Source organism: Acipenser ruthenus, chromosome 32 (genome assembly GCF_902713425.1).
Source record: "Acipenser ruthenus chromosome 32, fAciRut3.2 maternal haplotype, whole genome shotgun sequence".
Taxonomy (NCBI): Eukaryota; Metazoa; Chordata; class Actinopteri; order Acipenseriformes; family Acipenseridae; genus Acipenser; species Acipenser ruthenus.
Window position 1 is genome coordinate 12,883,034 of NC_081220.1, and position 72,089 is coordinate 12,955,122.

The 72,089-nt window shown below is 38.3% G+C and overlaps 3 protein-coding genes across 13 annotated transcripts; all 3 read left to right on the forward strand.

The window, feature by feature from the left end:
* The first annotated feature begins 1,456 nt into the window (after positions 1-1,456).
* On the forward strand, positions 1,457-35,377 carry LOC117962361 (uncharacterized). 11 transcript variants are annotated; one of them, XM_059006277.1, is made up of 9 exons: positions 1,457-2,405; positions 4,270-4,743; positions 5,621-5,717; positions 17,283-17,408; positions 17,493-17,588; positions 29,340-29,459; positions 29,543-29,662; positions 32,094-32,195; positions 35,132-35,263. In XM_059006277.1, exons 1-8 carry the CDS (start codon positions 1,754-1,756, stop codon positions 32,173-32,175), a joined length of 1,767 nt encoding a protein of 588 aa, XP_058862260.1. In that variant the 5' UTR covers positions 1,457-1,753; the 3' UTR covers positions 32,176-32,195; positions 35,132-35,263. The 11 variants fall into 11 exon arrangements, with proteins under 11 accessions (XP_058862260.1, XP_058862259.1, XP_058862261.1 ...); XM_059006276.1 differs by lacking the exon at positions 35,132-35,263 and adding an exon at positions 32,654-33,925; XM_059006278.1 differs by lacking the exon at positions 35,132-35,263 and adding an exon at positions 32,654-33,925 and having other exon boundaries at positions 29,567-29,662.
* An 8,123-nt stretch (positions 35,378-43,500) lies between these two features.
* LOC117395612 (immunoglobulin kappa light chain-like) lies at positions 43,501-49,516 on the forward strand. Its single transcript, XM_033994617.3, has 6 exons — positions 43,501-43,634; positions 46,013-46,333; positions 47,734-48,024; positions 48,268-48,384; positions 48,813-48,877; positions 49,315-49,516. Exons 1-6 carry the CDS (start codon positions 43,577-43,579, stop codon positions 49,369-49,371), a joined length of 909 nt encoding a protein of 302 aa, XP_033850508.3. The 5' UTR covers positions 43,501-43,576; the 3' UTR covers positions 49,372-49,516.
* Positions 49,517-55,270: 5,754 nt separating this feature from the next.
* LOC117395611 (protein rapunzel-like) lies at positions 55,271-63,140 on the forward strand. Its single transcript, XM_059006285.1, has 3 exons — positions 55,271-55,390; positions 59,377-59,448; positions 60,477-63,140. The coding sequence occupies exon 3, from the start codon at positions 60,516-60,518 to the stop codon at positions 61,689-61,691; it is 1,176 nt and encodes a 391-aa protein (XP_058862268.1). The 5' UTR covers positions 55,271-55,390; positions 59,377-59,448; positions 60,477-60,515; the 3' UTR covers positions 61,692-63,140.
* The last annotated feature ends 8,949 nt before the right edge of the window (positions 63,141-72,089 follow it).

A 72,089-nucleotide genomic window follows, 5' to 3' on the forward strand; every position in this document is an offset into this window, starting at 1 on the left:
CTCAGGCGTGCAGCTAGGGCTAGAGAATCAGGGTGGTTACACCAAAATACACTTCTAACAAAAAAACATGGGCACACTTAGCCCTTAAAGTGAATGTAGCTAACAAACTAATTCCATACATTGTCCAGTCCATTCACTATATAGGTCTCAAATATGTAGTATTAATGAATAATCATCTGCTGTCCAAAACACTCTCCAGAGATGGGAATCCATGCCCAGACAGTGAACAGGGGGATTCATTCATGTGGAAATATAAAGCAAATATATACTAGCATTATACTTTGATATAGTGTCCTTTACCTTATGGGTATCTGCTATTATTCTGGGTGTGTTTGCTTCTCATTACACTGAACAGTAGTGACATCTTGTGGTTCAACACGTGACCTACATACACTCGGTTATCCGTTACTCAGACACACGTCAGTCGCGTTTTACCGCCCTTATATTAAGAATGAAATCAATCCCCATTATACATATGTAACAAATGAATGTCTCCAATCTCTCTAATGTCAAATCAGTCTGTCTTATATTGCGCCGTTACACAGCGTTTCCTCCAGTTTCACCTGATGAAAATGCAGCCAAAACAAAGTGAACGAGACAAGCTAGGAGAATGTAACAGTTAATCATTAAACAGTTCTAGACACTAGGATGTATTTTTGTTTTTATCTGTGATCTTTAGTTGTTTTTGTGGCCTATCAAGCTGATTTAAGAAGCTGACTGTGACGTACAGTGAAGTACAAGAAATACAAATGCTGTCAACACATAATGAATGATTTTAAATATGTTCTCTTAATAAACCGCAAATGAAATATATCGTGAGCAAGAACAGAACAGAACCCAAATGCATTTCTATATGCATCACATCATGTTACGTAATTAAACTGGAGGTAAATAAAAAATATTTCATGTAAAAGTGTGGCTGTTTTACTTAATATAGGGGGCTGTGTGGTCCAGTGGCTAAAGAAAAGGGGCTTGTAACCAGGAGGTTTCCGGTTCAAATCCCACCTCAGCCACTGACTCATTGTGTGACCCTGAGCAAGTCATTTAACCTCCTTGTGCTCCGTCTTTCGGGTGAGACGTAGCTGTAAGTGACTCTGCAGCTGATGCATAGTTCACACACCCTAGTCTCTGTAAGTCGCCTTGGATAAAGGCGTCTGCTAAATAAACAAATTATATATATATATATATATATATATATATATATATATATATATATATATATATATATATATATATATGTACTGAAAGGTAATAGGGGTGTACTGTATTACTAGGACCAAAACAAGAGCTTATTTTGTTTCCCTTCTCTGCCACAGGGACCAAGTATATTTTGTTGCTGTACTCTTTGGACGACGGGAGAAATTAATCTTTTAATTTAGAGAGACATACTGCAGGTGGCGCCCATCGTCTTTAAAATGCGTAAGGTTGGGGGGGGTGCTCGCAAGGTGGCGCTGTAACCTAGCAGGCGCGCTGTTCTCGTTTGGTACAGTTTCACAGCTGCAGGAAGCGGTGTGCTGTGGGATGACACTCTGATAGGAAGTACTTCTTACCATATTTACTACATTTCTGGTTACATTTTAAACGACAATACTACATTGTACGAGATTGGAAGCGCCGGGCCCGAGTGGTTTAATTGTTTTTAGGAAATTACATTTCTTTCGGATTGTGTTATCCACATGTGTCGGTTTCCTGTTTAGTTTCTTCAGTGAGTATTTTTCTATTTTGGTAAGAAGAATACTGAATTAGATTAAATATGAATAAAGGACCGGGTTTGCGTCTTGCCAAGCAGCCAAACAAAGGTCTTTGTCAAAACAGTTCAAACGCGAAATGCGTGTCCCAGTTCGAAGAGGAGCTGCGGTTGCCTTTTTCCGACTTTATAAATAAGTTGGACAGGAGCATTAATATCGGCGTGTCTTTTTCTGAAGAAGAAAGAGACTGCACCATCGATTACACGGTGAAAACCGCTGTCGAGACTGTCGTTCATGTCATTAAAAAACTCGACAACGCCAGGATTCACAACCTACAGATGAGGACGTCTGAAAAGGAGAAAGAAAACGAACTCCTGCGGGTGAGATTGGAAACCACCGAGAAGGAAATGCTAGCGATGCGGCAGTATATAAACAGCGTGCATTCAAATATGAAGCCTTCTCCGGTAAACACACATTTAAATGTAACGTGCACTCAAATCGATAACGCCCGGCTTATCAATCCGGACAGTGTGCAAATCGGTAGCCGACATCGCAGTGAAGCAGGTCCGTCAAAGGGACAGAAAGAGTGCCAGTATGGATTTGAGAGTAATCCTGTAAATCGGGGCTTAAACTACAGTTCAACAACAGATAATATATGCGAGAAGAGGCTTGGCACATGGACAAGACATGAAAGCGCATGGGGAAGCGAGGGAACAGGTAAATCATGTCTACTTTTTATATTCCTGTGTGTATTTAACTGTACATTGCGTGTGGGGAAAGAGAGGGGACAGGTAAACACTATTTTTATATTCCTATTGTGTTTTTAACTGTACATTGTTATTGAAAGTTAGAGCACAGCTTTTTAAAAATAGTTTTAGTAGAAGAACGTAAAAAGCATACGAATGATTTTAGAGAATTATTTAGGCTAATTTGTTACACCCTGTTTACTCTATATGGTGACGATATGTTTTTGACATGTTTATTGAATTAGGCTTAACGGTGTTTCAGAAATGTTCAGAGTCGAACATGACCGTGTATTTGCTCCTGTAACGGTATGTAATGCCTGCATTAAGCGCAAAATAACTTATTGCCAGTTTTATAAAATGTCACTTTATTTTGTTATCACAATTACCATTGAAAACTACATTTTATATAATATATGAATGGATTTCGAGGCTATTACCATCAGCTGATAAAGAACAGTTAGGATTGGTAAAAATATGTTAATGTGGTGATTTTATTTATTGCATTTATATAGCGCTTTTTATACAGAAGTATCGCAAAGCACTGTACAGTACATAGCAGGAAAAAAAGAACAAACCACAATACATTTGTATAGCGTGTCACACATACAACTGCCACAATTTTAAAGTTACGTTAAAACCCACTAAGATAAGAAATCCATTTTATAAAAGTGTGTTTTTAGTCTTGACTTGGAAACTGTAACGGTCCCAGCTTCCCTGACAAACGAAGGCAGAGCATTCCATAATTTAGGAGCTCTACAAGAAAAAGCCCTGCCTCCTCCCGTGTTGCTTTTGCTGACCCTAGGAATAACAGCAGCCCCGCATCCTGTGATCTCAGAGTGCGGTTTGGAAGATACGGGGTCAGTAACTCCTGCAAATAACTAGGTGCTAATCCATTCAGGGCCTTGTAAGTTAACAGCAAAATCTTCAAATCAATTCTATACTGCACAGGGAGCCAGTGTAAAGAGGCCAGAACAGGGGTAATATGTTCACTTTTCCTGGTTTTAGTCAGAATTCTAGCAGCGGTATTCTGAACAAGCTGCAAGCGGGATACCACATGTTTTGGGACACCAGAAAAAAGTGCATTACAATAATACAATATAGGCTATGTGTTTAACTTTTAAGTGATCATAGCTAACAAAATAATTCTCTAAGTCAAGCACTACCATTCATTATATATACGCCATGACTGTACAGTTGTGATATTATGGGTCACATTATCAAAGCATTTACTCCAGTCTTTAACCTATCTTTTGAAAGTTAAAAATTAAACAGTAATTTACAAAACTGATAAACTTTAGAGTGCTTAAGTGATCGTGGATTATACTTAGATAGCTATTTGATACTAGTTTTCTAAAGTCAATAGAAATTTATTAACAACTGGAAAATATGGCCCACATATCTCATACTACACTTGGTTAAAGAAATCTCTGTTTGCAAGCCATGCTTTCAGAGAGGGTTAAACTTCCCCCACCCCATCAACATTTTCTTTCCTTTCATAAACTAACCTGCTCTCCCTATTTATTGACATGTTTTCAGCCAGTAACATGCTGTGACCCACAAGAAATAACCTAGGACGTGCATGTGCAAACAATTTCCTGTGTACAAGGCATGGTTAACTTTCTTCAACTTAGTGTAGTACCAGATATTATTTACATGGTTGCTTAAACATGTGTTTCTTTCAAAACTGCACATTTGTGACCTGCACGGAAGTGCAAAAAGATTTATGGATTTCGTTTGTTAGGTGCAGTCACTTTAAAGCAATAAAAAGGTGTATGTTAAACTTTTACAAGGAATAGAAAGCAGCTTGTTAAAGACTTTTTGTATCTTTGTAACAGGCCCAGAAAATATCAAATCTGTGTTGGAACCTCTTTGCATTAAGGAAGAAGTTTCGCTTCAAGATTGTTCTGAAATTCCAAGTGAAGTTCCCAAGCAGGTATCTGTACAGTGTGATGAAGATCCCTTACAGCAGGGATTATTTGGGAATCGATGTAATATTCCTGCACCGAAATCAGCTAACACTCAAGAAGAGGTCCCTGAGTTTGAGTCTGTTCAGATTAAAGAAGAGTCCCCTGAATTTGACACCGTACGCATCTCCTGGGAAGTGTCTGAAGAAAGCCATTTTAATGTACGGAAGGAGAACACTGCCTCGGGGTCTGAACAGTGCAACGCGCTCCTCTTTGATCAGGTGAATCCAGACAGGCATGGCAACAAAGAGAGTGGCAGTCACAGGATCACGGGAAGCTTTGAGCAAAACTTGGCTAACATTCAGAGGGGTGAAGAACCGATGTCTTCCACGTCCAATGTACTATGTAAGTAAAACTAAAAAGTCCCATAGTGACTGTATTAAAGCATAGGAGGCAGTGTGCTGAATTTCGGTACTAGCATAGACCATGAGGAACTCAATGATCCAATACAAAATGCCTGTAGGGGGCGCTTTTGCAGTCTGCATCATGTTTAATTTAAAGTTTCATTGCTTCATATTTCATTTTATTTATGTGTTCACCTTTACCTTGTCCTTTCATGGTGTTACAATCATTCTGGGTGGTTCTGGGTTCTGTTTTCTCCATAATGAGTTATCATTTTACTCTAACTCTGCCTTTATGGCTTTATAGATTCTTTGAGCTTGTCTAGAGAATTCTAACTTCCTTATAGACTTCCTCATTCCAAACCATGAGACTGTGATTCAGCAGCAGCCCCCTAAGGGCTTTGTTAATTGTGTTCTGCTTGTTCTGTACCTATACCTAAATACAGCATTGATTAGATAACCACCCGCAGTGTGGATACACTATGCAAGCCCTGTACAACAGACAGTGACAGCATTATACTGAGGATCCAAGAATGCAGCTTCATTGTGGCAAGTTTTCAATCTGGCTGGGCAATTGAGCTCAAACGGACACCCAGAGGGCTGACCTTTGTCCTTCAGGGGCCCGTCGCTTGCTGACATTTGGAGCTCTTGGTTGGAAAGAGGTGGTTTGCTTTGGGATCGGAGGACGACCTTCAAATCTTATTAGGTGGGTAGATACTGTGGTGAGGGAACACCATGGAGAAATACAACAAATCAAAATATGAAAAAGAAATCTGTCAGCTAAAGTTTTTCTTCCAGCAGATCCCTATATGTCTACATGTTATGCATTGTAACACTATTGAGTAAAGGGCTGTTTGAATAAGGATTATTTTTGGTTTCAGGCAGGTCTTTGGCAGCAGAGAAACAGCGGCGCTACAGGGAGAGACTAAAGGCAGACCCAGAAAGAGCAAGGGAACACCGGGAAAAGGATCTGATTAGGTATTTACAATGACTGTGAATCAGCATTTAACCACCTAGCTGCCCATTTATTTTATCAATATCCATATATATCTATATCTATATATCTATATAAATGGGTTGTAGGGTTGTACAAGAGCCAATCAAATCACGTGAAAGTTGCCTAACGGCTTCTACATTCACAGCGTTTTAAAAGTCAAAATACAGTAGCTGCATACATGTTTCACCCTTTTTGGGGCTCATCAGTACAGCGCAACTGTATTTTGACTTCAGAAAGGCTCAGGAGAGTAAGTAAAAACAAGTAGCTTTCGAGTTAAGGTGAGAGAAAGCAATACATTCAAAAACAAATGGGTTGTAGGGAGATATGCAAATAAAGCATTACAAGAGCCAATCAATTTGATATATATATATATATATAAATAATTAGGTCAAAGAGATTTTTTATTCTTAGCCCTCAAATATGCAATTTGGACAGTTTTCAAAACAATTTGCCTTATTTTTAAAAATACACACTTTTTTATTGTTCTATGAAAAACAGAAAAATATTTTCAAAAAAACATAAATAACAATGTGTTTAAAATTGTAACATTATCACAATATAAATCACAAAATAACACTTTCTTTCCAATGGCAGCATTATTCAAGTATGAATAATAGATAGATAGATAGATAGATAGATAGATAGATAGATAGATAGATGGAAATATAAATTGCAGCATTATAACAGTGCCTCAAAGTAATACCACTTTTTAGAAATTATTTTTTGTGCTATAGATTTCAAAGCAGACTCAGTTCAAACTCTCATCAATGCTAACGTCTTTATCTAGTACATATATATCCGAAAACCTGCATCGCAAATTTTCAAAAGCGTCAGGGTGTTTACCACATCAATACAGGGTGATTGATGTGGTAAACTCACTTTCTATCTTCTACAGTTTCAGGTTATATGCATTTGTATCTGTGAAGTGTACTTCATCAGCAGAATAAATCGGTTCTTTACCCGATATGTACCCAGTCATTCACTTAGATCACAGGACGCAGGTCTTTTAATTGTCCCAAGGGTGAATAAAATTAAAACGGGTGGAAGGGCTTTCTCACACAGAGCAGCACAGGTATAGAACGCCCTTCCTACCTTTGTTAGGGAGGCTGGGATTGCTACAGCTTTTAAATCTAGACTTATGTCTTCCTTCTGTACATTGGCCTTGCTTGTGTGCCTTTACTGTCTTTTTCAAACATTGTTTTCCTGTGTATTGTTTCTGTTTTTTGTATTGTATTTGACGATGCATTGTTGTTGCTGTACAGCACCTTGAGATGCTTTTGGTCTGAATGGCGCGTTTATAAATAAATTTTGATTTGGTTTGTCATATAACTCCCTGCACGCTATTCTCACAGGAGTGACAAATTTGGACTCGCTTGCGCTCCATGTGGAAATCAGGGGATAAGCAGCTTTGTGGTTAATAAGATTACAATAGCTGACATGTGGCATTCTTTTATAGGGCTAGGACAAATATTTGAATATTCAAACAAACACTGCTTTAAAAAAGCTATTTGTTCATATAACATCATTTATAAATGGCTGGATCAAAAAAAGATGCGATGGAAACGCATGCAAAATATATAACACACATTCTACTGTACAGAAGAGTGTTAAGTTTCATTGAAAGGTAATTTAAAGGAGCACCGGCTTTATTTAACTCTATTTGTGAACATACTGTTTTAGCACTTTTCTGTTTGGGCTCTATAGCTGCACTTCTGCCCATCTTCACAATTACTTTGCAATCACGTGAAGTGTGATTACTAGCAGTTTCTGAAGTCAACTGTCACTTTTCTATTTGACTTGTAGACTATACAGGGCTCCCCCTGCTTTGCCATTCATGTTGTTGATTGTGTTTTTGGAAAGTGTTGTGCTAATGCGGTAATCTGGGCTAATTTTGCATTGGGCAGGCTAGTAATACCTTTTGGCAGGAAACGTTCACGGCTACATTTATCACATGAACCTCATTACAAGTTCTTACAGTAATCCGTTTCTAGTTATTATTATTTTTTTTTTAAATGTTGTGGGATCCCAGAGTGGCTCCGATTCAGCATAATAAAGACCTTGTATGCAGGACACTCAATCAAAATGTGCTGTGTAAATGTCTTAACAATTCTATCAAAGCTTGGCAAGTAATGTTTAGATCGTTCTTTTTAAAGAAGTCTGTTACAGGGGTGTCCTGTTAATGTGTGGGTATCCCCTGAGAGACACAGAGGGTGGTGTTGAAACGCAGCTCAGGCGGCCAGGTTTTATTAAACAATTACACACAGTTGCAGTGGTAGGTGGCCACCACTAGGGTACCAGCAATGGTAGCCCTAGTGCGGGAGGACATGCACACAAGTGTACATAACTACAAATTGCAACATAAAACACTTTAAAAAAAAAACTAGGAAATATTTGGTCTACAGGCGGCCAAGCGCTACAGTGGTAGCCAGAGCCATCTGTCTAATACATACTGCTGTGGTGCGACAATGCAAAAATGTTGCAGCATTGCAATGCTGGTTTTTCAGATTAAATTAAATCTGCTGCATTTCATTAGTCCTGCAACCTGGTGGAACATGGGAGCTGAAGATGCATTAAACAAACCAGCAGAATGTGCTGAGGCCATTCGTGCATGTTTTCAGAGTGTTGCTAAAAGGCACATGGTTTGGAGTTCTGCTCCTAGTCGATTTGATTGTTCACACTCGTTCAAACTGGAGGAGTTAGTTATTGAACTAAAATCAATATAGCAATATAGCAAAAAGTGCTATACAAGTATAAATACCGCACAAAACACTGACCGATGTTTAAGCCTATTGGAGATCAGTCCAGCAAGAATCCAGTTATTTATTTTTTCCCCCAATTTGGAATGTCCAATTATGTTTTTCCTCCTCACCGCATCGAGTCCCCGCACATCAGACATTCTGAAGGCATGTGAGCATCCTCCGATCTCACAAGCCTAAAGCCAGAATCATTTTTACGCCGAGCAATCCAGAGCAGAGGTGGGCGGGCTGCCGATCCTGGAGAAGAGAGACCAGCCCTGCTTTTCATCCACTCTGAATGTGCTTGATGTCTGGCTAGTAGGTTTCGCTGTTGTGCGATGAGGAGTCCCTGCCGGTTTCCCATCCCCCACCCCAGGGAGCGTCAGAGCCAATGACTCCCCCTTCGAAGTCTCCAGTAAAGTTCAGCCTCTTTGCAGAGCCTGGACGCGAACCGACGCCATCCAAGCTGTGTGACTCATCCTGCGCTCCCGGTGGCAGCACTTTAACTGGATGAGCCACTCAGGGACCCCAGTCCTGTTAATTTTGTATTTGTTAATACTGCATATGCATGAAAGGTGGAAAAATGAAAACTCAGAGCGTTGAATTTAATAATGTACTGAAGTTCAACGATAATCGAAACTGCTTATATAGTCTTAAGATGGCAGTGGCACAGATCTTGCTAGTAATTAGGGTGTAGAAAATCAAAGTTATATGTTGTGCACATTTGTCATAACTTGTGTTCGATGAAAATACAGTAGGTCAGTGATTTATTCTGACGGGGCGGTATTATATATTTCGCTAAACCTATAATGTGCATAAATGTTTAATTTTGGGACAGCAGTGTGGAGTAGTGGTTAGGGCTCTGGACTCTTGACCAGAGGGTTGTGGGTTCAATCCCTGGTGGGGACACTGCTGCTGTACCCTTGAGCAAGGTACTTTACCTAGATTGCTCCAGTAAAAACCCAACTGTATAAATGGGTAATTGTATGTAAAAAAAAATAAAATAATGTGATATCTTGTAACAATTGTAAGTCGCCCTGGATAAGGGCGTCTGCTAAGAAATAAATAATAATAATAATAATAATAATAATAATTTAGCAGCTCAAAGTGAACCGCAGATGAAAAAACAAAAAAAACACAGATTCTATCACGTCCGCACTTTCCACCTGTAACGTGATAAACATTTACAGTGCAGATTATTTTGTATTATTTATAATAACTGTGCCGAATAGAAAGCGAATACCAGTGTTTACAAAGAGATTCCTAAATATTATTATTATTATTATTATTATTATTATTATTTATTTCTTAGCAGACGCCCTTATCCAGGGCGACTTACAATTGTTACAAGATATCACAATATTTTTACATACAATTACCCATTTTTACAGTTGGGTTTTTACTGGAGCAATCTAGGTAAAGTACCTTGCTCAAGGGTACAGCAGCAGTGTCCTCCACCTGGGATTGAACCCACAACCCTTCGGTCAAGAGTCCAGAGCCCTAACCACTACTCCACACTGCTGCCCTATACTGTCTCTTAATTCTGTGCGTTAAGATATGTTAAGAATTAAGAATTAAGCCAACTGTTTGTATTCAGTCCCAAACTGTTGTAAAAAATTATATATTAAATAAACGGGGGTGGGGGGGTGGGAAGAAATGTGTTAATCAGCTAATTCTGCCTTTTATTGCAACTGTGGTACCATTGAGTGAGCAGAAATTGTAAAGGGTTCCATCTTTAGCTGAAACCTCCAGACAGAAGGGATACAGTTAAAGAAAAGAAGATTGTTGTACAAAGCCCCTGCTGAGGGCCATACTATGTTGTAGCAGACAAGAACACGTACGCCTACTACAGTAAAGAAATTGTATTTGGTATTCTCGTCACTAGGTTTGGCTTAAATAGCCAATCTCGTGGAAAATGTGCGGCTACAGAGGAGCGGGGAAATCCAATGCTGTTGTTGGCAAGCAGCCTAAACTCGTGCTAGTACTACGACTAATAATAATAATAGCAATCGGCAAATTATTATTAATCCCCGTCATTAGTTTCCCGATCAAAATATGAGTAAAATAACAAATGATGAAATCTGTAAACTCTATCATTAAACTGAATTTCTATCCGAGCGAAATTGATTATTATTATTATTATTATTATTATTATTATTATTATTATTATTTATTTCTTAGCAGACGCCCTTATCCAGGGCTACTTACAGTTGTTACAAGATACCACATTATTTTTACATACACTGGAGCAATGTAGGTAAAGTACCTTGCTCAAGGGTACAGCAGCAGTGTCCCCACCGGGGATTGAACCCACAACCCTCCGGGGTCAAGAGTCCAGAGCCCTATCCACTACTCCACACTGCTGCCCCATTGATGCTAATTATATTCCAAAATTTTATTCCATTGCAGCTAAATATAGGTGTGCTATCATCATAAACGATTCCTTTTATTACTGGTTTTGTAAAAAGTAATACATTTATGTTGCTTTAACAAAATGTAACGAGGGGGGGGGCAGCAAACTAAATCATCATCGCTACGGCGTGTAATAGTCCAACTACGCCAGATCTTTAAACAGCAACTCAAATTTTTGGTTTTCCAATTTTACCTCATTAGGTACGGGATCAACGATGTGTTGAATCGGTAAAAAATAGTTCAGTTTCGAGTGCCTTTACAGAAGAGAAACTGTGGATTATATTTTTACCGTTTCAACAGATTTCTATCTAATTGATGCTTGTTCGATAACGAGATTCAATTGATGGTTAATTTGGTAATCGCTCCTTTGTTTCTCTTCGTTCAAACAGTTAAAATGTTTGTCTCTCACATTGCGGCAATGTTGGCTTGGATTCCTGTGAGTTTGAGTTTAAAACCCCACTTACACAGACAAGTGTGTTTGTAAGTGAAATAGTAGCTGGACCTGTTTGTAATTTAACAAGCCAGGCAGGTATAACAGGACAGGTTTGAAAGACAATAGCTGTCTGTGGGAAGGTAGGGGACCCAGAACTGTTCAAAGTTATTCTGTAAATAAAGAAGCGCTGTCACAATTTGTAATTATGTAAACATTTTTTTTACATTGTTACTGTAGAATTGTATTTACCCTACTTTTAGCAAACAATATAAAAATACTAAACTGAAATCATAAGCCCGTTTCTAAGTGTTACGTTTGAAATGTGTAATACTAATTAACTAATTGTTGAAATGATTGTTGCATAATAAAATGGTATTCACTTTTCTGTTTAATTGTACTGATTCACCGTGGTTTCGTTAACGAATCCAGTTTTTAGTGGATTCATTAATCAACAATATGTCTGCCCCTTCTCTTCAAAGCCACTTTGTTAGATTTGTAGAATTCATGAATCAAAAGATCAAAGGGTGACGTGATACAATCATGTATATCTACCTTGTAAAGAAGCTCAAAAGGCGAAATTCTTTTCTTCAAAAGAGCAATAAAATCAAAGGGGAGGGGCATAAATTTGTTCTGTAACACCTGTCTTAAAGGAGTGGGGGGGGGTGAAATCTCTTCACTTGACCTGGCTTAGACTGCGGGGGGGGGGGGGGGGGGGGGGGGTTCAGATGTGTACATGAATAGAAATGGCACAGGCTGGGGTGGGGTATGGTTTTGAGACTTTTACACATGAATAGAAATGATGGGGGTTAAACGGTACTGCATTGGGCATTGCACAATGCACATTTATATGCAGTTTGTTATAACAGTTTATTCTTTTGTGTATTGCAACATCGTCATTTTAAAATGTTGCATCCGGTTTTAATGGAAACATCGTATTGCAACTGTTTGTAATTGAGACACAGGCATTAATCAGGTTCTAAAATTTCTTAAGGATTGTTGTGACATTATTTAATTAAAAAAAAGCTACTGTTTTGCAATCTGAAACCACACATTAGCTCCATTTGTATTGATTACAACAATCAGAAATGGCAAGTGATGCTTTAATGCAACATCAATTAAAATATGTAAACCACATAGGACTGTACAACGTAATGGGGAAATATATGTTTGAATGTCAGGGATGTATTTCACTGTAAAAAAGCTTATTTCACGGCATCTAAAAACAGGTATTTCATGAGTCACGATTTTAATTAAAGTAAAAAACTAGCGTTGTCACATTCACAGCAAATGTTCCTAAATATTTAAGTGCTTACCTGATAAACATTAAATGCGAAATTGTAGAATATTTCGTTTTTTTATGCCCACCTTATAAAGGTTCAACATCAACATAAATGAAATTTAAAAAAATAACATGTAAAATGCCTCCTCCTTGTACTAGACAGAGCGTTTTTCATTGAAGAAATTTTAAAAGAAATCGTGCCGCTATTGATTTTCATAAAAAAAAAAAAAAGCTATGAAAAGAGAAAGCTTGTCATGAAAAGTTCTATTGTGTAAAAAATATTTGCACAAGGCATGTTTTCCGTATTTCCTGAAGCACTTTAGAAGCCTGTGTTTTTTATGTGCCATCTGATTTCAGTAGGCTTCAGGAATAATCCTAGGAACAATACATTTCATACTTTAATAGGGGGCGGGGCCAATGCTAGTTTTGTGTAACCAGCAAAATGAATTTCATACAATAGTTAAACTAGATAAACAAAACAATATGCTTGAAATGTATTTGCTTATGATTGTAAGTCGCCCTGGATAAGGGCGTCTGCTAAGAAATAAATAATAATAATAATACAAAACATATAATGAATTACTGCACTCACTAGTAGTCCTGAATTTGAATTCCCACTCTATTATTATTATTATTATTATTATTTATTTCTTAGCTGATGCCCTTATCCAGGGCGACTTACAATTGTTACAAGATATCACATTATTTTTACATACAATTACCCATTTATACAGTTGGTTTTTTTTACTGGAGCAATCTAGGTAAAGTACCTTGCTCAAGGGTACAGCAGCAGTGTCCCAACTGGGGATTGAACCCACGACCCTCCGGTCAAGAGTCCAGAGCCCTAACCACTACTCCACACTGCTGCCCTACTCTATGTACATTGTAGACTCTTGTCAATCTTAAACGTGCTCACAGCTGCATGGCAAGTGAAAATAAATGATGAACGTGTATTTACAACTACTGTGGGTTGCATAAATACACACAAAACATGTCAGATGAGAGCGGGATATTCATTTATTTGCTCTGTGTTCAGACACATTAACAAACTTTTATTTTTTTTACTATTAGGCAATGTTTATCCGAATAGATTGTTGTTAAATCTATGTTAAGTTGAGCTGTTGCCAAAGCGTACAGTGCAGAATAACAAATATTTCAACTCAATGTAAGCTTTGCGTTTGTGGTATTCATGAGCTCTAGCGTGTGTCATCCTTTGGTGAAACACTGTGTTGCCGTGGTAATCTGTAACACACTGGCGTATCGCATTGACTTCAGATTTATCGTGCCATATTTCGATATTTTTCATAGCTGGCTTTGGCTGCCACCATACCTCCGCTAAAAGGAGGGTCATGCTCTTGGAACCTTCTCCCTGATACACTTTTTAATAAACTTGGTGGGATTCAAATCACCTAAATTAAATCCCTATTTAAAACACTGGAGCCCTGGTATACGTTCCTTTCATTACTATTCATTACTTTTGTATTTTTGTCACCCTGGTTAACACACGCAGTGGTCAGGATCGTGCAGCCCAACTCGCCTTCCCAGACTGTCTGTAACCTTGCTTGTAGAAAAATTATTGTAGGGAATTCTAAAACAAACTTTATTTGTAAAATGTTTTTATATTGTAATATATAGTCTGCCCTGATATTGATGTGATACAGCCCTCTGAAATATCTTTATAATATATAGCACTAGACCCTGATATTGATGCAATCCAGCCCTCTGAAATGTCTTTATAATATATAGCACTAGACCCTGATATTGATGCGATCCAGCCCTCGGAAATGTCTTTATAATATACAGCACTAGACCCTGATATTGATGCAATACAGCCCTCTGAAATGTCTTTATAATATATAGCACTAGACCCTGATATTGATGCGATCCAGCCCTCGGAAATGTCTTTATAATATACAGCACTAGACCCTGATATTGATGCAATACAGCCCTCTGAAATGTCTTTATAATATATAGCACTAGACCCTGATATTGATGCAATCCAGCCCTCTGACATGTCTTTATAATATATAGCACTAGACCCTGATATTGATGCGATCCAGCCCTCTGAAATGTCTTTATAATATATAGCACTAGACCCTGATATTGATGCAATACAGCCCTCTGAAATGTCTTTATAATATATAGCACTAGACCCTGATATTGATGCAATACAGCCCTCTGAAATGTCTTTATAATATATAGCACTAGACCCTGATATTGATGCAATACAGCCCTCTGACATGTCTTTATAATATATAGCACTAGACCCTGATATTGATGCGATCCAGCCATCTGACATGTCTTTATAATATATAGCACTAGACCCTGATATTGATGCGATCCAGCCCTCTGAAATGTCTTTATAATATATAGCACTAGACCCTGATATTGATGCGATCCAGCCCTCTGGAATGTCTTTATAATATATAGCACTAGACCCTGATATTGATGCGATCCAGCCCTCTGAAATGTCTTTATAATATACAGCACTAGACCCTGATATTGATGCAATACAGCTCTCTGAAATGTCTTTATAATATATAGCACTAGACCCTGATATTGATGTGATACAGCCATCTGAAATGTCTTTGTATGGAAGGAAATTGTCACAATAAAATACAATAAGCTATGCTATTATTCTTATTCTTATTTAACTACCTATATATTTAAATATAAATGTGCAGATTTTCATCCACTCAAGTTCAATACCCCTCAAGTTGTGGAGTGGAGATCTGCTTGTATCGTACAGTGTTCTCTGTATTCAGTGGTTCAGTGCCTTCATTGTTTGTCTGCTTGATCTTGCCATGCTATAACTCCAAACTCATAATCGTAAATCTGTTTAGAAGTTTCCCTGAATGCAAAAAAGTTTGTCTGTGTGAACTGATCAACCTTTGACTCGTGTGTTTTTTTTTGTTTTTTGTTTTTTTTTTAAGCACCAGGGAATTTGCCTGGATTGAATCGAATGCCAGGGTATAGATTGATCGTTCTGACTTAGTTTAATAAACCCAGTAAAGAAACTGAACTCCCACAAGCTGACCAATCCTGTGCACAATGCTCGTCGCCAGAAAACGTGCCTTTTTTTGCTCTAAAATAAAACCATTTCTGACTTTCCTCCAGTTGCTTTTACTTTCGTTGATCTTATTGGAGCAAGATAATTTTTCCAGAACGACCCATATTCCTCTCTACTCTCTGGTTATTTTTCTGTCAGTATCAGAGAGACACCGCAGTGAAGAAAACACTTGGATTATTGCTATGGTAGGTTCTCAAATGTACTTATTATGTTTCCTGTTAAAGGAGTGTTTTATTTGCCATCTCCTGCTTGTTTTTGATGTCTCTTCCTGTACGGTAGATCACCTGACTGCAGCGAGAGGGAACGTGACCTATAGCACAGGAAGCCAAAAAGTTTGGTTTCTAGTGTTTTACGGTTGCTTGACAGCCTCTCTGTTCTGTTCGCAGAGCAGTGCTCAACTGACGCTATAAAATCAGTTAGGACTACAGCAACCATATTCACCTGTGATTGAGTGTTTGTAGTTATTGATAACCTTGTGTAACAATTTTTTTTTTATTTGAAATTATGACAAATATGTTAAAAAGGAAAGACTAAAGCACTTCTCATACAAGAGGATGCTAGCGTAAAAAACTCAAATCTGTCTCATTTCTTTTTACATGTAGTGTGCCCTGTAGTTCCCTAAAAGTTTACCACAGAGGGCTCCCGAGTGGCGCATCCAGTAAAGGCGCTCCACGTGGAGTGCAGGATGTGCCCTATAGTCTGGACATCGTGAGCTTGAGTCCAGGCTCTTCCTTTGCCGACCGCGGACGGGAGCTTCCAGGGGGCGGCCCTCAATTGGCCGAGCTCCGCCCGGGGGGAGGGAGGGTTAGGTGGGCCAGGGTGTCCTCGGCTCACCGCGCACCACGACCCCTGTGGTCTGGCCGGGCGCCTGCAGGCTTGCCTGTAAGCTGCCCGAGAGCTGCGTTGTCCTCCGACGCTGTAGCTCTTGGGTGGCTGCACGGTGAGTCCGCAGTGTGAAAAAAAGCGGTCAGCTGACGGCACACGCTTCGGAGGACAGCGTGTGTTAGTCTTCGGCTTCCCGAGTCAGCGCAGGGGTGGTAGCGGTGAGCTGAGCCTAAAAATAATTGGCCATTCTAAATTGGGGAGAAAATAATAAAAAAAAATAATAATTGGCAACGACTAAATTTATTAAAAAAAAAGTTTACCATAGTAATTTTGCAGTTTCCCCATGCTTTTCCTATACTATGCATCTACCGTGGTTTGCCATGTATTTTACTAGTTTTTCCCATACCTCTCCGGACTTTACAATGCTTACCTATGCGTTACTATAGTTTTCACTATTATTATTATTTATTTCTTGGCAGACGCCCTTATCCAGGGCGACTTACAATTGTTACAAGATATCACATTATTTTTACATACATTTATACAGTTGGATTTTTACTGGAGCAATCTAGGTAAAATACCTTGCTCAAGGGTACAGCAGCAGTGTCCCCCCACCTGGGATTGAACCCACGACCCTCCGGTCAAGAGTCCAGAGCCCCTAACCACTCCTCCACACTGCTGCCCTATAATAATGATGCACTATGCTTTAGTACAATTTGATATACTTTTGCTATTGGACACTTTTTTTTTTATAAGGGCTATCATTATCATAAAATGAATTCTAATCAACAGGCCTGGCTGTCTTCCCAATGGGATGGAGTACACGCTGTCAGATCAGGACTCTGCTGTTTCTGTGGGTGCCCTGAGCCAACAACAGCTTTATCGACAGACATTACAAAAAACGGGACGCTATGAAGAGTAAGAACAAATGTCTGTTTTTTTTTAATTGTGAAATAATTGTCTTTTTGAGTGTTTTTGTATTTAATTTATTTTTATTTTTAGGTACAAGATGAAGCAAGCAAGAAGAAATGCAGCCTGGCGTAAGAGAGAGAAGACAGTGGAACAGAAGGAAAGGGAGCGAGAGCTGGGAAGGATAAGGTATGCTACCATTAAAACCAGCATGCCATTATAAGTGCTTATGAGGAAGGGTGTTAAGTGCCGGTGTAAGTTTGTGGAGGCAACCGTAATCATTTTACTTAATCTTAATGATCTTAATTAAGCCATGTTATTAATGATACTTGACAACAGTGAGTAAATTCAAACAAGCTTGTTTTATTAATATACGTACATTATTGAAAGATTAGCATTCAAAGATGGTTTGTAATACAGAAACACACAGTTATTGCAACTCTAGACACAGCATAATAGTCATCTAGCTTAGTTACATGAAATAGTTGATCAAAACTACCTAAACAGGAGGCCGGTCTTTCCGGACAGGAGTGAATGATGTCATTTTGAGTCTTCCGAATAGCGCAACGATTTCTGAGAGTATTTATACGCTAACGTTGCAAACATCCACGTACTTCCACCTTTTTCTGCTCCTTCTGCCACATACACAAGCTTGATCAGACCAGTTTTAGCCAGACAGTGACTTGTTATTGGGAACCTTCATAACCTTTATTTTAAACATTCAGTTTAACTCTTCAATGGCTCTTAGGATTCTCCAGACAAAGTCAAAGCAACACGAAGCCAGTAAAGGCAGATTTAGAGAAAAATAACTCCAATATTGGAGGAGCAAAAGAACTTAAAAGCACTCTGAATAATTGCAAGCACCATAAACTAAGAAATTTACATTTGAAGCTAATTGCTCTTTAAAAATACAACCAGTGCCAAACTAGGCTCTAATGTTTGCATGGCTGCTTTTGGTTTTTAGTCTGTGTGGCATGTGTAGTTTCACAAATTGAGGGGCCGATGTAAGGATACCTGCAAAGTGATTTGCGGCTGCAAAACGCAGATATTGCTGCCAAAAACCATTTAGCTGACGTAAAGTGGCACTTTAGCGGTCATTAAAAATGCACTGTATGTAAAGAATGGTTTTCACCTGGCGTTGTGCACCCGCTATGAAATTAGCACTTTGCCATCATGAATCCATTTAATTGGTATTGAAATGTATTCAAATGAAGAAAACAGCATGGAATTGGGTGCAAACATCATAATGAGATGTAAGGATTTAGCCGTGAACTTTCTCCAAAAACTTTGCACCTCCTTTTACAGGGGGCAAACCATTGTAGAAGCGAGTAATTAAGAGCTTACCCATTCTGTTTTGTCGGAGCACCTGTAAAATAAATGGAGAATTCACTGTAAAGAACATATTAATTAAATTAGGACGGGACAGGGGAAAATCTTAAGGGTTTCTCACCGCAGTGATTCTTCATGGACACAACGTGGCTGTAAATGCAATACAATGACAACTGCACATATCAAAATGGATAGTATTAAAATAAAAATAATACAGCCAGTACTTTGTGTTTTGAATGCTTCATGAGCTGCTGCAGACTCGCTTAATTTAAAAAGAGAATAAGTTCAGTTAATCGCAGTATTTGAACTTGATCTACATGCAGGACTGTTCTGTGTACTTGTTCGTTTACACCTTTTGATAGTTCTGCGAGGTTTGTAGGCTTTAGACAATCTCAGCTGAAAAAAAGCATAACAAAAAAAAAAGCCACAGCGTGACACTCTTCCGTAGAACCCCAAGGTGTACAAGTGTAAGCAAGCCAAAACTAAATGAGTCGTTTCGCTATAGAGGACAATGTTCTGACTCGGCAACGTCAGATGCTGTCTTATCTATCGTTTGTTTACTAAAACAAATTCTTCATTTCAGTATTTAATTAGCATTTAATCAAAGCGTGTCTTAAGGAAACAGTTTTAAAAATGCACCAAAACATTCGAAATTGGTTTTTATAAGACAAAACAAAAAACTGTCTATACATCATTTATATGGCAAAATTTTAAAGTTTTTAGCGATGGACTCCCTTAAAATTGTCATTTTCACATTGTCCCTAATTATTGGCTCATTATTTGATTTATTTGCATTGCTCTTGAGCTTACATAGGCCTCTGTGCAAAATAATTGCCTGGCCGCTGGGCAATTTGGTTTTTGCAGCCACAAATGTTTGCACAACGCCTATCCTTACATCAGCCCCTGAATGTCTTGTTCTTGGCGAAAGGGTGACCAATGCTTCAATACAGGGTAGCCTTAAAAAGGCACAAACTAACATGTGGAGTACCTGTGTGTAATGCTTAAATAAAACCATTATTTTCATAACCTTCATAGTCTTTTGCTGTGTTTAACAAAATAGTTCTACACTGATAAGCACCAACAAATCAGATACATTGTAGTTTTAACATTATATAAAGGACACTGAGTGATCGTTCGTGGTAAACTGTTTGTATTGGCTGCAGGAGGATGCCCCAGACGAGCCTCGACAGGACATCCTCCTGCAGTGGATAAAAACCCTATACCACGAACAGTCGTTCAATATTCTGTTTATACCACAAATACATTTACAATAGCAATACCATTTGTAATTTTTTATTACATTAAATGAATTCATTCAGATATTATTTGACCTGGTGGATCTTTACTTTCATTCTCAACAAACTATCGTTGTTTCTGTTTACTGGTAAATACCAGTCGGAGACGGTTTTCAAAAGCTAGTTGACGGGCAGAGACTGAAGCCGCCCGTGTGTTTTGACTGGCAGCAAAAGGTCTGACGGGCAGCTAGAAACGCTGCCTCACTAACAAGCGAATGTGTGTGCCTCTGGACTACACCCTTTTAAAGGCACAGGCAGTCGAAGGAGAGTGATTTGGCTGTCTCTACCTTAGTTCATGCTTGTTAACAAAGCAAGTCACTAATAGGCTGATTCCTTTCGTTCCTCCTGGAGGAGAGGATTTGTTTATTTGGTTTGAATCGATGATTCTGATTGACTGTGCCTCGTGTTTGTTGAAATGAAAGCGTAAAGCAAGTGCAGTTTTATTTCTGTATTGTTTTTTATGTGTTCTCTTAAGTCTAGATATGTCAGTCTGGTCTTATGTAAGTTTGCACACCCTCCTATCTTTTCAGTACTAAATGCTTTAATTCACGTTGATATTGTACCTGTAGTTTTCAGTTACTCTGAGAAGTATGGTGTAAAATATTTGAAATTGAAATTGTAAAGTGAAATATGATGTCAAATTGTTCTAAACTATTTTCTTTCGTTTTCTGCTTAATTGATAAAATAAGGCTTCTAAGTGAAAGGAATTATTTTCCATAACTACATGTATGTGTATCACTTTAAGAATGGACAGGTGTCACACGCATGACAATGACGTTTTAAGTTGTGACCTGGTAAAACATTTAGTGACCAGTCACTGTGACGGGCAGTAGTTTTTCTTAAACGCTGGACTATGCTTTGACGCAGATTAATTTCGAATTCTGTTTATGATCTGTTTGCAACAGTCTTTAGATAGAACCTTGAGGCCGGTCTCTGTTTCCTGCTGTTCTCTGTGTTAGGGAGGGGCTACATGCTGTATGGATAAGTCGGACGCAGGCTGATCGGTTGCTGGCTCATTCAAGGAAATCGGGGTCCAAATCAAAACAGTAGAAATATGAAATTATTTCAGCCATTTTTAAGTTGTTAAAACACATGTCGGTGGCAGTATTGTTTGAACTCCCGAAGCTCAGCTCCGTCCTGAATTTCATCAGCACACCCTGGATTGGAATGTAGCAAAGACACATTCGAAACCAGTCCCGGTAAGCATGTTACTCCACTTGTAATAAAAATGTATCCCACCCAAGATATATCCATGCTTGTGGTATAAATGTGTGCATATGAGACGCTGTAAAATGTCAGAAAGTACTGAAGTTTAAGCAACTTCAATTTTGTTTAAAAAAAGGTTTTCCCTTTTAAATAAGCTTGTGATGCTTTTTTTATTTTAGGACGAGGCGTTACCGAGAGAGACTGAGAGCTACAATAGAATATATGAAAAACAGAAATGGAAATGGGCTGGATTCATTTGGTTTTGAAGAAAAGATTTTGTTGTCTAAATAAAAAAAAAAATGTAATTGATTTTGTTTATTATTATTATTATTATTATTATTATTATTATTATTATTATTATTATTGAAAGATCCATTTTCTAAATCTGTATTTAAATTATACTTTTTTTTTTGTCAATGTATTCATTTTTTTGTTTTAAGTTCTGGTTTTCACACATACGAAATCAAATACAAAACATTTATCTGTTCAGCACCCCAAATAATTCTAGGGTTGAAAGTTCTTGTGGGGGGGGGAGGAAGCAGGATCAGAAATGTACAAAAGAAGGTCATCAGCATGCAACGAGACCTTCTGCGTCCGCCCCTCACTGACTACACCCTGTGTGCCATGGTTGCTGCGTATTGCAATAGACAGAGGTTCAGTTGCAATGGTAAATGAAAGTGTAGAGAGAGGCCACCCCTGCCTGGTCCCACGGTGGAGAGGAAAGTGTTCTGAATGTGTGTTATTGGTATGTATTGAGGCAAGAGGAGATACATACAGTAGTGTTATCCAGTTAATAATATTGGGACCAGAGCCAAATTTCTGCAAGGTCATCAAAAGATAATCCCACTCAACGCGATCAAAAAGCCTTCTCTGCGTCAAGAGAGAGAGTATCTCAGGCACAGGCGAGTCCGAGGGGAATATAGCATATCAAAGAGATTAAAGTACAGCTGACTACACTGAACAAAGCCTGTTTGGTGTAGAGAGATTTATGGGGGGGAGAACCGATTAGACGCGTCGAGCTAAAGCTTTGGCAAGTACTGTAACATCTGCATTAAGGAGGGAAATGGGGCGATAAGAGCTACTACAGTCATGGTGGTCCTTATTGTTCTTTAGAGGTAGTGATATTGAAGCTTTATTATTATTATTTATTTCTTAGCAGACACCCTTATCCAGGGCGACTTACAATTATTACAAGATATCACATTATTTTTACATACAATTACCCATTTATACAGTTGAGTTTATAGAGCAATCTAGGTAAAGTACCTTGCTCAAGGGTACAGCAGCAGTGTCCCCCACCTGGGATTGAACCCACTACTCCACACTGCTGCCCTGTTTTACCTTCCAGTGTAGAAGGTAAAACTGAATTAGAGAAAGATTCAGCAAGCAGAGAGCTTATTAAAGGAGATAGTTGAGAACTTAATTTTTTATAAAACCCCACGGGGAAACCCGCCCAGCCACAGTGATATACCACTTTGCATCGCCCCTATTGCAGAAGCAATTTCATCATTGGTTCAGTGGTTCTTCCAAGCTAGCCTTGGACTGTGGATCAACATTGGGGATGGTTACATTTTCAAAAAAAGCATTAATTAGAGTATCATTCTCGGGAGAATCAGAAGTATAAAGAGACGAGTAAAAATGTTTAAACTGATTGTTGATCGACAGGAAGTGTGCCTGATTCAGTACGAATTTCACCGATAGTACGGGAAGCTAGTACGGCTTTGTCACCATGTTTATAGATATTGTAGCGCGATTTAGTCAGGACCTGCTCTGCCTGTTTTGGGTCTGAATTCCATCTTTTTGTAAAGATCAGGAGTTGGGGAATGTTGCTGATCAACCCAGTTTCTGCAGTTAAACGCACACCACACAAGTCTTCTCTCCTGTGTTGTGTGGATGGGTCATGTGAGTAGTCCAGACCCAATGAGAAACTATCATCATCTATGGTTAAGTAATACAAATAAGTAAATAAATTAAACATGTCTACTGGCGCCAGCATTTAAAGTTGCTGGCGTTTTACAAGGTACCCTGACGCTAGAATCTAGCACCATAGTGCCAGATTTGCACCCCTGATGTAGCATATTGATGTAGAATTCTCCCAGGCAGTGCCAGAGACAGGAACTCTGAACTTCGTTTGTTTACATGGGATCTCCGCCCAGTGGTCAGCGGTCAGCATACTATTTTGCTTGAATTACTGAGTGTGCACTCTTTGCATTAACATGTCTAATAAAATGTGGTAAAATGCAGCAGTCATGTATGGTGTAGTTTATAATGAAAATAAAATCCTCAAAAAGTTCTGCAGCCTGAAGTGGGTGTGTGTTTGTTGAAGTGTACATGTATATCCATGTCTCTTGTGTCATCTGGAAAGAGTTGCACGTTCTATGTCTTACCTGATGATGGCAGTCTGTGGTTGCTTGTGTTGTCTGGTTCCTTTGGCTGCTTGTGTGGGGGTGGGAACGGCGAGTTAGGGTTAAAAACCCCACATTTCCTTGCTTTTGTGGCGGAGTTCAACCCTAACTGCTGCATTAACGTAGTTTTTTTTACAATGTGTGTGTGTGTGTATATATATATATATATATATATATATATATATATATATATATATATATATATATATATATAATATATATTAGTGAAATATTTCAATTGTCTAAGGTTCGTTTGCATCCTTTAGACACAGACACAGAACAGTACTTTATAGCACTTTCGTGCACTTTTTATTATATACAGAAATAAAAGAAACCGAACAAAAACAAAAGCCTGTCTTCACTTGGAGACCTAGACTACACACAGCTTCTCTTAACTAAAGGGTTGGGACGGCTAAGCCGTTTCCCCAACAAAAACACTCTTTACCTTGAACCACACCAGACAGCTAAGCTGTTTACCAGTCACACACATTTACTTAAGGTATAAACACACAATCTCTTTCGACACACTGTACTCCTTGGCTGAACACACACTATCAGCTCCCTGGCAGTCCTTTCCAAATGGAGCTTCAAACTCTTTTTTTTATTCTCTGTGGGTGTTCCCAATTAACACCAGTTATCTTATTTGGGTACAGCCACATTCTCGCATGTATTTGGTCGGGCTAGGGATTAACTCCATCCCTGCTAACCACCACCAAAACACACATAAACACACGTTTAAACAAAAAATAGAAGTTTCAATAAAGGTTTTCTTAAAAAATAAAATGTGCTTTTTCGAATGAAGTGATGTCACACGGCACTTGGAAACATGAAAGAAGGATTTGCTGAATCAAAAGCAGACAACTGTTGGAAAAATATCCTTAATAAAGAATTTTGGGACCGACCCGTTGATAAATAGTGGCCATGATAGCCTAACATTAGTTGCAATGTTACCTTCCTGTGTCGTTTTTTTAAAAGGGGATTTTGTTGGGTACGCTGCTGTATTCAGGAGGTCATTAGGTAAGCAGATATATCAAAACGGTGAGGTTTTTTTCTTTGTACACCCCCTTTTCCACATTTTTTGTTTTTGTTTATTTAAATTTGATAATTTTCACTTGCGTGTCCTGCTAAAAAAAACGCCTAAGTAAACCTCAGGAATGTTGTTAATACTTTATGAAAATGTGTCTTTTGCCACTGTGTTTGTTACGAAGAAACTACAATGGCAGGGATTAAAAAAAAAAAAAAAAAAAAAACTACTTTTGTAATGTTTCTGTCTGAAATACACACACGATGTTTTAACTGTATCTACTCCGTAACCTATTCTGGAATGTCACAGATTTACAATTAGTTCTGTGATACCGCATAACAGCATTGCAAATCATTACATTTCTCTTAGATGTAGCGAGGAATTGTGCAGCATGTGAATGGCACAGGAAAGTGAAAGTAGTTTTATTTATTTAACTTCAATACATTAATGTATATCTTAGGTATTGTATTAATTAATATCAATGTATATGATTGAATAACCTCATACGTTTGACATGTCACAGCAATAAAATTAAAATAAAATAAATAAATAAAATCTAGCAAAGCATCTGGTTTGTCTCTCCAGTTCATTAATAGAAGGGTCTGAGAATTAAGATCCAGCGCAGAGTTGAGAGGGGCTGCTGTATGTTTTTAAATGAGAAACTCTTTGGCTTTATTACAGAAGTGAAAACATTTAGAAGTGCATGTCCATATTTTCATTATTTTTCATACTTTTTACCAGTAAGTGTTGTGGCCACCAAAAAAAATGTGTTCGCGACCCACTGGTCTAGAGTATTGCCTCACATTTCCAGTGTGTTACTAAACATCGTAATGGGACTTTTTGCACAGTCATACCAGTAACAAACATGTACACTAGCATGCAAAACTATGCACTAAAGCAAGTAAAACTATATGTTATAATGTTGCCTCGGGTGCTCCCCCATAATTTTAAAATTTTGGGGTACTTCACTCAACAGCACAGTTATCGGCACACAGTATTTCAATCAGTCGCTATACATAGTAATGGGATATGTTGGTACACAATGTGCCAATAAAAAGTATGCACTTCAGTGGGTTAAACTATATGTTGCCTGGGGTCTATGTTGCCACAGTTTAAACGGGACGCTTTTGAGCACACAGTATTCCAGTGAGTTACTACACATTGTATAATAGGACTTTTTAGCACACACTGTTCCAATAAGTGCCCTTTAGAGTTAAGGACTCCAAAATAGTTTTAAATTACACATTGTTTGCCAAAAGGTCCCATTATAAGGAATAAGAAGTTACTTACAGCAGCATACACCGCCTCATACATATTAAACAGGCAAATCATTAAATACTGTGGAAATTTGTGGCAGTTTATGAATATGATTTTTTAAACAACTATCATTGATTACAGTGATGTCATCACCCTGTCAGAATTCTATACAAACTAAGAAAAAATGGCAGGCTCAGGATTTCTAGCTGTCAGTGAGGCTGAGGTGGATAATTTTATTCAGGAACAAGAAAACAAAGGCACACAAAGGAAAACAAATTTTAAAAAAATCAGATTTACAATGAATGTTTGTTCAAAAAATTACTTTCTTGAGCTTTACAGTATTTGTGTTTGTGTGTTCTGTCGATTACAACGCTCCATCTATAATAAAGAATGAAGTATAGGGAAGTGTGTGTAATCAAGGCTGTTAGGGGGTTCTGGGTGAGGGACTCGACCTACGGTCTCTTGACCTATGATGTCTCAAAACCCCTTGAAGCCCTTAACAGGCGTATTACACACACTTACCTATACTTAATACTCTATATTAATTTATTTTTGCTTGTACTATCTTCTGTAGTGACCTCAAAACACTGCCTTGCAAAATGTGTGTCACAAGATCCGTGGCACCTCCTTTTTAGTTGCTGCTCTTATTCCAGCTCCATATCCAGCTGTCCTGGTAGATGTTGACTCATGGATGTAAATGCAAAGTAAACCGTCTAAGCTTTCTGCCAGTTTAGGCCCTAGTAATTTGGACATGTGGAAAGATCACATTTCCTTTATTTAAAATCCTAAACCAATCAGGTTTTCTCAGAGAGATCCACGTGACACACCCTCACCCAGCCTCTCTGTGTCATCGCCATGATTGGCAGGTGGGTCCTACAGGGCTTCTGACAATCCCCCCGCCCCACCCCCCAAGCAGGATCACGCATGCGCCCGATAGCCAGCACAGATCTCCCCCTGTCACAATCCCATTTTAAACAAGACTTTAATAATTGTGTTTTGATATACGTAAACAAAACCCATGCCTATGAAAGTGACACATATGCATGTATCTGCAGAAAGGATTTAGTGCACTGGCAGAACTGCTGTGCCCGTTCTATGCCGAGAGGCTTGTTTTTGAGAGGTTTGCTTGTACACTTAAAACTTTTGATCTTTCAGTTTAAAACCACCATCAATCTTAGAAAAATGTTTCATTGGTAAAGTGTTGATCTTTTTGTATATACATATAATTTTTAATTATGAAGGCTCAAAGTCAGTAGAGGGTGAAACTCAAATTCAAGATGGCCACTGGGCAGAAAAAGTAGCTGAATTTGGTGCGTTAAAACACATTTTGGGGGCATTTTGATTTCAGATATGTTTAAGTTAGTTCAAAATGAAATGTAGTAATCTATTTAGGATTTTGTTTGTTGAAATCAAGAATGTAATTTGACCGCCGTACTAACAGTCTTATATATGAAGCCTTTATATATTAACACCGTGGACTCCAGTATAGCACTGCGCTTATTTGTGTGATTCTGTCATATGTTCTATGCATGTGTGGGTACTATTGCAGACAGTTAATATTCTTAAAAGCAATAAGGTAAGGGACCTGTGGCATTTATTGGAGGTATATTATAAACGTAACAAATATAACAAATTCCATTTATTTTAATATATAAACCTTTTTAAATGTCGCTTTCTGAAAACCATAGAGATTTACACGTTACCATAAACTACCAATAATCACTCACATTCCATTGAATGTAAGGTTCATAATGAATGATTTAGTACTGAGAATCCCTTCTTAGAAAGATGCTGTTTATTAAGCATGCAATCAAAACTACGTTCGGAAATCACACAAAAACACAGTTACACATTTAATATCACATTAAAAGCATTACAATAAGAACTAAGGTTTTAAACAGCAATTTGCCAATTAAATATTAGTACGTATTGACAGTGCAACAAGGAATCGCACAGTACCTGAATAGATATTTAAGAGTGTTGTTACCTAGCCTGGAAAGCAGTCGAGATTCAGCGTGATATTACCTTTTTTTCTTTGAGTGTCAGGGCCCCTGCTCTGGATGGATTAATACTGGAAGCTGAGGGCTTCAGGCACAATTTCTGTTTCTTCATTTTTTTTTATTTGAGAGAGCAGAGAGCACTGTTGTAACTGTTACGTGGGTTTTATACTTTTCAAACAAATAGATTGTTTAAAATGATCCGTGGCACGTTCTGATTGGCTAGTTATTGTCGGGCTTGGTTTGCCCCTCCCCCGTCTCTTGGTTGATAAGCTCATTATCATAATTTAGAAACTTTTAAACGTACATAACTTTTGCTAAAGCAGTCTGATTTTATTCTGAATTTTTACCATAAGAAATTACAATATTGCTTTAGACCCCAAATATATCGGGATGCGAATGCGGTTAGACATCACAAACAGTTTCATTTTCTTAGGGTTTTTCTACCTGCGTTATTCTGTGCTTTTGTTAGGTGATTTAAGAATAAAAACACTTGCATCTTGTACTCGTAGTGATTTTAAATCAATATGATGTGAAATTGTCTTAAATCTCTTGTTTTGCTTTCAGTTGATTTAAAGTGGTGGTGTTTGTTTTTTCTTTGCTGCAGGCTTTGTGCTAAACCCCCCTTCCTCCACTAGACGGGGTGGTTCCACTGTGATTAAATCTCAAAGGACGGGTTTGATTAGCCTTTTGTTTCCTGAGTGCCTGGCGTATTCAAAGTGTTAGATAGATTGTTATCACCAAGACAGACAGATTAGATTTAATTAGATGTAGTTTTCTACGACATTTGCAATATATCAATCAATCAATCCATCTTTATTTTATATAGTGCCTTTCATAGTGGACCACCATCACAAAGCGCTTTACAAGATGCAGTAACAACCAGAAAATCCATAATACTTTAAATACAGAGAAATGCATAATACATGATATACAGTAAAAAAAAACATGCATAATACATTAAATACAGTGGAAAGTGCATAATATATGATAGTAGCATAATACATGAAATAGTAGCAGCAACACAGCAGCTTATAGCAGATATCACGCTGCTATTACATATTTGTGATGAAAGTCCACGTGACCTACACACACGAGACTTCTATACACAAGATAGGAGGCTGTGTGGTCCAGTGGTTAAAGAAAAGGCCTTGTAACCAGGAGGTCCCTGGTTCAAATCCCACCTCAGCCACTGACTCATTGTGTGACCCTGAGTAAGTCACTTAACCTCCTTGTGCTCCATCTTTTGGGTGAGACGTAATTGTAAGTGACTCTGCAGCTGATGCATAGTTCACACACCCTAGTCTCTTTGGATAAAGTCTGCTAAATAAACAAATAATAATAATAAGATAAGATCCTTAACGGTTGACTGCGTGCTTTGTTCTCCTGTTACAGTAGTATTATATAAAGATTAATCTTATCAACAGATTTGTCTGTCTTCCAATGGCTATACAAGACTGCACACACAAAGAAGCTTCTCTTACCCCAGCAGCATTGAGACAGAGGCGATACAGACTGAATTTACAACGAAAGGGACGATATGAAGAGTAAGAAGGTTTCTTTTTTTAAAAAAAACAACATTCCCTGTGTTTCAATGCATTTTTAATATTCAAATATTTGGTTTTTTTAGTGGCTTTTTATTTTATTTTTTTAGATACAAGAAACGACAAGCCTTACAACAGGCAGCCAGGCGTAAAAGGGAGAAAACAGTGGAGGAGCAAGAAAGAGAGAGAGAATCTTCAAGGCTTAGGTACATTTCAAAAGCAGAAATGTATGCTTGTACAGTCAATTCTCATTAAAACAAACTCGGATTAGACGAATTTCCTAATAATACGAATCTGTCCCTGCAAAATCTAGTCTGCTGCTTCTAATAGGAATTCACTTTGAATTCAAATTCACTTCTAATAGGAATTCATTTCGAATCCGAATTCACTTCTAATAGGAATTCACTTCGAATCTGAATTCACTTCTAATATAAATTCACTTCGAATCCGAATTCACTTCTAATAGGAATTAACTTCAAATCCGAATTCACTTCTAATAGGAATTCACATCTAATAGGAATTCACTTCGAATCTGAATTCACTTCTAATAGGAATTCACTTCGAATCTGAATTCACTTCTAATATAAATTCACTTCAAATCCGAATTCACTTCTAATAGGAATTAACTTCAAATCCGAATTCACTTCTAATACGAATTCACTCAACACGAATTTCATGTTAGTGCAAATTATTTTGGACCCTCCCTCAGGGAAGAAAATTTGAATAAAACTAAACGCCCTACTTCTAACAGCTGAGTGCAAAGGATATTGGGAAATGTATTAACCCTTTGCGGTCCATTGTCGGACTGGGTCCGACATTGCAATTATTCCTCACAGGTCCTTTGTCGGACTGGGTCCGACATCATTATAGCAACGCAATAAACGGGTGTTTAGTCGTTTTTTCTCCGGAAAAAGCCGAGAAAACCATTCAATTGCCGAGTGGTAGCGACAGGAGCCGAGACAAGTCGGAAAAAAAAAAAAAAAAAAAAAAAAAAGCGTATTTCATGAATAGTCATACATGGTATCAGGTATCAGATAATGGGCGTCCATAGTAAACAAGCTGGCTAAGTGCGTCAGCGCACTGAGACTATCATGGACATTTGCAGAGCTTTTTTCAGATGTTATAGTAATAAAATAATGACTTGGATCGCATTATTGAGGAGTTTGGTGATAAAACGAGTGATCTGGAGATGATCGATCGGTATATACGACTATTATTATTATTATTATTTATTTCTTACACAGCTGAACGCTATAGCAAACAAAAAGCTGGGGCGGGGCTGGAGATGCCTAGTGTGTGCTTTGTTGATATGCAGGGCCATTTAAACCCGTTTGACTGTGAAAAAAAATACTTTTAAACAGCGCGTATAAAATTAACTGCGCGTGTGAAAATTAATTAGACCTGGCGTGCCTGACGCGCGATTAATAAATGGACCGCAAAGGGTTAACTTACATCCACATTAGCGCCTCTGTACTGTATTTTAGCGCTGTTTGGGGACTACAGATCCCATGATGCATTTCGCGTTGCCCACAAAAATGTACACTATCCTTGTAGACAAAAGTGGAGGTGTTGAAAGCGGTGGATAATGCACCAGCATACAAGAAAATGAAAGGTACTGCTGCAGATTTCAACATTACCACTAACACTTTGTCAACTGTTCTGAAAAAGGCTATGAACAGCAAACTGTGGATGCAAGTCGTCAATGTTTCTGATTTGCTCAATACCTGCTGTTGAGGACGCCTTGCTTTTGTGGTTTAAAAATGACTGATCAGACCGGGACATGCAGGTTTCAAGTGCAGTTCATTTGCAATGTATACTTTTTAAAACTTATTTTCAATAAAAAGCATAATATTTTTAAATGTATAATGCATTGTTCTGTAATTTTAAATTTGATTTCAGTGTGATTTCTGTAACTTCAATAAAAACTGACATGATGCATTTGGCTTTTGATTCCTGATAATACGAATTACTGATTTTTTGCTGGTCCCTTGAAATTCGCATTAACGAGAATTGCCTGTATATATAAAGAACCGATCCAATTGTCCTGAAATGTGTGAAGCAAAATATTATTGAGGGTATGACAATCTGGGGATATAGGTAAGCCTGCCATTGACATTTATAGTTTTGTGAAAATTGACATTTATTTTAATCCAATTTTTATTGATAGGGAAAAAAAAAATAACACTGAGATGAATACAAGCCCAAAAAGTGTTTTCTGTGTGCTATGTATGGAATGTGTCATTAAAACTTAGCCAAAACAAACTAATACACATCACAACTGGTAAACATTTATTTAAAAAAAAAAGACATGGCCGTTTTCTTAGCTTAAAAGTCTCAGAACAAAAAAAAAACATGAGCAGCTGTCAATCTACGTGCCTGCCTCACTGTGCTGTAACTCATGCTCATTCTCAGCATGACTAATCCCGATGGCGGGCCTACATACACTATAAGGAATGTCTGTCACTCTTCACTTCTTACATCTGTCTTGATAACCCCTTATCTTTATGAAACCTTGAAGGAATGCTAAGCAATGCGTAATCAATGTTTCTTACCCATTGTTAGCTTTATCAACATATTTCTGATCCCTTTTATTGTGGAATGTGGCATTTCAACACATGTTACCATGTTTTATTTAAGGGCAAGGCGTTACAGAGAGAGACGGAAAGCCGCAATGGGATATACAGTAATCAGTGATGGAAACCAATTCATGAACTGTTAATAGTTGTTGCAACAAACAGAGTAAGTAATATTTGGGCAAAATTATCAAAATGATTGATCCGCTAGGAACACCATTTAATATGTTTTCCCTTTATTATTATTATTTGTTTTATTATTATTATTATTTATTTCTTGGCAGACGCCCTTATCCAGGGCGACTTACAGTCGTAAACAAAACATTTCAAGAATCACAGTACAAGCATTAATACAATTAAGAGCAAGATAAAATACAATGACTTAAATTCTAGCAAGTACAAGTATATGACAGAATACGATTCAATATCGGAGCAGATAACAGTGTCAGTGATAGTTACATCAGGGTACGATTAAATGCAAAATACTACAGATTGAATAATAATACAGTACTTGAGGTGTCATTCTGAATAGCTTTCTGTGACCTTTAAGCTTACCATTCAGCAGGCAACAGAGTCACTATTACTTTTTTATTTAGCGTGCCCAATTATTTTCTCCCTCACCAGAGCAATTCCCCACAACAGCTCGGCAGAACTGAAAGTCAGAGGGTGTCCTCCAATCCCCTCTAAGGCCAGCCCTGCAGGTGACCGCTTGAGCTCACCAGGCGCATGGCCAGCAGGGGCCGCTGTAGTGCGGTGAGGAGAAACAGTTGATGTCGGTTTTGCCTCCTTGACCTAGTGCCAGAGCCAATGCTCCCTCTTGACACAGTCAGGAACCTGCGCTCCCCTGACTGTGTGACTCACCAGTGCAGCCCCTGGAACCTGCGCTGCCCTGACTGACACCTGCATAGCTCCTGGAACCTGTGCTCCCCTGACTGTGTGAATCACCCTGCATACCCCCTGGAACCTGCGCTTCTCTGACTGTGTGACTCACCCTGCATACCCCCTGGAACCTGCACTCCCCTGACTGTGTGACTCACCCTGAATACCCCCTGGAACCTGCGCCCCCTGACTGTGTGACTCACCTGCGCAGCCCCTGGAACCTGCGCTCCCCTGACTGTGTGACTCACCCTGTATACCCCCTGGAACCTGGGCTCCCCTGACTGTGTGACTCACCCTGCATACCCCCTGGAACCTGCGCTCCCCTGACTGTGTGACTCACCCTGCATACCCCCTGGAACCTGCGCCCCCTGACTGTGTGACTCACCCTTCATACCCCCTGGAACCTGCGCCCCCTGACTGTGTGACTCACCCTTCATACCCCCTGGAACCTGCGCCCCCTGACTGTGTGACTCACCCTGTATACCCCCTGGAACCTGCGCTCCCCTGACTGTGTGACTCACCCTGCACACCCCCTGGAACCTGCGCTCCCCTGACTGTGTGACTCACCCTGTATACCCCCTGGAACCTGCGCCCACTGACTGTGTGACTCACCCTGTATACCCCCTGGAACCTGCGCTCCCCTGACTGTGTGACTCACCCTGCACACCCCCTGGCCTATACCTGGTGAGCCACTTGGGGACCCCACACAGGCTTTCCAGCTAGATGGCATCCAGTTTGATTGAAAATCTTAATTTTAGGGCATCTTGAAATGTAAGGGATGTGTAAAAAAAAAAAGTTTAGTGACATTGTGTAGCTATATGTACTTGATGGTATTGTCTTGTAATGTTTTTTAAAAGAACAACTAAGCTATCACCTAAAAACAGACAACAACCCCACAGCTGTGTAGAGCCTTGAATAGCGCTGTCAGGGGTTTTAGAAATCGATTATGTTCTGTCCGCAGTAAAATATCTGTAATGGATTTGTTTTCTAAATAAATTGTGCTGCTTTGTATTGTAATGGTCATGAGTCTTTGTTTTTTCTTTCATGTTTTCCACTGGAGGTTTTTGTTGCTATCCCCTTTTGGGGTGTAATGTATAATTGACTTTTTTTTTTAATTTAAATTAGATATTTGTATTTTTTTCACGTTAGATTATATGGCTGTGGCTCAAATTGTAGCAGTAAAAACAAGATGGAGTTTGATAGACATCCCATAATTCATGTAATAATTAATTTGTAGAAAAGACAAAACTAACTTGGCACTTTTTATTTTTTATTTTTTAACATCCTTTATATATTCCACGTGTGAGAGTGTTCCTAAACGTTATTGAGCATCTGTGTTTGGGGAGCATTGCAGTGAGGCAGGCAATCGGCAGGAGAATTGACATGTTTGCTCTTTCTGAAAATAGAGTACAAGATCTTTACTACAGGCAAAATATAGACACGGAGATCCATGGGGAATTCAGTGACGTTATCTTTTGAAAATTACTTGAAAAAAAATGTACATACCTTCAAAACACTGAATCAGAATTGTAAAACTATCCGGACAGCTCCCTTTACACCTCTAGAGCACTCCTGATCACCCGTCAGCAGCATAGCTTTCACAGGAAAGGGTTGTACCTTTGTAACTGATCTAAAACTACCAATATAAACACTTCCTAATAAATGACAAAATCTTTCCAGGAAATCTAACCTGATATATATTGTCATCATTTCGTAGGTCTCCGATTTCCCCGTATGAAAAACGCACACATGGTAAAGGATTGCTACATAATGGGAACTAATGCATATAGCTTCTGGGAGTTTAGAGTTTTTTTTTTAAAGATATAATATGCTCAGGTTCTTAAAATGTATTTCTCAAACTCCCAGAAGCCACTGACGTGTGCAGCAGTCCTTCGACAGGGTGCAGCAAGGAAAAGGGTGCAATGTGGTCACCAGTTTTATTGTTTGTAAATACTATTAAAAAAAGTGAGATCTGCAAAGTGATGGTAATACATATTAGAGCAGATTTACTGGAATTATGTTGTTCTCTATACATACTTTAAGCACACTGAAGAAGGCACTAGCCTACACACTGGTCTACTTGACTTTCTTATAGTCCTAATTGATATTAGATGGCTGTAGATTCAAGCAATTTACTGTTTGAAGATACTTTGATTTTATGTTATTTGTTTGAGATATGTGTTACTGACATGCTTTTGTTTCTTTTTTTAAATTCTTTTTCAGATACCATGAAAGGAAGGTATCAATCCGTGATCTCCCAGAACAGATTCAACTAGAAAAAAGGGAGCTCTGGAGAGAGGCTTCAAGACGGTACAGACAGAGACAGAAACACAGTCCCCAAGCACCGCTACCTTACTCACATCCAGCTTCATAAAGACAGAAACACAGAGCACCACTACCTTACTCACATCCAGCTTCATACAGACAGAGACAGAAACACAGAGCATCACTACCTTACTCACATCCAGCTTCATAAAGACAGACAGAAACACAGAGCACCACTACCTTACTCACATCCAGCTTCATACAGACAGAGACAGAAACACAGAGCATCACTACCTTACTCACATCCAGCTTCATAAAGACAGAGACAGAAACACAGAGCACCGCTACCTTACTCACATCCAGCTTCATAAAGACAGAAACACAGAGCACCGCTACCTTACTCACATCCAGCTTCATAAAGACAGAGACAGAAACACAGAGCATCACTACCTTACTCACATCCAGCTTCATAAAGACAGAGACAGAAACACAGAGCACCACTACCTTACTCACATCCAGCTTCATAAAGACAGAGACAGAAACACAGAGCACCACTACCTTACTCACATCCAGCTTCATAAAGACAGAAACACAGAGCACCACTACCTTACTCACATCCAGCTTCATAAAGACAGAAACACAGAGCACCACTACCTTACTCACATCCAGCTTCATAAAGACAGAGACAGAAACACAGAGCACCACTACCTTACTCACATCCAGCTTCATAAAGACAGAAACACAGAGCACCACTACCTTACTCACATCCAGCTTCATAAAGACAGAAACACAGAGCATCACTACCTTACTCACATCCAGCTTCATAAAGACAGAAACACAGAGCATCACTACCTTACTCACATCCAGCTTCATAAAGACAGAGACAGAAACACAGAGCACCACTACCTTACTCACATCCAGCTTCATAAAGACAGAAACACAGAGCACCACTACCTTACTCACATCCAGCTTCATAAAGACAGAAACACAGAGCATCACTACCTTACTCACATCCAGCTTCATAAAGACAGAGACAGAAACACAGAGCACCACTACCTTACTCACATCCAGCTTCATAAAGACAGAGACAGAAACACAGAGCATCACTACCTTACTCACATCCAGCTTCATAAAGACAGAAACACAGAGCACCTCTACCTTACTCACATCCAGCTTCATAAAGACAGAGATAGAAACACAGAGCACCGCTACCATACTCACATCCAGCTTCATAAAGACAGAAACACAGAGCATCACTACCTTACTCACATCCAGCTTCATAACGACAGAGACAGAAACACAGAGCACCACTACCTTACTCACATCCAGCTTCATAAAGACAGAAACACAGAGCATCACTACCTTACTCACATCCAGCTTCATAAAGACAGAGATAGAAACACAGAGCACCGCTACCATACTCACATCCAGCTTCATAAAGACAGAAACACAGAGCACCACTACCTTACTCACATCCAGCTTCATAAAGACAGAGATAGAAACACAGAGCACCGCTACCATACTCACATCCAGCTTCATAAAGACAGAAACACAGAGCACCACTACCTTACTCACATCCAGCTTCATAAAGACAGAAACACAGAGCACCTCTACCTTACTCACATCCAGCTTCATAAAGACAGAGATAGAAACACAGAGCACCGCTACCATACTCACATCCAGCTTCATAAAGACAGAAACACAGAGCACCACTACCTTACTCACATCCAGCTTCATAAAGACAGAAACACAGAGCACCACTACCTTACTCACATCCAGCTTCATAAAGACAGAAACACAGAGCATCGCTACCTTACTCACATCCAGCTTCATAAAGACAGAGACAGAAACACAGAGCACCACTACCTTACTCACATCCAGCTTCATAAAGACAGAAACACAGAGCACCGCTACCTTACTCACATCCAGCTTCATAAAGACAGAGACAGAAACACAGAGCACCACTACCTTACTCACATCCAGCTTCATAAAGACAGAGACAGAAACACAGAGCACCACTACCTTACTCACATCCAGCTTCATAAAGACAGAAACACAGAGCACCACTACCTTACTCACATCCAGCTTCATCTCCGCACGGCTGAATTTGGAAATACGTGTCCTGGGTCATCTATAATTTCTTACCAGAAATCTCATGAAAAGCAGCACGTTATGTTAAACGTGTATTTGAGTTTTAATGGTTTTTTCTTCATACCTCTTTTTTTTTTTTAAACACCTTTTGAACTTGTTTCAGTGCTTCAGGTGCACAATTGACATTGAACATGTGCTTCTGGGAGCAAAGACTTTAAAAAAGGATCTTGGGGTTTAAGTGGATTTACCATTAAAAGGTTCTTGCCAATGTGATGAGGCCATTCATTATGTTGATTATACAAGGCTGGAGTTAGACCCCACCTAGAATACTGTGTCCAGTTTTGGTGAAGTCATTATAACAGAGACATTGCTGCACTCAGGAAAGTTCAGAGAACTCAGCAGTGGTATAATCGAGCCGGATCACGGCGAACCACAGTTCTGCTGTCACAGGAAATAAGTTAGCTGGGAAATGAGTTAGTGTTTGCTTTTTGGCCCTTTCTTCACATGCGTGAATCTTAGAACTTAAAGGCAAGGTTTTCTGTGGAGATTCATCAAAAATGACAGGATGCCATTTGTATTTTTATGAGAAACGAAAACAGGTATTGCATTGCAGACAGTAATTTTTGTTTAAATATGTCGTCATCTTATTTATCGAAGTGTATTGCAGACAGAATTTTTTTGTTTTAAAAGGTGACATTTATCATAATGTATATTTACATTTAGTTTGTATTATAAATACATTTTATCTTCAGGAAATTACTCGCTGTATTTTAGTTGTTTTTTTTTTAACATAAATAAATATTTTAAAAACATTATTTTGTCGGTATAATTTATGTCTATGCATAGTTAAAAACACTACTTGCCAAATGTGTATTTCCTTTCAGAAATGTCGTGCACATGTCATATACTGTGGGGTAAGCAAGTAAGTATTTAATAAGTGTTTATGTAAGCTCACAACTTGCTCTTAACGTTATCTGATTCGTTTTGATTATTATGTTTTACACCAGATCTCATGAATGAAATATAAAGATATTATGAATATAATATAAAGATACCATACAGCATTCATTGCATACCATACATTTCTCAATAACAAAGATATTTAAAAATACACTTTTATTAAAACAAAACAATATACACAATACATCTACACAATTCAAAATATGCAGTAAAAACAACAGTGTGAGGGTGTGTAGGGGAAGGGAAGAATATATTTACAGAAGGTGTGGTTTAATTCCATGCTGGAGGTTTTTTTAGGACTATATCAATACCAGTGTCATTCATAAGAACATAAGAAAGTTTACAAATGAGAGGAAGCCATTCGGCCCATCTTGCTCGTTTGGTTGTTAGTAGCTTATTGATCCCAGAATCTCATCAAGCAGCTTCTTGAAAGATCCCAGGGTGTCAGTTTCAACAACATTACTGGGGAGTTGGTTCCAGACCCTCACAATTCTCTGTGTAAAAAAGTGCCTCCTATTTTCTGTTCTGAATGCCCCTTCATCTAATCTCCATTTGTTAAGTATTTTTTCTTTTTCCTCACTAATTCCACACTTTTCAATTTACCCAAATCATTGCCTGCAGCGTGAATCACCAGGATATCAAGTTTAGAAGAAGGGGAATTAAAAAATAAATCATAAACAAAACAAAACAAAAAAAATGCCATCTAAGCCCCCTCCGTCCGAACCAGCGGACAGAGGAGTTTTGCAACTGCAGGTCCAGCCTGTCCAGTTTGTCTGGCACAGCGTTCCCCCCAGTGCACGAAACTGTGCCCAACAATCCAGATTGATGTTTCTGCAAAGAAATAACAAGATGTTATTTACAGTAGGTTGATTGCAACAATGACATACTAAAACAAAACACAGCACACTTATTAGGGAAAGTGTACCTATTACATGAAACCAACAGCAAGTTCAGTAAAAAGCACTAATGTGTATTTTACGCTTATCATTTGTTAAATTTACAACACAGTATATAGTCAGAATCAGATAATCTGGATGCAACATTTTTTTACACATTTATAGGTTTTATTATTTTTTATAGGGCAGCAGTGTGGAGTAGTGTTTAGAACTCTGGACTCTTGACCGGAGGGTTGTGGGTTCAATTCCAGGTGGGGGACACTGCTTGTACCCTTGAGCAAGGTACTTTACCTAGATTGCTCCAGTAAAAACCCAACTGTATAAATGGGTAATTGTATGTAAAAATAATGTGATATCTTGTAACAATTGTAAGTCGCCCTGGATAAGGGCGTCTGCTAAGAAATAAATAATAATAATGATTCATTTAACACACAGTACATGTGTAGAAAGGCTCAAAAAGGCAAATGTCAACTTATTTCCCAGCTAACTTATTTCCTGTGACACCTGTCCTATTTTAATAGGCAGCTCAGACATCACCGTTCTGCCACTGACACATAGGCACGTAAAGTGAAACATTCTGACAAGAAAGACACTTTGTGGAAATACTTGTAGAAATGTGATAAATGCATTATCTGTTATATGTGTTACTAGAAGTCCAGTATACAAATAAAATTGTGAATTTGTATAATAATTCTTGTTTAAGAAAATCAAGGTTTTAGTGGGAAAGACTTGATCTATAAAAATCCTAAAGGGCACTGTGTATGTAAAGTTAACCCAAGCCACCACTTCAGAAAAGAGAGTAGAATGAGAGGCCACAAACATAACCTGAGTAAAAGTAATCTTCGAACGTAAGGTAGGAAGCACTTATTTGTAGGTTAGATAGCTAAATGTCAAAAAAAAAAAAAAAACGAACGAGAGGCGGTCATTCAACCCATCAACGCTAGGTAAGCCAGGATCCTAATAACTTATTGATCTCAAAATGTCGTCCTACAGGATCTCAATGATCCAGCATCAACAACATCATGACTTGTTAACCCAATCCATACCCCCACCACCCTGTGTAAAGAAGTGTCCACTACCTTCTATCCTAAGTCTTCACTCAGTTTCCAACTGGGATCATGGTTTCTGTGATGCTCTTCAAGTATTGGGTAGGTTAACTCTGCCAGCTCAATTTTAAAGACTTCAATCAAGCCTCCCCGAATTCTTTTTTGTTCTAAGCTAAATAAATAAATGCAGTTTCTTCAGCCTCGTTCCATGAAGCCCTGGGATGAGTCTGGTTGTGCTGTGTCGGACTCTCTCCATGGCCACAATTACCTTTTGGTGTTTCTGGAACCAGAATTGAACACAGTGGGGTCTCCCCAGGGTGTTACTCAACCTCATCATATCTTCCTTTGATTTGTACTCCACACATTCTGCTTGCTCTTTTGTGTCATTGTAAGACAGAACCTCAATGTCTTTGCTATTGTTGAGTAATCACCTTGTAGTAATAACACTTTAATAAAAAAAAGAAATGATTGTATACATGAAGCTTGGTTTTGTTGGAACCTGCACTGTGTAGCCTGTACTTTTGAGGAATGCCGAGATATTTAGTGAGCAAGGAGTTTGTTTTGGGTTAATTGAGTATAAATAACACTTACACTTCCTAGGTCATTGCACCTGTTTTCTGGGTCAGATCATGTCAGTCAATAGGGAAGCACCTGGTTGGTTGTTATTATTTATTTCTTAGCAGACGCCCTTATCCAGGGCGACTTACAATTGTTACAAGATTTTTACATAAAATTACATTATTTTTACATACAGTTACCCATTTATACAGTTGGGTTTTTACTGGAGCAATCTAGGTAAAGTACCTTGCTCAAGGGTACAGCAGCAGTGTCCCCCACCTGGGATTGAACCCACAACCCTCCGGTCAAGAGTCCAGAGCCCTAACCACTACTCCACGCTTGGTTAATGACAAGAAACGAGCTGCTTAAGTGATGGGGACAATTTCATCCTGCAGATGATATGACCAAGGAAGTGCAACACTATCTGAAAGCAAAGCTCCCAAACAGATAACTTATTTTAGTACCAGATACCAGGGTTTACAATAAACAATACTGTACGCATTTGCTATAGCATTCCTTCAAAACTGCGCATTTGATACCTTTGTGAGTGGAAGTCCACGGCAGGTATATTATGGAATTAGTGTGTTAGCAACAGCCACTTTGCACTTTGATTTAGGATATTTAGTAAGCAAGCCATTTACCCCAAACAACTGGCATCACATTGCATAGCTGAGTGTACATTAACCAGTTCACTGAAACAACTTCACATGCAGCACAGTGTAAGAAATTGATGAAAATCAAAAATGAAGCAATCAGTAAATGATCGATGTCAGATTATCCTGCTCCTGCTGCTGCCTACACAGGTAGCTCTGTTGTACACTATTACACACATGGTGTTTTCATTAAACCTGCCTGCTTTTAAAACTGTAATACATTATGTATTTGTTTTCCCTTTAGTAAAGCATACTTTATAGCATACATGTTAAATAAGATCTATTGAGTTATGAAAAAGTACCACATCCTACATCTACTGTGTGCATGTAAAACTGCAAGTGTGACTGCACACCCCTAGATTGCACTACCATCAATAACTTCTGCTAAATATATAAAAAAAAACATCACAATTGGACAAGCTGTTCTTAAGCATACAATGTATACAGCCACACAATATGCATCTACAAATATATGTAACAGGAAAGCAACATTCGGAGCCTATGGTCCAAACAAAAGCATATGGAGTCAAAATGTGCATTAATGAGGATTTAAACAAATGAACGACGAAGGCTAAGTACAGGTGGGAGATTGCGCCAGTGTGATGTGCTGTAGCTCAGACTGTAGTTAATGCATACCCCTTGTGGTGCTTGGTCATTTATTCACAGAAAATGGTATAATGAAAGAGAATGAGAACCACGTCATAAAACATCATGCCGATTGCTTTAATGTTTTCTATTTACACTACAAAGAAACATAGAATGTGTCAGTCATTTTATTACACAAATATTGTGTCTCCAAAGCCTATATGATATGAACAATTAGCACAGACGCCTAGATGGAATTTTACCAACAATAAATTAAACAGAACCCCTTGAACCCCTTGTGTCAGTTTTAGTTCATCACTTTTTGCCTTCCCTGTGATATTGGGGTTGACTGTAAATGATAACTCCAACGCAATTTATTCTGTGTAACAATTTGCAACATAATATAATGGAAAATTCGTTGTCTGAATGTCAAGCAAAGAAGCAGTCATACTCCGAAGCACAGCGAACAATATTATTCACATACCTGAGAAAGTGACCTAATTCATATGTTGCAACTTCTGTTTTCGCAGTGTTTAAAAGGTCATGCGGAAATATTTGTCTCAGTCTGGATGCGTTCAACCACCAAGTTTAAGAAAGTTTGTCAGTTTTACCTAATTGGCCTGGTTTTCTAAATGTCAATTAGGCCACTGTGTGTGTGTGTGTGTGTGTGTGTGTGTGTGTGTATATATGTGTGTGTATGTATATATATATATATATATAGATAGATAGATAGATAGATAGATAGATAGATAGATAGATAGATAGATAGATAGATAGATAAAAGAGACATGTTAAAATACAAAGGTATGTTAAACATTAATGTGTTTTAAACTGTCAGGGAGAATGTGGAGTTTAGCTGCCTTCCATAAACATATGTAACATGCTGAACAACCACACTGTCTTTATAAAAGAGCCCGCACTAGCTTGGGAACATGTAACACAATGAAATAAAAAGGCCCTTATGTACCCTTTAAGTGTGATAGGCCAGCAGATATGTGTAAGAATGACTTTGATGACAAAAGCTCGAAAACTGGCACACAGTTTGACATTGTGAACTGTGAATTATATGCAGAGTCACTTCCAGTAGGACATTGATTTAACATCTCATCCGCAGGATGGAGCACAAGGAGGTGAAGTGACTTGCTCAGGGTCACACACAGTGAGTCAGTGGCAGAGGTGGGATTTGAACCGGGGACCTCCTGGACTTTAACCAATGGACCACACATGATATCTTATATTTCTTGTTAATATATTTACTCAGGGATAACAGAACTGTTATATCTACAACCTACAGGCTAGCATAAACAGTAAAGTGAGGTGTGTTTACCTTTGATATGAACACAGAGGCACATTATTTATATGATCAAATATAAAACACGTCTAAACTAACCATGTCAATTGAAAAAAAGAAACAAAACTATAGTCACGTCAAGATAAGGTATGACCCGGTTTGTTGTGCTTATCTTTCATTAAACCAGGATATTCAAGCTATTGTCGGTTGACCTATTTGGTAAATCTTTGAGTCTGTCACCACAAACCTCATGGTGACCTGCACTGCGTGTTAAGTCTTCGAGGAGAACGTGTTTGTCGGTTTGTCTCGTTGCTGTCTTCATCATGCAGACCCTGCGCCTTCCTCTCTTCCTTGTCTTTTTGACTCACGGAGCACTGCGAGGTACGCTATTTATTTATTTGATTTTTATTTATTTATTTGCTTCTAAATTATGATTTCTAAACGGAGGCAAACCCAAATTACACAGTAAACCCAACATAACAAACCCCAATTTTATTATAAACTGGAAACACTTTTAATAACGAATCACCACCACTAAGTTTTTTTTTATTTTAATTTTTAATTTTTACTGACATAAACGTAATAAACCATAGGACGTTTGCTGTTAATAACCTTGTGCCTTTACATATTTGTTAGAACAGTGACGGTGTCGTAGGAAACTGGTAGACATCGCCTTATGGCCGAATTTCTGAATCGAATGGGGTTTGTTGGAAATTCAGAGCACAGGACTGAAACACCATTGGTTATTTTTCAGATACAAAAACGTTTTTTTTTTAATGTTATTTTTTTTCATCTTATCTATCTAGGTGTAAAGTAATTCATGTTTCATTCATTTGTATCTTCAGGAGATCGACCCTATCGTTCAGTGTTTTTTTTCTCTCCACTCTTTAACAAATGGGTGTATTTGAATATTTATGAAATGTGTTTTTAGCAAAAAAAAAAAAAGTTATACATAATTTAAAAAATATATACATTTTTAGTTATAATTAATATTCGTGTGTGGTTGAAATCACTCCTTGAAAAACACTTTTTGCTTTCGTTCTTATCAAACACGTGTTTTATGTAGGCTCCCTTAAACTAAAAGTCACCACAGTAAATTTGCACAGTGATTTTGCAGTTTTCTAATAGTTATCCTGTAGATTTACCATTTTATAAATATGCTGCACCATACCTCACTGCTTCAATATACAGCGTTAAGTTTGCAATGCATTTTTCTACGGTAAACTATGAGGCTCCATTAGGGACATAATTCAAAGTGACACCTCATACACTACACACCTAAAATTGCATCGGTATGCACTGAAATCTCATACACTACATAGTGAAATCTTGAAACCTCATACACAACATACTGGAATCACATACACTACTATGGAAGGCAATCAGGGTCAAAAACGCTTTCTTTAGTACACGTTATCATTTGACTTTAGTATGTGTTGTAATTCTAATTCTAATACACAGTGAAATCATACACACTACACAGTGAAATCATATACACTGCACAGTGAAATCATATACACTGCACAGTGAAATCATACACACTACACAGTGAAATCATATATACTGCACAGTGAAATCATACACACTACACAGTGAAATCATATACACTGCACAGTGAAATCATATACACTACACAGTGAAATCATATACACTGCACAGTGAAATCATATACACTACACAGTGAAATCATATACACTGCACAGTGAAATCATATACACTACACAGTGAAATCATATACACTACACAGTGAAATCATATACACTGCACAGTGAAATCATATACACTACACAGTGAAATCATATACACTGCACAGTGAAATCATATACACTGCACAGTGAAATCATACACACTACACAGTGAAATCATATACACTGCACAGTGAAATCATATACACTGCACAGTGAAATCATATACACTGCACAGTGAAATCATATACACTACACAGTGAAATCATACACACTACACAGTGAAATCATATACACTGCACAGTGAAATCATATACACTACACAGTGAAATCGTAGCACTCAAAATGTTTTAACTCCTACTAAAATAATAAGTTCTTGTGTTTTTTTAACATAAAAAAAATAATAGGCTAGTAAATTATTATTATTATTATTATTATTATTATTATTATTATTATTATTATTATTATTATTATTATTATTATTTGGTATAGAGTTACCTTGTTTGTTTTGTAACAATCTTGGTAATTTGGATATAAATGCTAATTAATTATTTTAAATAATTTTTGGGGCTGTGAATCTATTTCGCTTTAATCGCCTGAGCTACGACTGTTAGGCACTGGAGTGGGTGAAAGCCGGTCCAAGACAAAACCTCTCGGACGAGGCGCTAAATCAGTGTGCCTTGAAAACCCTGTGATTATCCCGTCTCTATAGTCTACACATTAAAAAGAATTACCAAGACAAAATAGGAAAATGCATATCATTCCATTTTTAATCAACAGACAGAGACGGAGGAATCCTATGGAATAGTTTTCAAGCTGTTTCACATTCACTTACTGTTTCTTCCGGGCTGCTTTCACACACTCCCCTCACGCACTTTCTTGTTACTAATGCAACGAAACAGAAAAAATGATGTTACCGTGCAATTAACACATTTTAGAATATTACTTTCAATGTAGGTTTGTTTCTGTTGCTGCTTTGATGTTTCTGAAGGCATGGGAAATACTGTTATATTATTATTATTATTATTATTATTATTATTATTATTATTATTATTATTATTATTATTATTACAGCTTCTCCAGTATTCCAATACCCGCCCGTAGTAAGAGCCGAGGTCGGGAGCACAGTGCACTTCACGTGTGATATCGGAGACCTGACCGGGCACTGCTACTCTGTTTTGTGGCTCAAGGTGCAGCCCAGCCGAGCCCCGGCACTGGCTGTTCATTCAAACATCTCCCCTGATGGGAGTCATGGAAGAGAGGCTGATGCACCGACAAAGAAGAGCTGCTCTTTAACCTTAACTAGCGTACAGGTGAACGATTCTGGGACATTCTACTGTGGGTTTAGCTCCCATATTATGGTATATTATGGAAATGGAACAAGGCTGATAGTAAGTAAGTACGAAACTAATTAATCTTCTATTCTCTCACAATATCTCTTGGTTTTATTTTGTGAACTCAAATGAGCCTTCCTGTGATTCAGATCATCGTGTTTCTCAACATTACAGCACTCTGTGTTCCCAGAGCAAAACATAGACTGTTATTTACCTAGCGTTAGTCTGAAATAGAAGTTGCAGTCCACTGCTTAGAGCAGGGATCGAGTGCTTTCAGGGCATGTGTTGTTACCCTGTTATTGAGTTATACCAGAACGGCAGCCTGACCTCCATAGAAAACAATGGCAGAGCAGCGTCTGGTTATAATGTTGTACAAGCAGCTCCCTGTGTAATGACATGTATGAATGAGTCTGACTACTTCTCCCTGAACAACCTTGTAAATAAGATTGTGTATTTCCATTTTTATTTTCAGGTTAAATATAAAAAAGAACAACATAAACACTTTTATGTTTTTTAAAATCTACCAATAAACAACTTGGGTAATAAGAGGGATCTTAATGTTTCGGTAACACTTTAGTTTAGGTATCCGTTATAAGTGGTTATAAACAATCTGTAAACATGTTATTAGCTATGCTATTAACCATTATAAAGTATGATTAGAAATAAGACTGCTATAATACACTTTTGCCATTTTTTGTGTTGCTATAACATGTTATAAAAAGATTATAACAGTATTTATAATGTCATATATATCATGTCATTTGCCCACTAATAACAATATCTTGTGAAAATGTCAAGGTCAATTTATACAGCTATTAAAAATTATCTATAAGACATGTTAATTACATATGTTATAAGTATCCTATTATGTAGGTTATTGTATGTTTTATAAGATTACTTTATTACAACCATATATATATATATATATATATATATATATATATATATATATATATATATATATTAATCACCCCAAGAACCTTTCATTCACTATTTTAAAGAAGGCCACAATGCACTTTGTTTCCTTACCTTTATATATATTTGTTTCCATAGCTGCCAATCTGAAAAGGGTGCTTTCTAAAAAATAATTATTGATTGATGATATCTATGAAAAAATACAGCCTTATTTTGCCTGTTTTCATACTACTTTTTTCTGATTCAGTGTCTGTTGATGTAAATTAAGCATCGCCATTAACAATAATTGTGTTTATTATTATTGATTAAAGGAATGAAACATGTACGAAACCGTTTATGAACAAGATGGTGAAACTACATGGTTGGGGCAGGGGTCCGCAGGTTTGTCTTTTTAAGGGATTAAAAAAGGTTGAAACCAGTGGTCTAGATGTTTACTCTTTCATAAATAATACATCAATAGTTAATAAAGTATTTTTTAAACTGTGCACTCTTCATTTTCAGAATATAATATAGTCCGAACGTACACATATATTATTATCTCTCCAGAAAGTCCTGAAGACATTTCAATTGTAATCTCATCGCCTTCTGAGGATGAAGTCCAGTCCAGTGGGTCTGTTACTTTAGTGTGTCTGGTGTTTGGAGTAGCCGAGGAGGCTCGTGTCCACTGGAACGTACTGGGGGGTGTTCGACATGGACTGACTGATTCCGGGTCCACTCCGGACTTTATCAGGAATCAGATCACCATTCCGGGCGAGGTCTGGAGCAGCGGGACCGTGTGTACCTGTGTAGTGGAAACAGAGAGCGGGCGCAATATGAGCAAAAGCGTGAGCAAAACAGGTAGGGCTGCAGGCGTGTTTTTGTTATTTTTTTGTAAAAAAAAAAAGCTATTATAAAGTGAACATAAAATGCAGTAAACTGTACCAGGAACCAGCGGGGGTGGAGGAAGAAGTGAAGTCAAAATTGTTTTTAATTACAGACTGTATCTCAGTATAGATGTATGTTGATAGGCCACTGTTTTAGATTAATAAAAATTATAATAAGGAAAAAAAAAGCTTCTGAAATGTCATGTGTTTGTTACAGGGTTCCGTGCAGCTTCCATCGCTCTTCTCTATGGGAATGTAATCGTGGTTTCACTTTTGCTAATTGCCGTGCTTGTCGTAGCGGCAATGTGTTTCTGTAGAAGAAACACCAGCTCAGGTAACATACTTATTTACTTGGTTTTATATTTAAGGGATAACGGCACGTGTTGGAGTGTCAACATTGGAGGCGTCTCGCCTTGTGATAAGATGTGATTTCATTCTTTTTAATGTCATTTAGAAATAAAAAAAACAGTTATTAATTTTGTTTAGGAATTTAAAAAAAAACATTGTCTTGTATTTTAAATGATGTATTTGACATGTATTCATAATGTGATGTGATTTCATTCTTTTTCTTTTTATTTAGAACAGTCAAAATACTTGCGCATGTTGTAAATTATGAATATAAGCGTGACCTGAGGTCCTCTCAAATGCCTCTCGTTTAATCAGGACAGCTGCTTATTCGGGATATTTCGAGGCAGCCTGATAAAGTGGTGCCGACCTCATATTTGTATTCAAATTATCTTCTTTTTTCTTTTCTTTTCATAGGAAATAAAAATGAAAACAGGCAATCAGGTGCAAGGCACTCAAGCAAATCAAAATTAGGAGAACTGGTACATTATTATTATTATTATTATTATTATTATTATTATTATTATTATTATTATTATTATTATTAATCACAAAGGGCACGTTATAATTTGATATCTCATACCATAGGCCTACTATACAGCTTACATACATTATATACACTGCATACAGCTAAATACATGACTAAAAGTTTGGCATCACCCTATAGAATTAACTAATTTTGCTTCATAAAGTCAAATGAAACCTGCTGAATAATGTCACATTAACATTTTGAATTACATACCTCTTTGTAGTTTTCCATGTACTGACACAAATTGAAAAATGTGACATTTCAAAATCTAACATGAAATACTGTACTACTATTATGGCTTCCAGTAGACTTTTGTGATCTCATTTTGTCGTTTCTTTGGTTACGGGAAGTGTTGTTGTGTATTTAATAAATGAATGATGTCTTGGTTAGGAGAGGGAGGAGGTGCAGTATGCCAGTCTGGAGTTCAATGCTAGAGGACGGAAGTGAACCCTGAGTGAACAGCCCTCTGCAGCCCCCGTCCCTCTCTCTGTGCCGGAACAACTGGGTCAACAACTGTCCTCTATATGTCTTCTATTATATGCATATGATACAGTTACAGTATCCGTGGATAAAGTCTTCATAAATAACTGTTTATTATTGATTAAAAAGATAACTGTTAAATGTGAACTAATATCATGGTCATTTCAACTTTTAGGATGGACATTAGACAGGTTCACATAACTTTTAAAATTAGGTTCTCGTGTGAGTACCAGTAGAAATGGTTTGGTACTCGCCAAAATTAGGGGTGATCATCCAAGCTGTCTAGCTCCTCCTCCTCCTCCGACAGTTCTAACAATTGGGATGTCAAGGACTGGGGTGCAAATTTGGAGCTAGATTCTAGTGCCAGGGTACCTCATATAGCACGAGCGAAATTCAATTCTGACACCAGAAGACATGTTTCGTTTATTATTAATATTATTTATTTATTTATTTTCTATTCGTTAGCAACCATAGATGATAGTTTCTCATTGGGTCTGGACTACTCAAATGACCCACCCACACTCAACCACATACACAGAAGAGAAGGTTAGTATCATGTGAGGAATACAAAAAGGATATTGCTGCTCTAGAAAGAGTGCAAAGAAAAGCGACCAGAATTATCCCAGGTTTAACCCTTTGCAGTCCATTTATTAAGTGCGCGTCAGGCGCGTCAGGTCCAATTTATTTTCACACGCGCAGTTAATTTTAGACGCGCTGTTTAAAATGTATTTTTTTCCACAGTCAAACGGGTTTAAATGGCCCTGCATATCAACAAAGCACTCACTAGGCTTCTCCAGCCCCGCCACACCCTTTCGTTTGCTATCGCTTTCATCTATATAAGAAATAAATAATAATAAAAATAATAGTCGTACATTCCGATCAATCATCTCCGGATCACTCGTTTTATCACCAAACTCCTCAATAATGCGATCCAAGTCATTATTTTATTACTATAACATCTGAAAAAAGCTCTGCAAATGTCCATGATAGTCTCTGTGCGCTGACGCACTCAGCCAGCTTGTTTACTATGACCGCCCCGTTATCTGATACCAGGGCCATATGTATGACTATTCATGAGATACGCCTTTTTTTTTTTTTTTTTTTTTTTTCCGACTTGTCTCGGCTCCTGTCGCTACCACTCGGCAATTGAATGGTTTTCTCGGCTTTTTCCGGAGAAAAAACGACTAGAAACCCGTTTTTTGCGTTGCTATAATGATGTCGGACCCAGTCCGACAAAGGACCTGAGAGGAATAATTGCAATGTCGGACCCAGTCCGACAATGGACCGCAAAGGGTTAAAAGGCATGTCGTATGCAGACAGGCTCAAAGAATTGAATCTGTTCAGTCTTGAACAAAGAAGACTACGTGGTGATCTGATTCAAGCATTCAAAATTCTAAAAGGTATTGACAATGTCGACCCAGGGGACATTTTCAACCTGAAAAAAGAAATAAGGACCAGGGGTCACAAATGGAGATTAGATAAAGGGGCATTCAGAACAGAAAATAGGAGGCACTTTTTTACACAGTGAATTGTGAGGGTCTGGAACCAACTCCCTAGTAATGTTGTTGAAGCTGACACCCTGGGATCCTTCAAGAAGCTGCTTGATGAGATTCTGGGATCAGTAAGCTACTAACAACCAAACGAGCAAGATGGGCTGAATGGCCTCCTCTCGTTTGTAAACTTTCTTATGTTCTTTCTTATGTAATGTGGGTTTGATAAGGGCGGTATTTAATAATTTAGCACCAGTAGGCTCTCTGTTGTATCAAATATAAATTTGTATCAAAGTGTCCAGAATTTAGAATCAGTTTAGCTGCCTTCCATAAACATATTTAACATGCTAAACATCCACATTGTCTTTATAAAAGAGCCCGCACTAGCTTGTGATCAGGAATTTCAAGATTTATATCACATGCAATGCACTGTTGAGCACGAGATGGCGCTGGTGTGTGTGTGTGTGTGTGTATATATATATATATATATATATATATATATATATATATATATATATATATATATATATATATATATATATATACAGTGCCTTGCAAAAGTATTCAGACCCCTGACCAATTCTCTCATATTACTGAATTACATTGAAATTTCGTTCTGTTTGATATTTTATTTTAAAACACTGAAACTCAAAATCAATTATTGTAAGGTGACATTGGTTTTATGTTGGGAACTATTTTTAAGAAAAATAAAAAACTGAAATATCTTGCTTTCATAAGTATTCAACCCCCACACATTAATGTTTGCCATTTATTTTCTTTAAAAGAACTCCCAGAAGCAAGACACATTGGCTTGAGTACCAATCACTGCTTTTCCGATTAATCAGTTTCAATGTCGATTTAGTTCCTTCATGCAATCTTATAAAGTTGACCTCAAGAGGAGCATTAAAGTATCTGCAAGGAGCGTTTGATAAACATTCTTCACTAACAAAAGGTGAAATTCACCTTTACCATAATGTATGCATTATTCGTATGGGACAATTGAGACCTATGAAATAATGGCAATATATATTACATTAAATGTACTATTTGTTAGCACCATGTATTACTCATAATTGCCATGCTAGTTACGGATATTAATTTGTACTTGTTACTCTGCACAGCCCTGAAATGTACCCCACAAATTTAGTTGTGGATCTATAAAACACAAGAACTACCTATATACTATGTCCATATAAGGAAGATAATAGAATATATCAAATACAATTTTTAGTTTTACATATAATCATCCAGAACTGTCTTTTTATTCCCAGTAATGTTGGTAATATTTGCTTTTGATTATTTGCGTTGTTGTTTGCACATGTGTGTTTGGTTTTTGAGTCTTTTATTCATGCCCCTGCAACCAGAGACTGATTGAGGACCGACACCTGAAACTAATGAGTGTCCGAACACACAGATTAAAAGCCCACAGGAGCCAGAGAAAGAAAAAAGGGAGAACGAGGAGAGAACAGGGAAGAGAACTAGACCGTACGCTCCCCTGAGCCCCCAGCATGACCACACAGCCAGGACGCCCCCCTGAGCTCCCCTCTCGACTCCACACAGCCAGGACGCTCCCCTGAGCCCCCCTCTCGACTCCACACAGCCAGGACGCTCCCCTGAGCCCCCCTCTCGACTCCACACAGCCAGGACGCTCCCCTGAGCCCCCCCTCTCGACTCCACACAGCCAGGACGCTCCCCTGAGCCCCCCTCTCGACTCCACACAGCCAGGACGCTCCCCTGAGCCCCCCTCTCGACTCCACACAGCCAGGATACCCCTGCACTCCCCTGACTTTAGACTCACTCTGAAGCTGACCCTTCACAGAACTGGTTATACAGCAGACATGACTCTCTTAGACCCCATAATGCACTTGAATTCTGTGAAGATGAAGCACAATCCGTTTTTGAACTACTGCTCCAGACTACAGCGTTACAGGAGGAGGTACTCTTTTTATAGTCAAACTAAATCCAGCAGCAGCCACACTATTGTGTTCATAAACCTATAGATTAGATTCACTGGTTTGACAAGTTTAAAAAGACACAGGTATTGTATTTAGACACAATTAAGCAACAGTTCCATGTCAAACTCTGGATGAACAATAAACATATTGCACAACAACACTTTTATTTGCAAGTCAAACTGTGAAATATTGTTTTCACAGTATGAAATGCCTAGTCTGAATGTCACTGAAATCCAGCAGGGGTTGCTGTGGTTTGGTGAGGAGACCGAACAGCATTTTCAACAGCATGACACTGGCTACAGTTAGGCCCCTAAGGATTACTATCTTTATAAATAGGTATATAAAAAAAAACAATTTTCACTAAACTTTTTTCAATATATAAAAATGTGTATTATGTACCAGTAATGGAAGTATAGATATAGCATAGCGTACTTTACTTCAGGAGATCAAGATAAATGGCTTATACTGTCTATGTAGAAAAGAGATTTTTTATTGAACTGAATCCAAAGACAAATACATGTGATCTAAGCAGACAGAGAATGTGCTTTTGATGATGTAGAGTATCTGGCCCTCCTCCGGAACTGGGTTTAGAGACACAAGACTGAAGTAGCTCTGGGCTTTCAAAACAGGCAAGTTCTGTCCTTTCGTTCCGATTCCTTTGAAGTGAAGGTTCCGACTTACTCTGGTTCCTGAATGAGTTATCTTGATCAAGAAAACCTTTTGATATTTTTATCTAATTACTTAGATTACATATCTGTCTGTACCGGCGCCTCCTTAAGACTCACCTCTTCAAAGAGCACCTGTAGAACTCCTCTGTTTGTATCCTGGGACACTATCACCCTTCATGTAAATGTGCTTTATTTTGCTCTTATCAGCCCCTATTTTACTGCATTTAATCCTGTACTTCAGAATACTGTAATCTACCAAGTTTTTAACCTGTAGTACTTTGTATTTAATCACATCCTGATGTAACTATCACTATTACCTGCTGTATTATTGAATTGTGGTTTGTCAAACTTGTACTTTACTTGAACAAAAGTTATTGTATTTCTTGCTCTTATTGTATTACTTGTATTGTAACGCTTGAAATGTTTTTGCTTACGATTGTAAGTCGCCCTGGATAAGGGCGTCTGCTAAGAAATAAATAATAATAATAATAATAATACTGTTCAAATAAGCAATATCACATGAAAAAAGATTAACACATTAAGTACATTGTAACTATGCTTACTAACATTGTAATTATGTGTGAGCACACATGTATTTACTAAGTAACTACTATGTAAATACACAGTAATTAAATACATTAATGCATACATGCCAACAGTCCCTATATGGTCGGGGCAGTCCCAATTTCCTAGGAAATGTCCCACGTCCGATGCATAGGAAGAAAGTCCCGATATTTACCCATAGAAAAAAAATCATTTATTCTGCACAGTAGAGTTAGTGAAAACCACACGCTGTGCTCTTCGTGTGGCTGACACATCTGCTGATCACTAACTTATACAAAGGTAAGAACGCTTCATCATGTCTGTTTTTACTGTCATGATGGTCGTGTTGTGTTGAGTTGGGGTGGGGTGGGGTGGGGTGGGGTGGGTGTCTATTAAATGATAATGAGTGTTTTTTGCATATGAACCCCCACCTCCATCCCCACCCCCGTAGACGAGTGTCCCGCTGAACAGTTTCCAAATGTTGGCAAGTATGAAAATGCTTTCCTGTTAAAAATGTCCTGACGGTACACATTTGCGTCTTAAAAACAATATAGAAGTCTGCTTTTTAAAAAAAAAAAAAATTATTGGTGCGCCTGCGTGCCTGTGTACCAGTTATGTGAACCCTGACAATAGATTATAATTCAATGATCACATTGCATTACCATTGCCTGTAAATTTGCCTGTAAATACTCCCTAAAAAGCTTTATGTTTTGTATAACAAGCTAGTTTGTGTTAAATGTTTTCAACGTAGGCATAATTGCATTCTTTATAGTGAATTAGACTGTTACCTTTGGAACACTGCAGTGTGCATTTTTAAATGCTTGCTATACTGCCTTTATAAATAAATTGCCATTGAGTAAATTCTAACACAGACAATAGAAACTAAAAGACCAAGACTAGGCTTGCATGAAGTTTTTCTGCTTGCTTTAGAGTTTACAGAGCTATTCGTTTTTCTGCACATTTACCAGCGTTACGCAAACTTTACCACTGTGGAAGTTGAGAAAGGGTTATCTGTTTTATGCACGCATGTTATTGAGGGCTTTCAAAATAGTATTAACCTCAAAAAACAAAACAATACAGCTGTGCTGTGGTGAGCACTGAATAAAACTGCAGCTTTCTGAAAAGAGGAAGGCCTCCAGGCCTGCTTTATCTGCGGAGAGGAGGAAGCTGTGGGCGGCTCCAGTGACGTGGCATGGCAAAGAGGGGGTTGGGTTAACAGAGAGTGTGTCTTTCTGCACAGAAACTTGATCCTGCCAGGGACCAGAACGTTTTCACTGACTAAAGATCTGCAGCATTCTTCAGAGAGGAACTGTGTGGAATATTCCTAAAGGTAGGACTTGTGTGAAGTTATTTCTTTGCCATCTTTCACACATTTTAAGATTCAGATTTTACAAATATCTTCTGTTGTTTCATACAAGTTTGTCTTACTCACTATTAATGGAACATATTATTGGGTTTTAAAACAATTCTTCAGGGACTTTTAAGTTTGAAGGGGGAAGCATAATCCAAGACTTAGTGTGCTGAAGATTTCTCATGCGCAATGTGTTGTGGAATTGATAGGTCAGGGGTCGGTTTTGATTAACAACAGGTCTTGTTATTCAGGGGCGAGGGTAACTCCCTTTTTCAATACAATGCTAGGCACAAAAAGTGTTTCACATGGGAAAGGAAAGAGTTTATCTTCACGTTTTCAGGCCTGTAAAACAAATCTCGTTTTAGTCTTTGTTTATATAATAGATACAGATGTTGTGTCTGTCTTCTTTCAGCAGCATCTGCAATAAAGAAGCTGTCCCGGAAGGACCTGTTATCTATGTTTGGAAACAAACAGCGAGACAGTAAAATGATCAGTGTTGCATCTAAAATAATCAGACATACGTTATAACAGCCATAGTTTAATTTATAGTGTATTATAGTCAACAGTGTAAAAGTAATATCTTAAACTGTTGCCTATTGTATGATGTACTATTGTACTTCTTGTATGACAGTCTTGTGCTGAAGTTGCTTTACTGTTTTGGCCATAAGTAGTACTGTCTTGTTCGCTATATAATTGCTATATAAATACCTTGATGATTAAAATAACTATTATCTTTTTCAGCGTAGTTCAAGTGTTGTTTTATCAATTAAAGTTTAGTATGGCAAGAGACCCACATTACATTTACTGTTGATGTATTGATTTGTTGTTATTCTTACTATTTGCTTATTCTAAAATACTTTTGCTGAAATAGCCGTTAACTCCCACTACTGTTTCAGAATGTATGTCTGGGTTATACTGTAAACTTGAAGTTTGGGAGACCATGACAATGAAGTTAAATTTACTCATCCATAAATAAAAACCGAATTCGATTTCTGGCTGATCCCTTCATCCAAAACACAGCGGAGAAAGGGAACTTGAAACTACACTCATATATTGTATGTTTCATGTTAATTAAGTTTCACCCCTGGTGTGTGAAGAGGCTTTCTGGCACTGTTAAATAAATTAGTCATACACGTCATATGAGGACCAAGCCAACTGTGTTGTTTGGTTTTTAAGGTCAAACTACAGTTCTGTTTTAAACAATATTAATAATTCCATACATTAATAAAATAATAGGAAGGAATACAAAATAAAAATCATCTATTTGCGCTGTGCTACAACCTCAAAATAAAACATTTAAACCATGATAGTAATATGATTAAGAAACCTCAAACCTTAATAATACTTCAGCAAATACTTTGTGGTTGACAGCAAGGTTAGCTGGGTGTTTAAATAGTAGCGGGGTTCTGAAAAATATAGCGTCATTCGTTCCCACGTGTTGCTACAACTGTTTAAATAACGTACCTGTCATTTACACTGCTTCTGGGTTTCTGATCGCATCATCAGTTCCAGATTTTTTAAATCCTTTGATGGAAATGTCCGGTCTATTTTGAATGCTTTCAAGCATGTTGGCTTCATCGCTGCCATTCTCATACCCACTTTGATATCTGACACATTCTTTCCCTCGTCCTGCGTTTCTCTAACCTGTTCTGCATACCAGTCTGCCAGAGGGCGGGATCGCTACGAGCACTGTATGCAACCCCCTGATTGGTGGAAGTATTATTTAACAGTCCAATCAAAACCGCCAATAAAGACAAAATAAATTCTCTGCCCGTTATATGGTACAGGTTAAGATTTGTGCTCTAATTAAAAAAAAAAAAAAGTGCTCTGGCCTTTCTGTGCCACACCATGGATCGCTATTGCTGTGTTACCTGTTTGACAATGTGGGCAATAATCCTTACACTATCAGTGCACTAGAGCAGACATTTTAAAAAAGAGCTTTGAAACAGACTTTAAAGTTATAAAAAGTTGTCAGAATGTTAACAATGAAAATAAAAATGACAGGTATGTTATTTAAACAGTTGTAGCAACACATGGAGACGTGCAACGCTATATTTTTCAGAAACCCCGCTACTTACTCTTTAAGTAACACTTAAATCTAAGTCTGTAAAACAACAGTAAGATGTGTGTACAAGTGCATACAAGCCCCTCCTTACACAAACTGCTCAGTATCAATGAACTTGAATAGTCTCAGTAAGTAGCTTATAAATCACAGGACCCTCTTATCCTATAAGCATATAACACATTTTAGTTCATTAAACCCATGCAACCCTTAAATACATTACACTTTAACAATCAACTGTGCAAAATACATATATCATTTCTGTTGCTCTTACCTTCTCCAAATAAGCCTCACTTTACCCCAGTACATGTCGCTCCTCTTACATTCAGACTTCAAAAGGAAATTAACTCAGTACACTTGGTTCGTGTTTGAGAAACAAGAGGGATCTGGTGTTCATGTGCTGATAATGGTGCTGGAGTTGCTAGCTTCCATGTGTGCGTTATTCTTATTCTCCCCACATTCAAAATTCATGGGCGTTGCTGGAGAGCTGGAGGCGTTCCTTTCAAATCAAGAGGGAAATTATCACTTGGTAAAAACTTTGATGTCACTGGCTAACGTGACAGTTAGACACCACAATCAATGTAAAAACCCCAGCATGCCTTGCTCTTTGCTTTTTATTACTGACAGACCAGCTAGTGACAAGAACAATGGATCTAAAGCCATGCTGCATACCTCCAGCACGTCACTGGAACACTGGAATAGTTCTGTACTTGTGAACTGCTTGTGTAAATGCTGCGTTTGGCACTTTTTGTTTGCTTATGTGTACTTTATATGCTGCTGTTATTTTCATACCAGGAAAACCATATGAATGACTCTCAGATCAGGTACAATAATTTGAATAAACAAACACATTTATATACTGGTAGTCCTCAATAGCGATATGAGTCTGAGATCAACTGAGAGTTTTTGCTATAACTTTAAAGAAAAGTGTTTTTGATCATACAGATATATAAATTATGAAACAACTATAAGGACATTTAATTTCCTTTTTTTTCAATGAACACATAAGTTTGTTATCCTAAAAAAAAACATACAATACTTAGGAATACTGGTATTTACAGATGTGTATCACCAAACATTTCTGGAATAATTTCAGTTAATTTTGGTCTTTATGTCGACTGGGTGTAGTTGAGACCATCAAACTCATTTAATGATATGAGAACGATTCCAACACAGAACTCCAGTGGCACAAGGCTAGCCTGCTGTGGCACCTAACTCCAAACTCATCAAGGCTAGCCTGCTGTGGCACCTAACTCCAAACTCATCAAGGCTAGCCTGCTGTGGCACCTAACTCCAAACTCATCAAGGCTAGCCTGCTGTGGCACCTAACTCCAAACTCATCAAGGCTAGCCTGCTGTGGCACCTAACTCCAAACTCATCAAGGCTAGCCTGCTGTGGCACCTAACTCCAAACTCATCAAGGCTAGTCTACTGTGGCACCTAACTCCAAACTCATCAAGGCTAGTCTGCTGTGGCACCTAACTCCAAACTCATCAAGGCTAGTCTACTGTGGCACCTAACTCCAAACTCATCAAGGCTAGTCTACTGTGGCACCTAACTCCAAACTCATCAAGGCTAGTCTACTGTGGCACCTAACTCCAAACTCATCAAGGCTAGTCTACTGTGGCACCTAACTCCAAACTCATCAGGGCTAGCCTGCTGTGGCACCTAACTCCAAACTCATCAAGGCTAGTCTGCTGTGGCACCTAACTCCAAACTCATCAAGGCTAGCCTTTTCTTTAGTGCACATGCTTTATCACCAGTAAATGAATTCTCACACTTTACTTTTCTGGGGGGGGGGTAGTGTGCAGTACAATTACGCAACCCTCCCGAGGGGTTAAGATGCATAAGGAAGTTGGCGGCTGAGTCATCCAACTACTAATTTCAGTTTTGTCTCCACACAGGCTCACGTGGAGGCACAGCTGTCCTGAGTGATAAGGATATCTGATAAAAAGCAGAACAGACAGGCCTGGGCTGTAAGAAACTTTTGGATTACTTTTCAGCAAGAATTTTGCTTTGCTATGTATTACCAGTCATTTATTTGCCTGAATCGTTTTATGGTTTTATAATATTTTCAGCTCTGTTTGCCATATGGCTGACCCTGCTAAACCTTCCCACCCTCATGTGTCACCTGGACATTATGCAGTTTATTAAGATAAAGACAATTATATCTACGTGCTCTTATAAATGTTTACCATGATAACAGGATAGCACAGTGCAGTAAAGCTTTGTGAATGTTTGGAAAAGCACAGACAAAGACATCTAAAGCACAAAGATAAAAAAAAAAATGCAAACCATGGCAAACGAATAGTGTAAGCATGGAAAATCAAATGACGCTGCAGATTTACCTGGATAAACGTTTAGAGGGGACTACATGGATACACACTTTTGCATTTCAGTTAACAGCCCTTTCTGATAATTGTGATCATCTAAATCCCCTCATTTGTTTTGTGTTACTTGATTAAAACAAATGAATATAGATTTAGTGGCGCTCTTAAGAATTGCTATGCTCTATCAATTTTATTATTGGATGCAATGAATATTGATTTTTAATTCTTGGTCCAAACTTCTCAACTCTGGCTCCGAATTCAATCGAGCATTGCTGGACCAAGGTTAAGAGGGCTGTGAGAAGGAGAAATAAAAAAAAGCTAATTTCATTGCTATTTAAATGACTTGTAGATGTATTGACTATTCCAAACCATGGTACGATGTATGTTAATTATTGTCTACATAATGTAGTTTCCCTTATAAAAGTTTTCCATAGTTAAAACATGGCAAAATGTAATAAAGCATAGTGATGGTAGGTAAGCAGAGAGCTCAGAGAGGTATGGTAAAACATTAAAAAAACATGGCCATCCATAGTAAACTGGGGAAAGCATAATATTACCATGGAAAATGTAGCTACAAAAATGTAAATGTTGATGAACACTATTGCTGCCTCTGTGTTTTTGGTTGATAATGTTTTCATTCATTTCTAATGTGTGTTTCTCCCCTTTTCTTTTAGTAACTTCAAGAACATTTTATTTGAAATCCTCTTGACAAAATGGCAGCCAAGCTACAGAAAATTGTGGCAGACAAAAAAGAAGTGGTTGAAACAGTTATGGAAATATTTGACCAGGGAGCTGAAATCGTTGCTACCATAGTGGGAGAGTTATTCCCAATCTTCCAGATAGCCGCTCCGATTGTGAAACTCGCCCTAGACAATGTTGAAAGCACCGAAGCAGAGTACATGAAGGAACAGTTCCAGAAAGTCAGGGACAAGTTAGACGTGGTTTCCGAAGAGATCACCAGCATCAACAATGAGATTAAGAAAAGCGGGATGGACCAGCAATACTTCGGAGTTGAAGAAAACCTGACGAACCAGTTTCGGAAGTTTATGGACATCCTAAACGCTAAACCGAAGTTCAAGGAGGTCAAGAAGAAGCTGTTCCTGGACTTCTTCAGCAGAACGGGTAAGGAACAAAATCTTGAAATCCTCTACAATGCCGTGATGGGCACAGGATTGTTTACGGAACCCATTCTTGAAATAGCCCTGAATTACGAGGAGAAGAACCGTCGTGTCATGGAAGATTTCTGCGCTCGCCTTAAACAGCTCTTCTGTATCGGATTGATAGCTTTGATGGGATACGCAGGTCTTCAGAACGAAGATGAAGAAGAGCTGGTGAAAGAGTGGCGCGAGAAGATGAGAGAAGTTGAGACCAGAATGAAAATTGTTGTAGATGACTGCATCGGCAGCTTTGAAGGACAGGCCAAAATTGACATCCGCAAACTGCTGAGAGAAAAGAACGACAAAACTAACCAGGAATTATCAGACTACTTACTTGATTTCTTAAAGAAAAAATATGACTGGGTCATGTGGTCCGTGCGTGTGTACAACCATTCCACAAGTATATTAAGTAAAATCATTGGTAAAAAATATCACTGCCTGACTGGCAAAAGCCGCTTTGAATTTTTGGAAATTGATGGCGTCACAAACGTCGTTGTGTCCTACAGTGCCTGCCCGGAGCCAATCAACAAAGAGATGATACACCAGTTAATGGAAGGACAAGAGAAGAAAAATGATGTTGCAATAGCTGAACAGATTTTCTACAAGGTGCCAGCTTGCGTTGTTCATGCAGTCAGTATAAGCAATCAACTTTGTGGATCATGGAGTTTCCCGGATGAGTTACACTTCTGGGAACAATATAAAAACCTTACGCTGTGTGTCCATTCAGCCTAAGAAAAAAATAACAGCCGTACAATTGCTTCAATTACTTTAGAATAAAAAGGGTGCATCTTTGTGTTAATCATGCTAGTTGACTTCTCATTAGCAGCAGCAATAAACGTAACTAGCCCATCACAACGCAATTATCAGCAGGGGATCTTGCACGGGTGAAGATGAAACTAATAATACATTTATCACGGTTAATTTGCATGGTCATTTTTCAGTTTCCCCATGCAATACTAGGCTTTTCCTATAGTTTACCATGGCTTGCCATGTTTTTTAAATATGTTTTACCACACCTCTCTGAGCTTTACTGTGCTTAAGCATCTCGTAATGGTCTTTACTATGAACCTAGCTAACTTTATACATACAAATAATGAAAAACAGAAACTAAACAATAATTGGAAACCAAATACCAAGAATGATATATTGGTGAGAAAATTATTTTATTCTGGACACCCTGTTTGTTGTACCTTTTAAAAGACGGGTTCGAGTCTCAAAGCCATTTATTTCTAAATGTCATTAGCGCAATTGTTTATATAGTAAAAGTATACTCAATAACGTTACTAAATCAAACATTTATTAACTCGGACATTCAATTTTGTGAGCAGTCTGAAGTTGTTTCTTATTTGTGTTTTAGAATTGTAATTGTTTTTGTTTTTTTTTTGCTTTAAGACAAAAATAATTCTGACGATTTGGAATAAATAGCTTTGAGAATCTAGTCCATTGTTGTATCGAACACAATTGATCTCAGAAATGACCGCCAATACAGGGGTACCAAATGATGAGTAGCACATACTGTACCCACCTTAGCGGTACATTCAAATGTTAACTGTCTGGTACAACTGCAGCAGCTGGGATTGCTAAACTGCCTTCTCCAGTCTACCAAACCATGTACAATACATTCCAGACATCGCTGCATTTCAAGTGTTTCATTCGAAAAGTCAAATTTGAGGTTCAGGAATCTCACAAGTTAGTTCATTAATTGCTTTTGGTCATGGCATTTCCTGATCCAATGTCCAGTTTTGGTGGGTAGGCTGGTATTCTCAAACCGGAAGTGTGAGTCCTCCTTTAAAAAACAAAAAAACAAGAATTGTACTTGACAAACTTTTGCTAGTTAAAGCGAGTGTTATTCAGATGTGCTGTTTCAGTTCTGGATGTAGTTTAGTACCCCCCTTATATTTGTGTTAGAGCAGAGACTCAAATCAGTAATGTCACTGGCAATGAACAAAAAATAATGCACTGTTTAATTCTATTCCTTTCTTTGTCTGTTTTTTGTATATGAAATGCACTAAATCTAACATTTATTAAAACACTTTTTTTATTATTAACTGTCAAGAAGTGAATGAGATTACAAATATAACCAATATTACAACGCAAAATAGAAATTAACTGCTAATATAAGCATCTTTTATATGATAAATGTTGTAATAATAAAATGACTTAATAAAAATGTAAACAACAGATGTCTGTGATCAGTAAATATATATATCCAAAGCTTCCATCTAAAACTTTTGAAAGCAATTTTCTCCTGCAGGTCCTGCATCATTAGTTTTTCGATATGTTACGATACACTAAAGCTTTTGATTTCTGTACTGGAAAAAAAATGGAACTGGTTTAAGATGGAATAAGAAAACATTCCATATTTACAGCAATCGTGGAGAGGACTGTACAAGAGAGCAGGTAAAAAGCAAAAATGTCTTTCAAGCACATGAAAGAAAACAATACACTTTACAAAAAAATAAACACTAAGCCTGACCAACACGACACTTACAAAAAAATAAACACTAAGCCTGACCGAAACGACACTTACAAAAAAATAAACACTGAGCCTGACCAACACAACACTTACAAAAAAATAAACACTGAGCCTGACCGACACGACACTTACAAAAAAATAAACACTAAGCCTGACCGAAACGACACTTACAAAAAAATAAACACTGAGCCTGACCAACACAACACTTACAAAAAAATAAACACTGAGCCTGACCGACACGACACTTACAAAAAAATAAACACTAAGCCTGACCGAAACGACACTTACAAAAAAATAAACACTGAGCCTGACCAACACAACACTTACAAAAAAATAAACACTGAGCCTGACCAACACAACACTTACAAAAAAATAAACACTGAGCCTGACCAACACGACACTTACAAAAAATAAACACTGAGCCTGACTGACACGACACTTACAAAAAAATAAACACTGAGCCTGACTGACACGACACTTACAAAAAAATAAACACTGAGCCTGACCAACACGACATTTACAAAAAAATAAACACTGAGCCTGACCAACACAACACTTACAAAAAAATAAACACTGAGCCTGACCAACACGACACTTACAAAAAAATAAACACTAAGCCTGACCGAAACGACACTTACAAAAAAATAAACACTGAGCCTGACCAACACAACACTTACAAAAAAATAAACACTGAGCCTGACCAACACAACACTTACAAAAAAATAAACACTGAGCCTGACCAACACGACACTTACAAAAAATAAACACTGAGCCTGACTGACACGACACTTACAAAAAAATAAACACTGAGCCTGACTGACACGACACTTACAAAAAAATAAACACTGAGCCTGACCAACACGACATTTACAAAAAAATAAACACTGAGCCTGACCAACACAACACTTACAAAAAAATAAACACTGAGCCTGACCAACACGACACTTACAATAAATAAACACTGAGCCTGACCAACACGACACTTACAAAAAAATAAACACTGAGCCTGACCGACACGACACTTCCAGAAAAATAAACACTGAGCCTGACCAACACGACACTTACAAAAAAATAAACACTGAGCCTGACCAACACGACACTTACAAAAAAATAAACACTGAGCCTGACCGACACGACACTTACAAAAAAATAAACACTGAGCCTGACCGACACGACACTTCCAGAAAAATAAACACTGAGCCTGACCAACACGACACTTACAAAAAAATAAACACTGAGCCTGACCAACACGACACTTACAAAAAAATAAACACTGAGCCTGACCGACACGACACTTCCAGAAAAATAAACACTGAGCCTGACCAACACGACGCTTACAAAAAAATAAACACTGAGCCTGACCAACACAACACTTACAAAAAAATAAACACTGAGCCTGACCGACACGACACTTACAAAAAAATAAACACTGAGCCTGACCAACACGACACTTACAAAAAATAAACACTGAGCCTGACCAACACGACACTTACAAAAAATAAACACTGAGCCTGACCAACACGACACTTACAAAAAAATAAACACTGAGCCTGACCAACACGACACTTACAAAAAATAAACACTGAGCCTGACCAACACGACACTTACAAAAAAATAAACACTGAGCCTGACCAACACAACACTTACAAAAAATAAACACTGAGCCTGACCAACACAACACTTACAAAAAAATAAACACTGAGCCTGACTGACACGACACTTACAAAAAATAAACACTGAGCCTGATTGACACGACACTTACAAAAAAATAAACACTGAGCCTGAACTGAACTGAACTCTATTAACTGACATCTGAAATAAATAAAACACATTTTTCAGAATGGAGCTCCTCTTCATTGCTTAGCGGACCCCAGGGAACCAATTTAGCCGACCAACTTGGAAAATGTTTGCCACGGCACAATTTAAAATGAATTTCCAGAAAATAAAACTACTTTTAACAGTGGCCACTTTGCAACCAAATATTAGGCCGATATTACGTCAATGAACCGTTTATCCTGTCGAAACATAAGGAAGGTTTTGGTATCCATTATTATAACAAACAAGAACGTGTACTGCCTGTTTGTGTACATTTTTCAAGTTGCTTCAGCACATGACTCATAAGGTGCAGGTGTATTTTACCACAAACATTATTAACCTGGGAGTTTGAACTGGCATTTAGTGAAGCATTTATACAAGCCCAAGCCTTTGTAAAAGCAAATGTGTGCAGCATTTGAGTGGTATGAAAAAGTACCTCCACATTACACCAGTCCTGGCTAAACTGCATTGGCTTCCTATCAAGTATCGAATCTCTTCTTGTGACTTATCGTTCACTCAGTGGTACTGGTCCTGCTTACCTTACTGAGTTACTTTGTCCTTACCAGCTGGTTCGTACTCTTAGATCCTCTCAGGCAGGCCTGCTGGTTGTTCTTGATATGAAATGGGTTCGGTCTCAGTGGTTGTTCGTTTAGCCACCTGGCTCCTGTGCTATGAAATTACCTCCCCCGTTGACATCAGGAACTGCCAGTTAGTTGATAGGATTAAAAAAGGTCTTAAACGGTACATAAGGACCTTTTTATTGTGTTACATGTTCCCATGTGTTGCTACAACTGTTTACGTAAGGTGTGTGTATTGTTTTAATTTTTTTTTTTTTTTTACATTTTGACCACTTTTTTAAACTTTTAAATTGCATTCCCTGCCTCAAGATGGCTTCCCATGTACCCGCATGGACCTCTCAGAACTACATTGCCCATCATCCTCCTACTCACATATGCAACTGAGATGGATTTACCAGTGAGCAGGAGGATGATGTGTGATTTATTTTGATTAATGTATTCTTTGAAAATCATGTATGTATTGTAACCTTCCCCAGGATCCAGACTTTAATTGCCACAGGTGAAAACCATTCTGCATCAACTGACAGACTGCTACAAAACCGGAACCATAAATACAGAGGGGAGTTGAGTTGGGCAGGAACGAGGAAGAGGGTGCGCAGGAAGTTGGCCATGCTTTCGAGACTCCAGCAAGGGGCTTGCAAGAGTAAACAACGCGGGCCCTCAACAGAAAAGAAACACGTGAACCATTCAGAAGTGGATAAAGAATCGCTTGAGAAACAAGTACCATTTTATTCTGCATATCTTTCTGGAGTAAAATCATAACCAGCAGTTGTTTTTGTCTTTTTATTGATTTTGAGACCATCTTTTCAAATATAATCTCTACATATTCAAGTATATTTTGATCAGTCACTGTCATAGACATATATACCTCAGGCTAGTCAGCACCAACTGGAGTACAGCTGTGTATTGCCAGCGATAGAAAATAAAACATGTATTTGTTCAAAAAGTATTTGAGTAATTGCAGTTAGAACCACTTAGAATGATTGCACACATCATACAATTCAGATCGGAGTCTAAATCGCTCGTTTTTTGTTTCCTCAGGCTGTCATAACAAGCTTTTTGAAGCTGACCTTATCGCAAGGCTTCATCTGATGTAAGAGCAGAATGAACTCTCAATAAGATAACATACATATCTCCTCTGTGTGGGCCACAGATTTACAATGCAAACACATCATAAAGGATACAGAGTGATATACGAAGGTTTACCTAACCATGTTGCTGGTGCCGAATCATTATTTTAAGACCCGACTGGACAGACTTTTGGGATCAATCAGCTACTAGGAATGAGACAAGCACTGATGGGCCAAATGGTCTTCTCTTGCCTGTAAATGTTCTTATGTTCTTTTCTCTATGATACCTAATGTTTTAAATCCATTGTCTTACTTTATAATTAGAATCTCTAAAAATGAATGGTATTGTTACTTAATTTAACAAGATGGCTGTTTATTCAAACAAACTATTCATATTAAACTGAAAATACTACTAGATGAAACTTGCTTAAAAATATATTTCTCTGGTTCCTGTGTAAGTCACCTGGTAAAGACATGACCGTGTGGTTCAAAGGATGAGACATACAGGTTCTTGTCTGTCTAGTCTCAGGTGTTCACTGGGGATTCCAGAGGGTCCCGCAGGTTAGGGAGGCAAAACTGGCTTGGGACTGTTTCTCCTCATCACACTACAGCGGACCCTTCTGGTTTAGTGCCATTTTGAATTCTGTATATGTAATTAAGTTTTCACTGAGGAATTTGACATCAGCAATGGTGGGTCGGGGGGTTGGGGGGTCGGGACGACACTTTCTGGTCCTCCTCCTCTGAGTTCCATTCAGTTCCTTCATGCTTTCTTTGAAACTCAGGTTTTGGCTTGGGCAAGACTTACACATCGTGTTCACCACTGCTACAAACTGGTCTCTGTGGAAAATGATCACACCACAAATCTCTGACCCACGCTAGACGTGTACATGCCAAGAAACAGGGATGCAGTTTGGGAGCAGCCACTGCAAGCTAACTGTATGCCTTGCCTTGTAGCTCGTTAGTTACAAAGGTAGATATGAGGTCAAAATCAATGCTGCCTGGACAGCTTGCCCTACAGTTGTGTGATTCAAAGAATTAAGGTGCAGTGATAAGCCTCTAGTTCATCTGACTTAACTGTTGTAATTCTGGAATAAAAAATGATGTACAAACTAAAGGCTTCTTCTTATTCAAATGTACTGCAGTCTTTCCTAATCGCTGTACTCTTTCTAAACAAGAGTTCCGTACGTATGTAGCCTGTTCTTTTTATGCATTGCACTATCAAGATGATTATCTGTGGTCCCTTTTCTTTGATGGTTCAATGAAACTTTGCAAGCTGAGTAAAGCAGCATTCCATTGCAAAGTAAAGCAGCATTCCATTCAAAACTTACACAAATTGGGAAACATGCAATGCAAGGTAAGGTAGAATTCATGAAGTGACTGGAGTTTCCACTCTACTTAATTACACACAATTTATAGGAGGCTGTGTGGTCCAGTGGTTAAAGAAAAGGGCTTGTAACCAGGAGGTCCCCGGTTTAAATCCCACCTCAGCCACTGACTCATTGTGTGACCCTGAGCAAGTCACTTAACCTCCTTGTGCTCCGTCTTTCGGGTGAGACGTAGTTGTAAGTGACTCTGCAGCTGATGCATAGTTCACACACCCTAGTCTCTGTAAGTCGCCTTGGATAAAGGCGTCTGCTAAATAAACTAATAATAACTCTACTAAATATTAACACCAGCAACATTACCTAATGACACCCTCTTTCTTAAATACCACTTATACAATTTTCATGAAACTATTCATGAGTTTTTTATTCAGCAAAATGTTTTACATGCTGTTGATATATGTCATAATCCTCAATGTTTTCATAATACTGACAGCTCTAATTTTGAATTTACAGTCATGGAGGAGGATACATGTTACAGACATACTTGTTTCTACAAGCTGTGTTCATGACCTTTTGATTGTTGGTGTTTTGAGATGTTTATTTTCACTGTTGTTATGCTATAGCAAGGTACCCACACCCCTATGGGCATGGATTGGACTCCAGTAAAGTATCCATCAGTATCTGCCTTAATCCACACCTTTGCCAGATGTTTATGGTACATAGAGAACTTGGTTTAGTCTGATCTTGAGCAATGATAATATTTGTTGCCAAATGTCCTCAGGCATGTACTGATAGGCATTCATTTTCTGATGGGCTGTTCATGCATTTTAACCATGCAGACATTGCTTAGCACAGGTTTTAGTCTTTTCTGCATTATTCAGGCACACAAATGAAAAACATTCAAATTATGTTTAGGTGACTGTAGCTAAAAAAATAACTCCATATCGCAGCTCCATTACCTAAATAGATCTAAAAGGTGCAGTTTTAGGGGGCTCCCGAGTGGCGCATCCAGTAAAGGCGCCCCACGTGGAGTGCAGGATGCTCTCTATAGTCTGGACGTCATCGGTTCGAGTCCAGGCTATTCCTTTGCCGACCAAGGATGGGAGCTTCCATGGGGCGGCGCTCAATTGGCCGAGCACCGCCCGGGGGGAGGGAGGGTTAGGTGGGCCAGGGTGTCCTCAGCTCACCTCACACCAGCGACCCCTGTAGTCTGGCCGGGCGCCTGCGGGCTTGCCTGTAAGCTGCCCGAGAGCTGCGTTGTCCTCCAACGCTGTAGCTATTGGGTGGCTGTATGGTGAGTCCGCAGTGTGAGAAAAAGCGGTCGGCTGACGGCACACGCGTCAGAGTACAGTGTGTGTTCGTCTTCGCCCTCCCGAGTCAGTGCAGGGGTGGTAGCGGTGAGCTGAGCATATTAAAATAATTTGCGATTCCAAATTGGGAGAAAATAATAAAAAATAATTGGCAACGACTAAATTAATTTTCAAAAATTGTGCAGTTTTAAAAGAAACACATGTTACAGCAAACAAATATTTTCAATTTAGAACATGAGATTAGGTTAAAGAAAGTTCTCAGTTTCTATGCCTTATTCTCTGGAAACTGGTTACACTTGCACTTCCTATGTTATGTTAAATGATTCTGTTAGCTACAACCATTTCAGATATTTGCTTGTTTGTATTTCTTTAGTTTCTAGAGCTTTGCTCCCTAGTAGGTGTATGAAATATACATATCATATGTAGCAAATGTGGTATTTCTTACTTCCACTGGGAGCAGAGTGTTGTGGGGGTGGGGGGGCAAGTTAATGGTACACTCTGGTGTACCAGCTGAACCTACAGGAAAGACATGTTTGAGAGCTTTATTAAGGCCACATAAATGCTTCACATTTCAGAAGGATGATGACTGAAACAGAGATGAGATACAGAGTGATTGTCAGATTATTAAAGCCCTTCACTACAGATTGTCATAAGCATCAAGAAGAAAAAGCCCAATAGAAATACCAAACCAGAAATGAACACCTTATAAGGGACTTGTAAGTACTGTTGGTTTGTGTTTCTATAATAATTTGGATTAAAAAGCTTCGTAACACGTATTTCTTTAGCATCTTAAGGTGTTTCTGAAAAAAGAAACAAGGACCAGGGGTCACAAATGGAGATTAGATAAAGGGGCATTCAGAACAGAAAATAGGAGGCACTTTTTTACACTGAGAATTGTGACGGTCTAGAACCAACTCCCCAGGAATGTTGTTGAAGCTGACACCCTAGGATCCTTCAAGAAGCTACTTGATGAGATTCTGGGATCAATAAGCTACTAACAACCAAACGAGCAAGATGGGCCGAATGGCCTCCTCTCGTTTGTAAACTTTCTTATGTTCTTATGTTCTTATGTTCCTAATCATGTCTCCCACTGAAATGTACACACATCGCACACTTGAATCACTGCTGTCCACCCTGTGTTGGCTCAACACTGTGAGTTTGAAATTCACATGGCTTTTTACTGAATCATTAGCTCCATACTTTTATAAATGAAACATGGAGCTAATGGCACAGTAAAAGAGGAACACTCCTGTCAAAGTTTCAAAATTACAAATATACTTTAAAAGACCCCTCGAACACAATTCCTGAGGTATTTCTCTGTGAACCTTCTTTAGAGAAAACGGTGGAAATGCAACTTCAAGTTTGATAGTAAAAACTTTCTTCTCAAAATTGTCATTGGCGCATTTTTTCAGAATGGGAAAACGTACCCAATGAAAGTTTGCAAACAGTCTTAGGCTGTTTCGTATTCATTTAGAATTGTAATTGGTGTTAATGACGATTCGGAGTAAATGGTTTTGAGAATCAAACCCTTTTGAACTGTTTTACAACCGGAGTTTCTAATTATCTGTATATCCCTGTTGATGATCTGAACATTGCTTGCATTGAAAAGGCAACAGTAATAAACCAGCAGGACTGTTTAGAATAAGAGATCGAGAGCTGCTGATAACATGGTTAGTCAGGCAGATTCTTTCAGCAGCAGAACCAGGAGTAAATGACAGACATTGATGCTGACAAGCAGATTGAAACACAAAGAAAAAAATACTCGCAACACTGTGATTCCTGCCCTCAGATTACACAGCACATAACTGGAAGTTCTTTAATACTGGGGACCTAAAAGGAATTGTAAGATTTTAAAGATTGTATTCATCGTAATCATTTTATAATTCTCTTGTTATAGCAGGAAAGAATAAACCCTTAATTATCTCTCTCCCTGTAATCTCACACACCGCCAAAAGGTCCTGTCTGTCTGGGGAAACAGGGTGAGATCTGGTTACTTTGAACTCAAGCAGAAGATCCTTGTTTTCAAGGTGCTATTTCCCTGAAGAGAGTCAGTGGAGGCCTCCAATCCCACGACAGAGACAATTGTCGCCAAGCTATCAGCTCCTGCAGATGTCCGTTTTAAGCTCACTGGAGCTGCTGTAGTGCAGTGAGGACAAACAGTCTGTGACGATTTTACCTCCCTGACCTGCAAGGGCAGCAGAGCCATTGTGACACTTCCTGTGGAATCCCCGGTGAAGATACAGCCAGGACACAAACCTCCGCTCCCCTGATTGTACGAGGCTGTACCTTCACCAGGTGAGATCCTCGGGGATCCTAATAAAACATTCTTTAAAGATTTATGACAAAAATAAATTGTGTGATTTTTTTTTTTGTTGTTTCCTGGAGATTATTTTGACTCAGCCACTAAGGAGAATGTTGTTATGCAAATGTGAGGTAAGGACTTGATTGCCTTTAAGCAAGTGATAAAAGTTACTAAGTGACACATGAATGCTTGTGGTGAATTCAGGGACATTTAACTGGAGACGTTTCGAAATCTCTTTCAGTCTAATAATAACC

What these genes read in the sequence shown, in the direction of transcription:
- LOC117395611 (XM_059006285.1), top strand. Translation starts at nt 60,516, where the DNA reads ATGGCAGCCAAGCTACAGAAAATTGTGGCAGACAAAAAAGAAGTGGTT.
- LOC117962361 (XM_059006274.1), top strand. Translation starts at nt 1,754, where the DNA reads ATGAATAAAGGACCGGGTTTGCGTCTTGCCAAGCAGCCAAACAAAGGT. An exon ending in ATGGGGAAGCGAGGGAACAG is followed by an intron (nt 2,406 to 4,269) that starts GTAAATCATGTC and finishes TCTTTGTAACAG; the next exon opens with GCCCAGAAAATATCAAATCT. An exon ending in CGGGAAAAGGATCTGATTAG is followed by an intron (nt 5,718 to 17,282) that starts GTATTTACAATG and finishes TCTAATCAACAG; the next exon opens with GCCTGGCTGTCTTCCCAATG.
- LOC117395612 (XM_033994617.3), top strand. Translation starts at nt 43,577, where the DNA reads ATGCAGACCCTGCGCCTTCCTCTCTTCCTTGTCTTTTTGACTCACGGA. An exon ending in TGGAACAAGGCTGATAGTAA is followed by an intron (nt 46,334 to 47,733) that starts GTAAGTACGAAA and finishes TTATCTCTCCAG; the next exon opens with AAAGTCCTGAAGACATTTCA. An exon ending in CAAAAGCGTGAGCAAAACAG is followed by an intron (nt 48,025 to 48,267) that starts GTAGGGCTGCAG and finishes TGTTTGTTACAG; the next exon opens with GGTTCCGTGCAGCTTCCATC.